Below are 72089 nucleotides of genomic sequence, written 5' to 3' on the forward strand. Positions count from 1 at the left end.
CCGCATTGCTAAAGTCTGAAAGTTAGTACCGAGTCAACAAAACACAGCTGCTGCTTAAATGAGTCTGTGACAGTAGGTGTAAATGCATTGACACATTTCATTTTGAGTCTAGATGATACTGGGTTCGAATCCAGGTGTATATAATACTTTTAAATAAACAGTGATAATGCAATGATATTAATTCTTTATAGTACATGTATTGCTTGTGTTAGCATTGCGAGCGGGGTTAAGCAGCACTACGAGGAGATAATCGCAGCATTGTACTGCTGCTCACTGGCACCTGGCATTGCTGCCCAGTGTGAAACTGCATAAATATAGAGGCCAAACAGTGAAGGGATCCATTGCTTTTTCTGCTACTTGTGTGTGTTCTGTGTGATTCTATTTTTTGACCAAATTATAGGTGTTAAAATGGGGTAGATAGGAAAGTGGTGAAATGGGGAGCAAGCAGGGGTAAGAACAAAGGGAAAGCAATACAGGAATATGCAAGAGGGAGGTAGGAAAGAACCATAGCTATCCATTTCTTCAACAATAAAATCTGATCATATGAGCAGAATATTAACTGAATTTGGACTGTCACCTCCAGATAATCAAATGTGTCAAGAAGACACCTGTGAGAAATGGAGAGCTATGTATAGGATGATTTATTTTTATTTTTTTTTTTTTTTGGGAGGGGGCTTTTTTAATTCAGTAATAGAAGACTGCTGGGTAAGGGAAGTAGGAATGTCTGGATCAGGTAAGTTGGGTAGGTGAGGAAACAAATACAAACAAACCAGACCAACAAGATGAGACAGGAAAGGTGAGGGACTGAAAAGGTTGGGGGACACCACGATTGGGTTGAGGGAGGGAGGGGACAACCTAGGCTCATGCCTGTCAAGCTTGGAAACAGTGAGAATTGAATCCTCGCCCACTAGACTGCCAACACTGTCCCCTTACTCCGCTGGTGGCTGGAGTGCTTGATGTCTTCTCCTCCTATGGGCCATGAGGGAGATCAGCCTCTCCATCCGCCGTAGGCATGCACCAATGGTGTGGTGCACAACCCTACACACCAACCCTGGCGTTTCCCAGCAGGTGATGAAATCACCACCTCTGCCACTGTTCCTGGAGGGTACCACTGCACCAGATTCCAGGGCAGTATTACCTGAGGGCACAGGTAGTGTAGGAGATGCAGAGGCAGTGCTGCCAAGGCGGCTCCCAGATATGCTGGGCATTGGTGCTGGAGCCAGTGGAGTGAGGCAGGCTGATCCACTGGGGCTGGCCTACCTTGCTGTGCTGTGTAGTGTTTAGTGATGTGGTACACATGGATGACTTGGAGACATTTTGACAACACATAATAGAAAATAAAAAGGAGAGGTAAGGGTTGGGGTGAGAGACAAAAAGATAAAACAGTACCATCATATGTGGCATACAATGCCTTAATAGAATTATACAACTCTTATCTGAAGTATTACATTTAAGTATACATGCACACTATACTACAGATTGCTGAAAGTAATCCTTGAAATGTGCATATATTGCACATATGCATGTTCCAGTTATACAGATTACAGTTATAGCAGAGCATATGTGCCACTGCTGTAAAGTTTTTAACTGAATAAATATTATTGAAGAAATAACAGTATTGTATAATTGTGAATTGTGGTATTTGAACCCACAACCTTTGATTACAGTCTAATATTGGACTCCTCCAATTGGTTTGTGCTACAGACTAATGCATGCATACTTGCTTTTGCAGTTGGGCTATGCAGGCTCAATTTGATACAACTCTATAAAAAACAAAAAAGCTATCTTAAACTTTTAAAGCTACAATAGCACTCTGTTCTGCTGCATACATATCACTTGCTTCCCTCAGTCTCTCCAATTGAGAAACATGAGGCTGCCAATTGAACTCACGTTTAGTAGGAGCTGGGGAAAGAACAAAAAAGAACAGAAGAGCATTATGCATACCAGTGTTGCCTACATTTAGCTTACTAAGTCTTACAAGTATTGTCTTGTCATACTTACACAGCTGTGGGATGACCTCAGTCTGAAACTCATGCAACCAATGGTTGAAAGTATCCCTTTTACGCCTATGTAGGTCATTAAAATGATGCCTACACTGTTCTCCAGTCCATGGATACCGGTGGAATTGGATACAGCTTGGGCTACACTTTTCCATGCCTTAGACTTGTACTGGAAGCCAGAATGGTCCCCCTGCAGAAGCCTTTGGCAGTGGCACTTTACCAGGAGTCCAATAAATATCCTGGACTCATGGACACCCCACCTCTGCTCCCTAAACGTGACACCTTCCTCTCTAATGCCAGCCATGCCTACCAGCTGAACTAGAGCAATGAAAACTGATGCTTTCCTGCCAGTTTCAGTTATTACCTTTACTGGTCGTGCACAAACTTGAGCAACAATGCCAACTGCATTTGTGTAATGTTAAGTGGAGGGCAGCAGTGCCAAGCAGGGATGAAATAAATATTTGAAATAGGAAGGTTAATCTGACACATGACCTTAGTATGAGGGGTGTCTACTGATGTAACACACAAACCCACGCACGTTCAAGCTTGCACGGCCCAACATCATCACGGAAAACAAACAAAGGCCAGCAAACAGTTCCAAAGGCTTTATTGGAGTAAAGTAAGTGCCATAAAAGCACTATAACACTCTCACCATCACAAAATGTAATAAATACATAGCCTCAAACTAGTTTCGGTGAAATCCCTTCTTCAGTGAGGACAAGTAACAGAAATAACTCCATTCAACACACTCCATATTTATATAATTACTTAGCCAATAAGCAGATTGCTTTAATTAGCTGCATATAATATATTTAAAGTGTGCAGAACATTTATTAAATAAAATGCACTTCCCATAAATTTTGTTAGTTGTTCAAAACACAAAATATATACAAATCACAATTAATTCAAAATAAATAAACTGATATTGCCAAGATATAGTATATGATAACATATATAGCTATCTAATAATTTATAAATGGTCATTTAACCCGGGTGGAAATAAAGCTCCCAAGTGTATGATCCAGTATTTTTCTTTCGTACTAAGAATACTTTGCCAACCTAGCTGATTTTGTCTATTCCCCTGTACTTTATCAATAACAGTAAATATAAATTTTGCAGATGAATGTTTAATAGAATGTTGATATAAAGCATTGCTGATTTTATGATTCCGAATATCACTACGATGTTCCCCTATTCTAATTCTGAGAGACCGTGAGGTTTTTCCTACATAGAAAGCTTGGCAATGGCATGTGGCTAAATAAATCACCCAACTAGTTGAACAATTTGCAAAGATACGAGTGTCAAATATCTTGCTAGTATTCGCACTAGAAAATTGTTTGATTTTATTTATACTACCACAGGAAGAACAATGACCACATGGGTACGTCCCCAAGAGTTGATCTCCAGTGATAGTAAGTTGTCTATGTGTTGCACCCCCACTATCCCGATGTTTATAGTGGGAAAATAACATGCCCAAAGTCTTGCCCCTCCTGTAGGAAATGGAACATTGTTCAGTCAATATATGACGAAGATGGTCATTAGCCAAAAGTATGTTCCAATTATTGTTCAACACATTTCTAATTAGTTGGTGATTTTTCCCAAAGGTAGTAATAAATCTAATGGTATCATCCATAACACCATCCTTCTTTTGATATTGTAAAAGATCCGATCTCTCATGTTGATCTGTCCACACCCTTGCTCTGGAAACATCCCTATATGATTAGCCTCTATCCAAAAATCTCCTATTTAAGTCCTGTTTGGCGTCCTCATAATCCATCGGAGATGAATTAATACGTTTAATACGTAAATATTGTGATTTGGGAATGTTGCGGATGGTGTGACATGGGTGCATGCTTGAAGAATGGAGTAAAGTGTTGAACTGTGGATATTTCCTATGTATTTTAGTATTCAGGGTATTGTCTTCATTACGATATACCGTAACATCCAAAAAGTCAATAGTTGACTTATGATATGTTATTGAGAATTCAATACCCCAAATATTGCTATTCAGGTGTTCAACAAATTCCATCAAATAATCTACATCCGCACGCCACACCATCCAACAATCATCAAGATAGCGTCTCCAAATGTCCATCTCCTCTAAATAGATGTTATGCAGGGGGTCGTAAATGAGACATTCCTCCAAATATGCCATAAAAAGATCGGCATATATTGGGGCAAAAGAGGCCCCCATGGCTGTGCCTCTTAATTGCCAATAACAATCCCCCTGAAAGAAAAAAACATTCTTATTGAGGACATGCTCCGACATACATACTAATAGGGTGTTAAATCCTGGTGGATAGAGATCAGCTCTTTGAAGCCAATAATCTAAAGCCTGTAGGCCAGCCCAATGGGGAATACTAGTATACAAAGATTTCACATCTAAAGTACACATTATCCATTCTGGATCTAATTGTGTATCAACAATGATGTTAAGAAATTCAGTTGTATCCTGTATACGGGCCCTGACCATGGGCAATAATGGCTTTAGATACGAGGTTAAGAAAACCGATAAAGGTTCTGTGAGCGATCCATGTCCCGACACAATAGGTCTCCCAGGAGGAGTAGTGATAGATTTATGGATTTTTGGTAACAAATACAGAATTTGTTTTTGTGGGTCATTGACTTGGAGATGTTGAGCAGTCTTCTGTGAGATGATACCTTCTTGTACAGCCTCTTGGATGAATAAATCAATATCATGTTTGAACCTAAGAGTCGGGTCTATCCCCATGTGCATGTAGCACTTGGTATCTGACAATTGTCTTAATCCTTCCTGTACATAGTAATCAGTATTCAAAACAACCACTGCACCCCCTTTGTCCGCTTGAATAATTAAAATTTTTTGGTTTTGTCTCAATTCCGAGAGAGCTTGTCTTTCCAAGGAAGTAATATTATCATGAGCTATGTTAGTATCAAAGTGTGGAAAATGTAAGTCCCTCAATACTGCTTGTTGAAAAATCCCTACATTTTTATTCATAAGAGGTTGAAATGTTGATTTTTTAAAAGTAAAATCAGTAGATCTTTGAGTAGAAAAATTATTCTGATCATGAAAAAAAATTTTTAAATTTAACTTCCTACAGAATTCCAACACATCAACCGATACCAAATAATGGTCAGAGAAAAAGCTGGGAACAAAACCCAATCCTTTATTAAGAATACAGTGTTGTTCTTTTGTGAGTATATGGTCAGACAGGTTTAAAACATTATCAAATGGTTCAACTATTTGTTCAGCAATGCCTGAACTAGCCCTGTCATGGAATCTGTATTCACGTCTACTCTTATGTTTCCTCCCCCCTCGGGATTGCCCAACATGTCTAAAGGGAACTTTGATTGAGTTTTCTTTTTTAATGGTGATTGAACACTGGTACCTCCCTCACTGTCAGTATAGGATGACTCCTCTCCTGATGTACTGGTATAACTTAGGTCATGTTGTTTCAAAATAGACCTAGGTCTTTTCTTGGATCTTCCTCCACTCACCCCAGATCCCAAATCCTTGAATCGTACATTTCTTTGAACTTGAAAGGGTTGACCTAGGTCTATTTTGAAACAACATGACCTAAGTTATACCAGTACATCAGGAGAGGAGTCATCCTATACTGACAGTGAGGGAGGTACCAGTGTTCAATCACCATTAAAAAAGAAAACTCAATCAAAGTTCCCTTTAGACATGTTGGGCAATCCCGAGGGGGGAGGAAACATAAGAGTAGACGTGAATACAGATTCCATGACAGGGCTAGTTCAGGCATTGCTGAACAAATAGTTGAACCATTTGATAATGTTTTAAACCTGTCTGACCATATACTCACAGAAGAACAACATTGTATTCTTAATAAAGGATTGGGTTTTGTTCCCAGCTTTTTCTCTGACCATTATTTGGTATCGGTTGATGTGTTGGAATTCTGTAGGAAGTTAAATTTAAATTTTTTTTTTCATGATCAGAATAATTCTTCTACTCAAAGATCTACTGATTTTACTTTTAAAAAATCAACATTTCAACCTCCTATGAATAAAAATGTAGGGATTTTTCAACAAGCAGTATTGAGGGACTTACATTTTCCAAACTTTGATACTAACATAGCTCATGATAATATTACTTCCTTGGAAAGACAAGCTCTCTCGGAATTGAGACAAAACCAAAAAATTGTAATTATTCAAGCAGACAAAGGGGGTGCAGTGGTTGTTTTGAATACTGATTACTACGTACAGGAAGGATTAAGACAATTGTCAGATACCAAGTGCTACATGCACATGGGGATAGACCCGACTCTTAGGTTCAAACATGATATTGATTTATTCATCCAAGAGGCTGTACAAGAAGGTATCATCTCACAGAAGACTGCTCAACATCTCCAAGTCAATGACCCACAAAAACAAATTTTGTATTTGTTACCAAAAATCCATAAATCTATCACTACTCCTCCTGGGAGACCTATTGTGTCGGGACATGGATCGCTCACAGAACCTTTATCGGTTTTCTTAACCTCGTATCTAAAGCCATTATTGCCCATGGTCAGGGCCCGTATACAGGATACAACTGAATTTCTTAACATCATTGTTGATTCACAACTAGATCCAGAATGGATAATGTGTACTTTAGATGTGAAATCTTTGTATACTAGTATTCCCCATTGGGCTGGCCTACAGGCTTTAGATTATTGGCTTCAAAGAGCTGATCTCTATCCACCAGGATTTAACACCCTATTAGTATGTATGTCGGAGCATGTCCTCAATAAGAATGTTTTTTTCTTTCAGGGGGATTGTTATTGGCAATTAAGAGGCACAGCCATGGGGGCCTCTTTTGCCCCAATATATGCCGATCTTTTTATGGAATATTTGGAGGAATGTCTCATTTACGACCCCCTGCATAACATCTATTTAGAGGAGATGGACATTTGGAGACGCTATCTTGATGATTGTTGGATGGTGTGGCGTGCGGATATAGATTATTTGATGGAATTTGTTGAACACCTGAATAGCAATATTTGGGGTATTGAATTCTCAATAACATATCATAAGTCAACTATTGACTTTTTGGATGTTACGGTATATCGTAATGAAGACAATACCCTGAATACTAAAATACATAGGAAATATCCACAGTTCAACACTTTACTCCATTCTTCAAGCATGCACCCACGTCACACCATCCGCAACATTCCCAAATCACAATATTTACGTATTAAACGTATTAATTCATCTCCGATGGATTATGAGGACGCCAAACAGGACTTAAATAGGAGATTTTTGGATAGAGGCTACTCATATAGGGATGTTTCCAGAGCAAGGGTGTGGACAGATCAACATGAGAGATCGGATCTTTTACAATATCAAAAGAAGGATGGTGTTATGGATGATACCATTAGATTTATTACTACCTTTGGGAAAAATCACCAACTAATTAGAAATGTGTTGAACAATAATTGGAACATACTTATGGCTAATGACCATCTTCGTCATATATTGACTGAACAATGTTCCCTTTCCTACAGGAGGGGCAAGACTTTGGGCATGTTATTTTCCCACTATAAACATTGGGATAGTGGGGGTGCAACACATAGACAACTTACTATCACTGGAGATCAACTCTTGGGGACGTACCCATGTGGTCATTGTTCTTCCTGTGGTAGTATAAATAAAATCAAACAATTTTCTAGTGCGAATACTTGCAAGATATTTGACACTTGTATCTTTGCAAATTGTTCAACTAGTTGGGTGATTTATTTAGCCACATGCCATTGCCAAGCTTTCTATGTAGGAAAAACTTCACGGTCTCTCAGAATTAGAATAGGAGAACATCGTAGTGATATTCGGAATCATAAAATCAGCAATGCTTTATATCAACATTCTATTAAACATTCATCTGCCAAATTTATATTTACTGTTATTGATAAAGTACAGGGGAATAGACAAAATCAGCTAGGTTGGCAAAGTATTCTTAGTACGAAAGAAAAATACTGGATCATACACTTGGGAGCTTTATTTCCACCCGGGTTAAATGACCATTTATAAATTATTAGATAACTATATATGTTATCATACACTATATCTTGGCAATATCAGTTTATTTATTTTGAATTAATTGTGATTTGTATATATTTTGTGTTTTGAACAACTAACAAAATTTATGGGAAGTGCATTTTATTTTATTTAATAAATGTTCTGCACACTTTAAATATATTATATGCAGCTAATTAAAGCAATTTGCTTATTGGCTAAGTAATTATATAAATATGGAGTGTGTTGAATGGAGTTATTTCTGTTACTTGTCCTCACTGAAGAAGGGATTTCACCGAAACTAGTTTGAGGCTATGTATTTATTACATTTTGTGATGGTGAGAGTGTTATAGTGCTTTTATGGCACTTACTTTACTCCAATAAAGCCTTTGGAACTGTTTGCTGGCCTTTGTTTGTTTTCCGTGTTTACTGATGTAGCCTGGAAATATATATTGGAAATTTGAAGGTAACTGTTAGGTGAGTTAAATTTGCAGACATATACTGGCGGCATAAATGCAATGACCTGACACATTTGTTTTTGCCTTTATACACTGAGGAAAATTGATTTTTACACTGTGGGATTCACACCTAGGCATAAGGGACAAAACATTTTCTTCCACAGTGTTGATTTTCCATCTTTGCACAGACGAAGTGCTGCTCAGATATATTTTGGAATCATACATAAATACAGGTGACAGTTTAAGCTGTTATACATGCATGTGTGTGACCTGGCAAGGTTATCTGATGTAAATCCAGTTGTGTATGTGTCTTATGTAATTGCAAAGGGCATGCAAGTCCAGATAGCAGAATTATACTTACAGAAATATAGTAGACAGTATACCCTCAGTCATACATCTGAAAACCCAATAATGGCGTCTCATCCCTCATGCATATAATTCATATCAGCTCCACTATCTATAATGTTATAAGTGAGTGTGAATATAACGGGAAGTGGAACAATAATTAAAGTATATGGAATATCCTGTATTAGGACCCAGGACCATGTGTATGGCAGTCTTGCACTTGTACCTGTTATCACAAGAATGTTGAAATAACACTTGTTTATTTTTCAGTTCATTGCTATAAACTGCACTGTCACAACAATAATAATAGGTTGCACCCCTGTATTGGAACCCAGGACCATCTGTACTCCAGCCCTACTCTTACACCTGCTGTCACAGAACTAGTTGTATGATATTTTCTAATTTCCTAGTCATTCTTAAGGTCTCTGTGTTAACCGCCGTGCAGTGCCACTTTAGCATGTTTACGCAGTGCCCAACAGAATTAAATGAATGCATCCAGATTCAATTATTGGCTGTCTGAGTTATGTCTGCAGTTCATGAATAAAACAGCAACACCAGGTACAGGTTAGGACTTCAGTAAGCAACCACTTCCAAAAACTTTTTCAAAATTTTAATGGTATTAGCTTTTTTGTTCTACAGTCCATAAACCTTCATCAGATACACAGACCATTCCACTCCTCATTCTTAAATAATTAACACAAGTCAAAATAATAACACAACAGTAGAACCACAGAGGACGCTTCACGAAGAACGGTGAAATAAACCACTTTTAATACTAATGATAGGAACGACTTAGCGCTTTCACCAGTTATTATTTTTACGTTTTGTGCCCCGAGTGGGTTTTCATGTGGTTGCTACTAATTAACACAAGTCATATGACCCTCAATTAATTGCCATGTGATCATTTTCTTAAACAAGTATAATATATATGCGCATCCATGTAGAGACCAGCATCATATAATCAAAAAACAAATGTTTAATAAAAAATACTGGAATAAAAAATATATATCTAATAAAAATGATAAATAATAATAATAATAACTAGCAAGTAACATCTCTAGTCAAAGTATATACAACCTCATACTATCAATTTTTAATTTTTAAATTTTTAAATTACCTAGCCAGGGATTTAAGTTTCAGTAAGGGGGGTATGCTTATGCCATCATTTAACCCCAGATGTTTATACGACTCTAACCTCAATTGCCAGATTAACTCTTGTTTTTCCAGTACAGTTGACCATAGACTCCCTTGTGGGTTTTTCTCAACCCTTTCCAGCCCACTAAATTTGAACCAATGGTCACTATATTTTTCCAGGTGTTTATACAAGGCATTAGTAGTTTTTTGCTTTATGTCATAAGTAAGTTTACAAATGAGATTACGGATCCTGTGTTCCATTTTGCTTGTGGAAAAAATATGCACAGTTGGAAACAAGCCTTATAAACCACCCCTGTGGTATCCCAATTAAATTTACCTTGCAAAAAAATGTCTTTATTTATAATAATTCTGTCACCCTCTAATATATACTTACACATATTACATCTACCACATTTGGACATCCTAGGATGTAAAACAACAGTTTTATTTTTCCTTTCCAGTATGCTTTTCAAGTTGAGCCCCCTCTTATATATTATAATGGGTCTTTCTCCCACCGTTTCCAATACTATTCTCCATCAAGATGCCCCATTTCTTGTTCAAAATCCATCTAATTTTTGAACTCTCCAAATTAAAGGAGGTAATCATAGCTCTTGAATATTCATTATTTTCCTCCCTTGTTCCTAGTACCATACTATCCCTACCATTATCTAATTTAAGTATAGGGTTAGAATACCATGTCCCCCTCTTCGCAGAAACCTCATCTATAAGTTCTTGAACCATAGTCATAGGATAACCCCTTTTAGAAAACATTCTCAGTAAGTTATCGCATTCTATAGTGAAGTCCTTATCCAAAGTACTCATTCAGGCTGCCCGAACCAATTGTCCCTTTACTACGGCCCTTTTCTGCATGTAAGGGTGGGAGCTAGTAAAATGCAATAGCATATTTGAGTATGTGGGCTTCCTAAAACACTTGAAACATACTTGCCAAATATTCTATCTTTTTCTATCATGATGTCCAAATATGCCATCCTTTCCATGTGGTAGGAGTATGTGAAAGACAGAAACTCTGTACTCCTGGTAATATAATATATATATATATATATATATATATATATATATATATATATATATATATATATATATATATATATATATATATATATATATATATAAACCTTAAGAATTCATTCTCACCATCCCTCCATATCATAAAGATGTCATGGAATTCATGTAAGGATGGTTTAAAATGTACAGAAATTCCCATCGGAGCATTAAAATATTAGCTAACAACGAGCCCACTGGTGATCCCATCGCTACCCCTTATTTTTGCCTATATAGCCTACCCTCAAAGAAAATAAAATTGTTTTTCAAAATCATTTTCAATAACTTGACATAATTATTAATACTTCCTTGGTCCATGCCCCTTCTCTCCAAGTATGCGTGCATCCATGCTAATCCTATAGAATGTGGTATTACTGTATATAGGTCACGAACATCAGTGGTGACCAGCAAGTCAGTTTCAGAATAAGTAACATTATTCATTTTATATAAAACATCCCATGAATCCTTGCAAAGATGGTGTTCATCTGCTATAGATGCTTTAACTTATAATAGACATACTGGACACATGCACTGTGCTAGATCCCTGTCCATCTATTATAGGTCTCGGGGGGGGGGGGGTTCTCAATAGATTTATGAATCTTTGGGACACCAAACATTATTGGAACTACATGGCTACAATAGTTAAGTATTTAAATTCATCCAGGGTTATCCACCCTTCAATAAACATATTCCTCATCTGGTTATTAATTCTAATATAAGAAGTATTTAATTCAGATATACTTGAGCCCTCATATGCATTACCTTCCAAAATGTTAAAAATACCCTCATTATAATCCATTTTTCTCATGACGACAATACCCCCTCCATTATCCGGCTTCATCACCCTTAATTCATGGCTCTTTATAACCGTGACCACTTCATTGTCACTCTGTTCATTTTTGCTAAATACATTAACATTCTTCCCAACATGGCCTGGAAATCTAACTCACAGAGCTTCTTGAAGAATCCCAAAAGGGGGTGCAAGGGAGGGTTATAAAAACTCGAGGCCCTAAGATTCTCTGTGTTTACCTGCATATCATTAAATAAAATACTAAAATTCAACATACGTACATATATTTTCAAATCCATCAAGACATTAACCAAGTTAGCTGGTCATGCTGGCACAAAATTCATACCTCTCACAAAAAAATTAGCAAACCTAGAGTCCAACATAAAGTCTGTATAACTGAGGAGTTTAAAATCACCTTCAGTGTTATAAACAACAGTAACACCATGAATGCCAGGCTGCTCATCGCCTATTATCTGCTCGTTATTTCTGAAAACAGTCATTCGAGGGACATTTTCCAAGCTCGAATCCTCCCCGTCATTGCATTGAAGTGTGCTGGGGCACTGGCTTTGTAAATTGTTTTCTGATTGACTTTGTTGTATTTCCAGGAATTGCCCTGATTGGGCTGTCGGTTCTTCTGAGAGTCCCTGATTCGTTCTGACAGTGTTAGCTGGAGAAAATCCTGCCTGTCTTCAAAATCATCCTGCCAGTCAATTGGCCCCTATTATGTTCATTCATTCCCCTTTCATACCTCGCCTGGTTGTTATGGTTACCATTTACTAGTACAGAGGACACAGAATTACTCTCAGAATCATGGCTTCTCCAAATTTGTGATTCCGGTGGAAGGGGATAAACTTGACCATTCATATAATCCCTTCTGTCCCACGCAGATTTCATCATTTTGTAACCCTTAGAGTGGGCAATGCTCTGTTCAATGCAAAAAAAGATACATGCATGTTCAGTTTCACGTTCTGAGTAATGAGTGTCATTAATAACATTATCGTTTAAAACAGTAACCTCCGCTGCTAATTTGTCAATTAATTTAGTGTTATGCTTCACTATTACTTCCACAAATTTGCAGCCCTGCCTGTCAAAAAGCTCAAGTAGTTCTTTATGTAAAAGTGAGTCTCTCTCGAGTCCCAGGTTATCCTATGACTATGGTTCAAGAACTTATAGATGAGGTTTCTGTGAAGACGGGGACGGGGCATTTTAACAATATACTTAAATTAGATAATAGCATTCGAAAGACATGCGTGAATAGGCATGCCTTTATTGAAGGTTGGGCATCGAGCTGGCAGCTCGGCACCATAAAAATTTACTGCCAATCATTAGCGGCCCGGAGTTCTGCTGTGGTGACCCGTAACCGAGAAAAGCCAAAAGAAAAACAACAACAACTTAAATTAGATAATGATGGGGATAGTATAGGAACAAGGGGGGACATAATGAATATTCAAGAGCTACGATTACCTCCTTTAATTTGGAAAGTTCAAAAATTAGATGGATTTTGAACAAGAACTGGGACATCTTGAAGGAGAATAGTAATGTATTGGAAACGGTGAGAGAAAGACCCATTATAATATATAAGAGGGGGCTCAACTTGAAAAGCATACCGGAAAGGATAAATAAAACTGTTGTTTTGCATCCTAGGATGTCCAAATGTGGTAGATGTAGTATGTGTAAGTATATATTGGAGGGTGATATAATTAGTGTAAATAACAAAGACATTTTTTTATAAGGTAAATTTAATTGTGATACCACAGGTGTGGTTCATGGGGCTTGTTGCCAACTGTGCAAAGCCTTTTACATAGTCAAAACAGAATGTAGGCTCCATAACCACATTTATGAACATACTTATGACATAAAAAGCAAAAAACTACTAATGCCTTGTATAGACACCTGGACCAGTATAGTGACCATTGGTTCAAATTGGAAAGGTTGAGAAAAGCCCATGGGGGTTCCATGGCCACATCTACTGGAAAAACAAGAGTTAATCTAGCAATTGAGTTTAGAGTCATATAAACATCCAGGGTTAAATGATATCATAAGTATAACCCCCTTACTGAAACTTAAATCCCTGACTAGGTAATTTAAAAATTTAAAAAATTAAAATTCATTGGATGAGGTTGTATATACTTTGACTATTGATGTTACTGGCTAGTTATTATTATTATTTATCATTTTTATTAGATATATATTTATATTAAAGTATTTTTTATTAAACATATGTTTCTTGATTGTATAATGCTGGTCTCTATATGGATGCACATATATATTATACTGAAGAAAATGATCACACACAATTAACTGAGGGTCATATGACTCGTGTTAATTATTTAAGAAGGGGGAGTGGAATGGTATGTGTATCTCATGAAGTTTTATGGGCTATAGAACAAAAGCACTAACACCATTAACATTTTGAAAAAAAATTGGAAGTGGTTGCTTAACTGAAGTCCTAACCTGTATCTGGTGTTGCTGTTTTATTATGTCTGCAGTTGTTTAATGACTACAGCTGCTAGGGAACCTTGATAACTGTCTTGCAACACCGCTAAATGCAGTTGTGTGATGGAAAATGATGGAACACAGAAATTGCAACAAAGTATTGTTTTTGACCATTGCCCTTTTACAGATGCCATATCTGTAGGTGTTCTGTCTGCTTCTTGTGTGGGCCACTAGTCCAGTTTGCCCATCACTGTGCTTCACGCAAAAGAGATAAGAAGAGCCAAATCTGACATACATTTCCTCTGTTTCCCATGTTTGCACTAAGTGGCACATTGCACAAACACTGGCAAAATAAAAATAAAGAAAATAAAGGGAAATGTAGTTGTAATGAGGAAAATCAATCTATGACATACATACTACAAAATGTTAGTACACATGAAATACTTCTACATAAGTCTTGATTTCAACTCTCACTCCAAGGAACCTTCAGAACACAGTAAGAGTACCTTATCCCTCTTTGCCACACAAACAGCTTTGCAGCAAGGAACTGAAATCATTCTGTATACAAGCAACTGCAACATCATCTGCAGTAATATGAAACTATTCAAGTGTTATTTGAACATTTATTCTTTTTGGATGTAGTGCACTAATTGATCACACAACCAGTTATAAGGATTGTTTGCAAATATGCAGCAATGTCTTACCTCTCTGTGATTGTTGCTCATTCTTTTCTTATCTGAACAATTATCTGAGACATGTAGTATGTAAGCCATTCAATGTCTTTCTCCTTAAAATGTGTGAGAATATTAAATGGCAATATAATATAACATAATATAATATAATATAATATAATATAATATAATATAATATAATATAATATAATATACAGTTGCCAACAAATGAAGGGGAGGTTGGATGCTAATGAACAGCACCCATGAAATGTGTGCTACTTACTTACATTCCCAACCTTGACAAAATTACATCTAACACTTTTAAAAGTCTATCCTGACACACCCACTGGATGTAGGGCAGTCTGCATTGCCATTGTGTTTTCCTTCTCCCTACCAGTAATCATTCACAGTTGCAATCTATTAAAAACAAACACTGAGGGAGTGCCTGCACTGTTTTTACATCTGATACACTGAGCCAAGTATTTGGGATTCAGCAATTCTAATGAGTTCACACCTCATTTGCATCTTCACCATGCTGACAGCCCTGAATCTACACCATAAAAAGGCAACCATGTAGCTAGGGAAACTGAAGGTGAGGAAACTTGTTTATGTGGAGAAAACAGAAAAGAGGCCATTACTTTGGGATATATCTGCACAGAGGATTACTCAATCTGAGAAGGTATGCATGCATTTTGTCAGCTATATACTGTAGATGCTGAAATGTAATTAAGAAAAAATCTGTTTAATAGTTTTATGTATATATTTTGATTAACAAAATCTTTCACACTTTTATCTGTATGCGTTAGTTAGAAGTGTACTGATGGCATGAGCATGTTTGTCAGGGCATTTCACATGAATACATGATTGGCAATGCTTTAACAAGGAATGTTCTGCATTAAATCTGTAGACATGTTTCAGGGACAGTTCATTTGATAACACTTTTAGCATTTAAATGATTTTTTTTTAGCAAAATGTGTCTTTTGCCTGTTCTTCTGGGGGTGGGGGAACAATGCTGCATTTCTGTTATGGCAGAAACAAGGACATGTTGCTACTGTTACCTTCTTTTTTTTTGCATCCAACCTATTGTTCATATTTCAAATCTCTAGACTGTTTTATGTTCTCCAGTGGGTAATACTGAAATGTTACATTTTCTGTTTTATCTGGGAACAGTTATTCTGTAGTTATTATTCTTCTGTTGTTTTTAGGACACCTAGGACTATGGCACCCAGGCATCTGAATCCTTGAAAACCACCCTTCACTGACCCTAAGAATCAGGTCATTGTTTAAGCTTTTAGGCCAAATGGTGCCTTCATGCTTGACAGGGGGCATGGAGATATGTCAGACAGAATGCAAATTTGGTATAAGGTAGTCACAGACATTAATGCAGTGGCTGGCCACAGCAGGACATATGATCAGGTGCTCCATAGGGGCACTGACATTATCTCATTTGCACAGAGGACCGTAGCTCCAAGGGCCCATGATTAGATGAGTACCGGGGAGGGGGGAGGCTGCTATAGTGCCATCACTAACAGCAAATGAAGAGTTCCTGCCCACTGTCAGAGATACAGACAGCTCTGAGAAAATTGCAGAACAGCATATCCTTGACATTAGTGCTACTGCTTCAGGGATAGCAAGCATGTCCCAGGAAGAGCTTCCAGGTAGGCTTTTGTATCTCCATTGTTAAATAGTGTTGTATAATAAAACAATTTAAATCAAAACATTAGTTCTGTTTCACAATAATTTTTTTTTGAGGGAGGGATTGAAGATTGCTACAGTTAACAACACATTCTAATTGATCATGCATGGCCTTAGGTTGGACTTGTCATCCAAGTTATTGTTGAAAGTATAGTTAATGGACAGATAAAGGAGAAAAAGGTATTACACCCCCCCCCCCCCTGTGTTACTGTTAATTGTAATGATGTTGTTCTTGCCTTTTGCTTAACTTCTTCCAGGACAATCTGGGATACACAACACACCATCATCTGCACATGGTGAGCAAAACATTTTTATGTCAGTAATGATGAACAATCATTTATTTATTTATTTGTTTGTTTGTTTATTTACATTTGTTGACCAGGAATGTCCAACTGGATGCAGGTCCATTTTCTGCAGAAGCTCGGGGAGAAAAGCTTCACAAATTAAAATATTACAGACATAGTTACAGATTAAGAATCCTAGCAATTCAAAGAAATATTTTAGTGTGTGATGTTGATGTTAGGACTGTTGTGTGCATTGCTGTACTGTCTAATAGTGGCACCACTGTTATTTTATTAGCATATATTGGATTCTAGTAGTATAGGTATTAATTGTTCCTGTGTTTGTTTCTTATTACCACAAGTGATTCTGACAGTGGAAGTGTGGAACCTCTAACACCTGATGTCAGAGTATCAGCAGACTCTGATGATGATGGGGGCCAAACAGAGGCATAGTTAGGGGATGCAGAGGTTTAATCTGACACTGAGGTTGACATACAGCCATCCCCTGAAATCACATTGGACACAGCCAGTAGGCCTATGCCTACCCATTAAAGTGAGCCCTCAGATATCAGACAGGTAGAGGGTATGACAATCGATCAGGGAAGTGAGGTTACTGTGGCTTCAGTGCCTGTTGACTTTTGCCATAGCCAAAGTGTGGGGAGCTGCCACGAAGGAGGATTGTTAGGGGTGCTCATAGGAGGTCTGCTGTCCATCCTCCATCTGATCCAGGTGTCTCTTCCCATGCTACTCAATGCATGTTTAGGGCTGTCATGGAGAAACAGGCAGGTTATCATAGGTGCTCTAGAGAAATACTTAGGGTTGTAGATGTGGCACATGCTGACATGTGTGACTGCCTCCACCATGTCCCAATTCAATGGATTGAATGAATGACACATTGGAATGAGCAGTTTCTGTGACAAAACATCTGCTTAGAGGGTGACAGCATCCTTATGGGCATAGGTCACTCACATCATCTGCTGTTAGCCAATGTGCCCATGCCCGATCATGCTCCCAAAGTGGCAGTACTTCCACTGCTCCATCAGTTGCTGATCTGTCTGCATCCAGATGTGGCAGGCCATGGGGTTGTGGTCCTGGGTATCCTCGTGAGGGAAGCTCGTCCAGCAGACATCAGTCACATTTAGGTAGCAGGTAGCAGCAATGCATCTGACCATGGGTATAGATGTCCCAGTGCAACTCCTGGCAGAGCCAGTTCTCATGGTCGAGGATGGCAATGATGAACTTCCACCTCCACCATGCATGGCTCACACCTGTCAACATACCAAGACCTTGAGCTAGCAAAGTACTTGGCTGTGTTCATGCAGACACTCACACACCAATTTCACCTGGAGGACCCATACAGACACACACAGCAGTTACATGGTTCAACCATGCAGCTTAAAACTCATTTTGTCTTATTACCCAAATGTCTTCCTGCTTCTCTTTCTTACTCACACACATTCGCCGTCCTTTTGTGTCAGCCTAGACTTTCTGCCCAAGTGATGATAACTGTGCCATACCCCTGTTTTGTATATTTTGGGTTCAGGGATACATAAGCTTTGCGTCTGATGCTCATGGTGCACAGCTGACTTAGTGCTTAGTATATCTGTGTTTGTGATGTTGAACTTGAACTGGTAATTGTATCTTTGACTTATATTGGTCTTAGAAAGTTAGACAGTTAATAGCATTAACATTTTCCATCTTTGTTGTTAATGATCTTGTGAGGGTTGTGAAGTCTGAAACTGCAATGTTTATCATAACTTTCTAACTTCTCTCTCTAATGATTTTTCCAGAACAAAGTATGGTGCTAAACTGAGGGCATGCAGCGACCAGCACTACTTTTGAGAGATATGACTGTGTGAATCTTTGATGCCTGAGGCATATTACTTAATAATAGACACATATAAGTCAAATAAGTCTCTACTCTCGCATGTTAAGGTAATTGCTGCATGAACCTCACACCTTTTACTTGCTTACACTACCAAGTAAAAGTATGCAAGAATATACCATTCATTCATATTATTACACAATGCACTCCAGGTTCAAGGTTTACGGTTGCAACAGTTTTAGTTCAAGGCTGACTGTCTGATGCAAACAGTACATGGCCAATACATGGGGACATTGTGAGTGTTGTCTAGCATCAATGTCACTATATGTATGTGAGTAGGAGGAAGGTTTTAGGCCCCTAGATGGTGAGTGAATCTGCTATGCACTATCTCTTAGCCAGTGCAAGGCCATGTTGAGCATGCCTACATCTGTCAACACACACAGCAGCTGCTGGATCCCCCCTCTGACTCCACACCTGCATGTGGCTGTGGTGACCTTGCTGTTGGTGGTGGGATGTGGGTTCCTTCCCCTTGTTGATCCTGCTGAAGCTGTTTTCCCAGGATGATGTTGTATAGCATGGCACATACTGTGAATATTTCAGTACATGTCTGTTTATTGTACTACAGGGCTCCCCAGATGTATCTAGGGACTGGGACCATAACTTCAGCAGCCCAAACAAATGCTCTATGATATTTCTGGTTTGAGTGTGTGACTTATTATGGCATTCTTCCGCAGGTGTGTGTGCGTTTCTGATGGGTATCATCAACCACTCTTCCGGTGCATAACCAGCATCCCCAGTAAATGACCCTGTGGGATATCCCCCATACTGAACATCTGCTACAGCTGGGAGGTGTGCCAGATATGTGAGTCATGGTAACTGCTAGGGTTGCCAGCACACACATTCAAGATGATTCCCTTGACATTGCACACAACTTGGCAGTTAATAGAGTGCAAGCCCTTTCTATTAATGTAGAACCTTCCCTGTTCCCCAGGTGGTGCTTTAATTTCTACGTGTGTGCAATCTATGGTACCCAGTACTTTAGGGTAGTGTGCTGCAGGGTGGAACTCCTGCATATTTCTGGCTCTATCCTCAGGAGTATGGAGAACATATATGTGGTCATTAGCATGTTGGAGCATAGCATTCAAGTATTTCAGTGCATGTGTACATGTGTGTGTGTGTGTGTGTGTGTGTGTGTGTGTGTGTGTGTGTGTGTGTGTGTATGTTTGTGTGTGTGTGTGTGTGTGTGTGTGTTATATATACATGCATACACATATATGCATTGATGTTCTGCATAGAATTGTAGTACAGTTTCTCTTTCTGTAGTACTTGTTGCTCATTTGGACTTTGTAGGCACACCCATGGGAACAATAGGGCTTAAAGAGAAACATAAGTAGGTATGCAGTGCTGTAGATACATGGACAAGATGGCTGCCTGGATGATGTCCATACAGTAGCTGTGCACTCACCCCATAATGTGAAACAGATGAGTGAAAGAAGCCATGGCTTGTTGGTTGGCAGGAAAAAAGGAGAAAAAAAATATTGCAAAAAAAACAAAAAAAACAAACATGATGAAGATTGTTGGCCACCTTGGTAGAAGAAAAGCAGAGCCAAGCAGCCTGACAGCTGAATTCTATACTGACTGAAAATGTACCACCCCCCCATTTGCAGAATTCTTAGAATACAGTTGCAATAAACCAGATGTGATGACAAAAAATGTACCCCCCCATTTGCAAAATTCTTAGAATACAATTACAATAAACCAGATGTGATGACAAAGGCAGGAAATTATTGTCACCCTCTCATACTTCATAAGACGCTTCAGCTACATATTTTGTAGCTAGAAAACCAGTTTATCTTCAAGCGGTTGAAGCACACTCTTTTGACTCACCGTTGTCAAAAAGATGAAGATCTAAAATGGTGAGTCAAAAACCTTAAAAACATAAAAAATCTTATTTTGCAGGAGGCTAAGCCCTCTTTTCCCCATGTGGGAAAAAGCCCCCCACACCCTCTAAATTTCAAATCTATTTATTTTATTTTTTTATTTGCTTATAGGTTCATAGGTTCATAGGTTCATACTAGGCTATCTGCCCGAGGGCATTTACAAGCCTAGCCCATAGTTTTGTGGCTTACGCCACCCCTTTAGTATGGGGAACTATACCCATTATTTTGCTGTGCCTCTGTTGAGCAGTGACACTGAGGTAATCCCTGGGGTATATCTGCGATCTCCCATCCATTGGTCAAGATTTCTCTTGAACAAGGCCAGCGAGGTGCTCTGCCTCACATATACGGGATTTTATTCCACAGCATAGGAGTCTTTGGGTGATGAATCTATCCCTCCAGCACGTCCTATTAATAGCCGTGTCGAGGTTTAAGTCTCCGCCCTTGTGGCTCTGGCGGATCTAGATTTTTGAGGTGAAGCATATTCATCAAATCTGGGTTTGACATGGCCTTGTATGTTAGGCAAAGGTCACCTCTGAGCAAGCGGTAGCGACTGAATAGAGCTGGAGTTCTTTCAGTCGGGCAGCATAGGACAGATGTTTGAGACCCTTTATCCTTTTGGTGAGGAACTTTTGTGGCCTCTCCAGCTGCTGCAAGTGTCGGGTCAGATACATTCCGAATGGGGCATTGTACTCAATCATTGGTCTGATGAGTGATGAGTATAGGGGAGTATGACCTCCCTTGATCTAGATGAGAATCCCTTCATGATAAGGTGGGCAGTGTAGAAGGTCTTCCTAACTACTTTAGCTACATGGGTGTCGAATGACAGACTACTATCAACCTGGGTCCCCAGGTCCCTGATAACTTCTTCTGTGCTCAGTGGATTGCCACCTATTTGGTAGCTAGGGGTAACCTTGTTTTTCCCGAAGGGTATGACTATGCATTTTTGGCATTTAACTTTAGGCCATGGCTCTGGCACCAGTTATCCATTTCTGTGAGACCCTTCTGAAGGATATCTGTGTCAGATGTGTTTTCTACTATGGCGCCCAGTTTGCAGTCATCTGCAAACTTTGTCAGCCATAACCCTCCTGCGTTTGCTTGTACTTGGAAAAGTAGATGCCAAACAAGAGTGGGCCCAGGACTGAGCCCTGTGGTACACCACTTGTGACAGGCTTTGAGTCTGACATGGCGCCAGCAACTCTGACCCTGTGGGTTCTGTCACTCAGCCAGTTTGCAACCCATCTTGTGATGTATGGGTTAACATTTAAGCTGATGAGTTTTCAATGATACCCGAGTGGGGTATTGTATCGAAGGCCTTCGCCAGATCGAGGTAGGCTGTATGGACTGCCTTTCCCTCATCAATGGCTTTGGTGACTGTTTCAAAAGTCAACCAAGTTTAGAAGGCATGATCTGCCTTTGACAAAGCCAAACTGGGATGGATCCAAAGTCTGCAAATTCCCTATGTCTTTATTTATGAGGTCCATTATGATCCTCTCCATGGCTTTGCAGATAAGGCTTGTCAAGCTAATGGGCGGTAATTTCCAGGGTCGGTGGAGGCACTGCCTTTGTGAAGTGGGACCACAGTTGCAGTCGCCACTCCTGGAGTGCGTATCAGAGGTAAGACTATGATTAAACAGCTGTCCTAGCTGTGGGTTTAATTCCTCGTTGAGTTTGTGGAGCACACAGCCGGGGACACCATCAGGTCCCATGGATGCTGTGTTTTTGGCTTTGGAGAGAGCAGTTCTCACTTGGGCGTTGGAGATGTTTGGGGGCTGCAATCGCTTGCTATATATATCTCTCCTTTTGGGAGGGGGAAGTTTGCACTGAACCTGTCAGCCAGTATGTTGGCAATGTCTGTAGGATCAGTAATCTTCACATCATTTTGAACTAGTTCTGAGCATATCTGGGAGTTTCCTCCCAGGTTTCTAACATAGCTAAAGAAGGCCTTATGATTGTCTTTTGAGTCTTTAGCTATTTTTCTCTCAAAATTTGCTTTGGATGATTTGATGAGAGCTCTTAGTTTTTTACTTATAGTGATCAAGGGTGTCTTACCTTTTAAGGATTTTGCTCTATCTTGTAGTAGCTTCCTCCTTTTGTTGTAGAGTTTGTTTATGGCTGGGGTCCACCAGAGTGGACGCTTGCCTTTGGTACAGAGTCTTTGTTTTGCTTGGGATTGCCTTATCCATGCAGTCCTGCAGGTGCTGGTAGAAAGCATTTGTAAGTGATTCAGCGGCTTGAGTACTGTTTTCCGCGGCTCGGGGCCTTAAAGGAGACCACACTAGTCTTTAGAAGTGTGAAGTCGGCTTTGAGAAGTTCTTTACTGTGGTCTTTTATTTCAGGTGGGGTGGGATGAGGACCTCCAGCGAGATTAGTTTGTGATCTGATCTCACCAGTGAGGGGTATACTTCGGTGTTGAACATTGTGCTCCCATGTTCGTGATGATGAGATCAAGTATGTTTTCTCCTCTTGTGGGGATGGTGACTAGTTGTTCCATGGCATTTGAGTTTATGAATTCCAGGAACTTTTGGGCTAGGGTGTTTGGGCTTGAGTAGTGTTCCCAGTCTATATTAGGGTAATTGAAGTCACCTAGTATGATGGTGTTTGGTGATACATTTATCCCTCTAGTGTTTTCAGGAAGGCCATGTGAGGTTCCTGAGTTTGTGAGGGTGGCCTGTAACATGCTACAATTTGCAGAGCAGTCTTGCCTATGGTTAAGTGCACCTGGATGGTCTCCGATGCATCGTGCGTTGCCACCAGTCTTGAGGTGTGGGTGTCTTTGATGAATATGGATACCCCTCCTTTCTTGGTATTGTCCGGATTTTGGGGCGGAGCATGATAAGAGGTAAAACCTGATAGTGCTGGGGTGCTCTCAGGAGCCTTGAACCAGGTTTCTGTCACTGCACAGACATCGATGTTCTCCATACTGAGAAGGGCCTCGAGTGCGTGCATTTTGAGATTTAGACTTCTGGCATTGAGCAGCATTAGCCTTAGTTTTTCCTTTTTGTGTTCTAGGGTGGTAGGTTTAGAATTTGAGCCTTGCCTAAAAAGGCACTATGGGGTGGCAAGAGCCTTTGCCAATATCCGGAATCCCAGGGGTGACAGGTGCAAGCCGTCCCTTGCGAAGCGATGTCCAGCATGTCATCCCCGGCAGACAGACATTGGATCCCCTTTGAATGACACCAGAGTTTAAGCCAATTGTTAAAGCTGATCATCTTATCTCTGTATTGTGGCATCATTCTTGGTGAAGGTAGGATACTGCTCAAGGTCAGGGTCATACCTGCCTGGGCTACATAATCAGAGAGCTCCTCAATGTCTCTTTTCATGTAGTCCAAGGAGGTACGTCTCAGGTCGTTTACACCAGCGTGGACAATGACTGAGTCGTATTTGTACCTGCTGTTGAGAGACCTGAGTGCTTGCGTTATGTGGCGGATTCTAGCGCCCGACAGGCAGCTTACTGTGACCTTCTCCTTACTCAGTCTGGTGAGCGGGACGTCAGTGTGTTTTTTATCCAGGTGAGTGAGCTGGTCCTTTTCAGTCACAACTCGGGCACATGAAAGAGTACAGAGATTTCAAAGTGACAGTTACAGCTATATACAGATATACACTTGTTTAAAATTTTACATTTTTAATGAGCACAGTTGAATACTTGAGTATAAATCACATTGACAGTTGAAAACTTGAGTATAGGGCACATTGACATAAGCACAGAGCAAACACATTAATATAAACTGAGATAAGAGCAGGAAACAGAAATCATATTAACATAAAGTTGTACAGAGTAAGTTAAGCATGATTTAGCAGTACTCGTATGACCTGTGTACATTACATACATGACATACAATGTGGGTTACACTCCATTTAGCTCTTTTGTTAAACGTATGACATATACATTGGATTACAATATTGGTTACACTCCACTCAGTACATCATTTAAACATAAACCAACTTCATGGTCATACCACAGTGGAGAAAAGTGCAGCTACCCCCCTCCCTTCCATCCAGTTAGTGCATCTCAACCCACCTTTCAGTGGCTCAGAATGTTCCCCAGTCATCTGTAGTAAACTCCAATTAGTACGTCTTAATGCAATTCTTTTATCCAAAGAACATAAACGTCCTGTCTCTCAAGAAACAGGCAGAAAGATATATTAACCCAATCTGATGCCCCCATCAGGGCTGGTAGTCTCCATTCCTGGTTCATCTCCCTGTGCAAAGAATACCTACCTCATATACCCTCACACCCACCCATTTATTATCTGCCTAACCAACTGTATCAAGCCACCTCTTTGAGTACTGCTCTCTTCTCTTTACCTTCCATTCACTTTTCCACCAACCTGAGCAATTTCTTTTCTACCATTCCTTGAGCAACTAGCCCTCCAGAATCTCTGTGGACTAATGTGTTCCCCCATTCCCCTGGATATTAATACCCTACATCACACTGCAGGGGACACTCCTCCTTCCAAAAGAGATTTGCCTCATGGTACCTCAACTTATGGTCCAGGGTTGTAGTTGTCAGGAATCAAACTGAAGTGGCTGTCATCCACAAGAAGGAGGTGTTTTACACATTTTAGGTACTTAACTCTTCACCTAGCAGCTGACCTGCATGCTCATGCCACAGCTGGGCCTGCAGTGCCCTCATCTTCCAGCATATGAATTCTTCTGCAACCATGTCCGGGGAGTACTGCTGAAGTATGTGGCCTAGAGGTGCCAGGTGCATGTCTCCAGACTATTGTGTCACCTATCATACTCCCCAGTTTCCATACGGTGTTACCAATGTAGTAGTTCAGACTGTCCTTCCTCTGCAGAACAGGTTCTAACTCTCACCCTCCATCATTGGCTCATCCAATGTCAGGGTTGTTAGCTGGTCCAGGCCAATCTGGAATCCTGTCTGGACTTTACTTGTCTACATCACAGAACTTACTCCCTGTTTGCAGTTTAATATCTACTACTTATCACCTCATTTTGCATAAAACCTGCAATGGAGACTAAGTCAAAATCTTTGCTGAACTCTGGATATATCATGTCCTCAGGGCTGCCTCCTCTGTCTACCTCACGGAAGTAGCCGGACCTGCTACTGGACCAAAGCCTAACATTCACAGAGCATACTGACATGGTAGTTAATAAATTTATGCCACAACTCAAGACGACATACAGATTGTCAAACCTAGTAACCCCATAAAGCAGGTGAGTTATTGCTATTAATGTTATAAGACCGTGGCTGGAATATGAGTACTTCTAACTGCTTTGGGATCAACCACATTTCTAGACTGATTCAAATCACTGAAAACAAAATACTGTAGTTCATAAATTTCAACAATCCCAGGGTGCATCACTGTACTATTTCCAAATGCAAATGTGTATCAGTACAAATAAGAGCTACCCAACTGATAAACACTCTTAGAAATAAACTCTTAAATGATGGCCACTGACTGCCCTAAAAAGCAGGCTATTTGAATGAGAACCAACATATTGTCATAGAAACAGTAGCACAGTACTTCTTGGGAGATCACCATTCAAACTAACTTGAATTGAAAGCTCTTTCTCTAAGATTGCCCACACAGAATAGAACTGTTTCCCTCCTAGCATTAGAGAATTAAATGATTTAAAGCTCTTTAAAAGTAAACTCAAAGCACACATAAGCAACCTGAACAAATGCCCTTGCCGCAGAGAAGATGGTTGAGGTTGACATATTATATCCTCTCCTTTTTCTCCTGTAAGCAGTCCCCAGCACTGACGTAATTAAATCAGTCCCTAAAACATTTCATCTGATTTCAGTACTATAGAAGTCATAGCAAACTGCATGCACTGTACTACAGTGTCAGGGCATTGTAACCAGCTTACCAATCTACAATACAGTAAGAAACAGCAACAGCAAATCTTACTGTATTATGCTAGTTTCAAGTCTAGTAGTATATGTTAGCAGTTCTGTATGTGACATTGCATTGTCTTACAACTGTCTTATATTATGTGTTATATCATTACCATATATTCTGAAAAACACTTGCTGCTTACTATTTCATTGATTGAACTACATCACTTTGCAATTGTAATTCTTCACTTGTAGCTGAACAAATTACTGAAACTTGTAATGCATGTCCTGTAATTGAACATATTCATGTAAATTTTGCCTTGCCTACAAGGTCCCGTGTAATAGCTGAAAAAGGTCTTCGGACCAGGCCACTTAAATGTCTAACTAACTAACTAACTAACTAACTAACTAACTAACTAACTAACTAACTAACTAACTAACTAACTAACTAACTAACTCACTCACTCACTCACTCACTCACTCACTCACTGACTGACTAACTAATAAAACTGCCAGACCTCAATCAACTTAGTGTAACAAGCTCTTTCCTGCTGTGAGTCCATGCTGAAATTTAACAGTCCATTCTATTGTGGGCACTTCATAAACTCTGACATTGAGACCCCACTTCACCATTTTGTCCAGTAGTGACTGACTAGCCTGTAGTTTCTTGGACTATTTGTTCTGCCTTCATAGATGGACACCTGCACCATCAGTTGTTTCCAACCCCCTCACCCAGGACCAGCTTAATTTCTAAGGGGTCTCAAGGAGCTCTGTCAGAGGTTCGGATCAAACTGTTTGTGAGAGACCATACTTCCTGGAAAAGGTGGAAAGAAGTAACCTCCAAAGGAAACAAATGTGAGGTGAGGTGAAGATAATGCCTAAGTAGCCTCTTTAGTAATCCAGGGTAGGAGAATGTAAATCTCCTGTACGTACTCTATCCTTAGTGCATCTGCGTTCTTCATCATGTCGCTTTCTGTTAACTCTTCATCTCACTGTTTTTCTCTTCTGTCCTGCCCTCCTGGTTTAGCATTCTGCCTTCCTTTTACTTGGTAAACTCCAGCAAGAGTGATTCAATTAATATTCCTGCAAATTACTGGTTTCTTTATACCTCTGACTTTTCGGAACAATTCTCCTGCTCCCCTGCCATTCTTTTCTCTGCGAGATGACTATGGAAAGGTTATTTTTTATCACTTATTGGTTCTTTCTTCCGTGTTTCCCCCAATCCTCCTCATGCCCTTAGTTGTAGTATTTCTGGCCTCAGAATAGCTATCTCAGGTGCTGATGAAATTCTATGGATGATAACTGATCTTTTAACCAGTAAAACTGCCAAGTCCGAATGTGCTAAGGTGCTAAAGACAGGAAGCAGAAGAAATGGGACCTGAAAATAATTCCTTCTGTCTACACATTTTTATAAACAACTTTTCATGGTTTTAATATGTCTTTTGGCTATGTAGATATTTAAGGTCTTTAACCTGACTTGCTTTGTAGATTATTTAAATAATGCACAGTGGTCACATTTATTAACTTTATTGTCAGACTATGTATAAAGAAAAAAATTGACCAAGTGAAATGATCCTTTAGGGCTAACCATCTAACACAAACATAATTCCTTGAACATTCATAGGCATTGTCTTTTATGACACTGAAAAAATAAAACAACCAGATTTCAGGAAGAGACATCCAAATAACTGTATAAAATAACACAATGCACAGTAAACATATTTTCTGCACAATTGATTAAGAAATGGACAACAGTCAGAAGTGGAGAGACAAACTGAAGAGAAAGTGGAATGTGATATGTAACAGTTCTTCATGCTACCTAATTTAATACTTATGCTGGGCATACAACCAGCCATTTCCTTGCAAAGGACATACCACTAGATATTATGGATAAAGTAACGTGACATTGAAGGTGGGTTGAGCCAAATGCTATGATCTGCTGTTATAGCAACCTTTTGGTTACATGCTCTTTAAAGCATTACACCAGGGTCCCTTCTAATGTCTTGATTATATATAATTAAATATTCAGATGACTGTTAAAGAAACAAAAACACTATTGAAAAAAAAAAGGGTGGCGGTTGTTCTTCAGTGTCTATGTTAAGATTCTTCACAATATAAAACCAGTAGCATATGACTTATAGTGTTCGTAAGGACTGCAGGCTTACATTCATCAACTTTACTACCAGCTTAACCACTGCAAGCAATTTTTTTTAGGATGTATTATATGAAAAGTGCAGTGCTACCTAAATAAAAATGTTTATTCTTTTCTAATTGTTGCTAGACTTGTCCCTTCTGACTACAAATGTTTACCAGAGCATGGCCCTCTCTGTCTGCCACTACTACCAAGATAGGGCTGATTAGAGGGCTGACTGTTTACACCTGAAGCTTGGCAGCAACTTTATAAAGAGGTTTTCCTTTTGTGCAAATATTTTAAGGGGACAGTGTACACCTACTGAAGGCATGCTGTATGGGACTGAGCTGTGAAATTTACAGGCAATTTATATGTAGTATTTAAGTGCAGACACTGTAAAAAACATTGTATTGCAGCTACTAAGCAGAAAGGGTACTTACGTATTATTGCAACCAGATTTGTAACACTGTCTAACTCCTAATGTTTTCTTGTAAGGAGTGAATGTTTGAGTAAGAAGGTGTCTGTCGACTCCTAATTACCTTTGTATTGATAGGTTTTGCCAGTTAAACATGAGCAGGAAGAAGAAACGGAAGCCGGACTTTGGCAGCCAGCTGCGAGAGGGACAGATATTTCTTCATGCGTGCATTTCGTTTTTAAAGACAGCGCATAGAACCATGTGCTCTATTACACTGACCACAGATTCAGGGTGACTATGATTCTCTTATGTGTTTTAAACAGGATCTGGAAAGTCAAGCTCCTTCTTAAGGACTTTTTTGTGAAAGTGTACAAAGAGTACAGGGTACTTTCCTAATAGTATCTGTGATGTCCGTTGAACACCAATGTGGCTTTTCCATTTTTTTTCTGTTTGGTGGACCGAGCAGCTCATTCTTCAGATTATTAACCTCCAGAAGAGTCCTGCTTTCTTTATGCTGCTGTAAAGCACTCTGAACGGTAGGTTAACATCAGTCTTACACACAACTATCCCATCGAGGAGGAGGATTTCAGTGTTGTTTTCTGTTTCAGAGTGAAAGTGATGAGATGCTGTGGAAAACTGAAGGTAACTTACCATTCTGATTAATTGTTTACAACAGCAGAAAGCAGTAGTGCAGACCTGAGGCTAATATCTGAAGACTGAGCTACTCGCTGAATTCACCGCTTGACATCTTTAAAGCACGCTACCCGCAAATCCTAAAATTGTAACCCTTAATCGTCTTACAAACCCACCACCGATATCCTAGAAGACTTTTTAACAGTTCACCCTTCCTGATCAGACTTATCTGTTGTAGTTTTAGTAAAAGAGAAGAAAGTATACCATGTGGCAAAATCTGGTTGCAATAATATGTAAGTACGGCAGAAAGTTAGGTGCAATGCTCTCCCGTTTTACTTGTGCTGCCTCCTTAATTGCACATGTAAGGTGCCTTGTGGGAACTGGACATTGATTGATCATGGCTCTTCATCTTCACTCATATGCTTCATTTAATTTTCTTTATTTTCTTCTTTGATCCAAGAAAGAAAAGAAAAAAAGAAAGTGAATTCAACCCAATGATGTCCAGCAGTAACATAAAATGGACAAATCTGAGCCACTCTAGACTCAAAACCACAAGAAAAGTGTGTACAGGGGCATACTGGACTTTGCGTGCCTAGCTACATCCATTCCGACCATTTCACACAAAGGTGAGTTAATTTTCACCATACCATAACTCCTCCCCAGGCTCTTCCAACCATCCTTATCAACTGTCCCTGATTTTCAGAAACATTCCTGATTCTAGCTCAGAATGTTTATTTGACCCTCTTCTAAAAAAACATGATTTTTTTCAGAAAGGGTGGTGGTTTACAGTTAACAAACAGCAATAGTAATTACAATCACACATCTTGTACTTCAAAAGATGCATTTCGATTAAATATTCTATAATTGTTAAGAATAACTATTACTAACATTTATACCTTTCAACCCCTTAGCACAAGAAATCTGGACAAAGCCAAAAATAATGGGGAGGCAAAGACCCCAAAACAGGTACAGATTTTAAATATTGCCCTTACAAACTTAAAAAGTTCATAGAATAAAAGATTTTCCCCGGGATTCATGAAGCTTGCACCAGGTGCAGGCATAGTGTCAGCATTCTAACACCAAAGATGGTCACCGAGCGATTCAGGTACGAGCTGTTCCCACATACCCTACCTGCGTATGCTACACCCGCACAACTCCTGAGCCTTGTATGCTAATTACCCCATTTGCAGCAGTGTAGCATGCAAATGAAGGTATGTAGCGATTCAGGAAGTGGTGCAGGCATAGTGTAAGCATGCAGAAATGTAAACCGTAAAAAATGTTTTTCATTTTTGCAAACATTAAATCGGAGCCATGACAGCCGACAAAACACATGTATTATATTGTTAATATATGCCAGTGGCTAAATATATAGCCATTGGCATAAAAAACATGTACAAAATATAAAATTAATATTTAATATATATAGTCGCACTATCATGACGTGGAAGCGCAGGGCAGCGGTGCACAAAGGAGATCGCAAGGGATATATAAAAATATAGAATAAAACTGCAATGAAACACATAACACGATTTCCCCATAATAGTCAATGGCAGGCATGCTACACCATACTCATGGTTCAAGGGTTGCTAAGGGGCAGTGACAGTGTTATGCTCAGTAGTAGGCAATGCCATGCAAATGAGAGGAGTAATAGTGAATCACAGATTTCCCACTGGTGTAAGGATGCACCTCACAACATAGCATTATAACACTGAGGTGAGCCCTTGAGATAAAGATGACATCAAGAGAGGGGTGTGTTGCCATTGCTGTAAGCACATTGGAGCATTGCTAAACTGGTCTGCCCCTAGCTAGGCAAAGCTGCAGGATAGGGGTGTGTCGAATTGCCCATAGCTATGCTTAGCTGAGAGTACACAAGGTAACCGAGTATGCATGTGAACGGAGATGAAAATGCACGTAAACCAGTTAAATCGGTATGAGCGGCGCACACTGCAGATAAAACAGGAAGGATATAGGAAAGAAATAAGGAAATGCTGCAGCAGTGAAACTGGAGTACAAATGACTAATTAACACCTAGGAGCCTACAATGGGCCATTGACAACAGCTAACAAGGCTGCAAGCAGCTACCTGCAGAACAGGGAAGGGGAGGGGCTGTACTGCAAAGAAAACAGCAAAGTGTCAAAGCTGAACAAAGGCGATATGCAGTATATCAGCTACAAGGCACATTTCACCATGACTGGATAGGGAAAGTACAAAACAAGAAAGATGGCAGGTGGATGCATGCCTGATAATGGGAGGGGATCCAGGTCTAAAAGTGAATTAAAGGGCAACAGATTAATCAAGGCAGGCAAGTAGATCCTCACAGTAAAGGCCCCACACATGCAGTACTCATTGCAAAACCCATAATTAAGACACGCAGCAGCTGGAATAGCTCATACACACCCACTTACATCAGCAGCATCCATAGCACAATACTATAAAGTGTGGAAGCGCCTCACACACATTTGTGTATTCCCATACACTCTGCATCAGTGCTGTATACAGACGGGGAACTTTTATTATGTACATGTTAGGGGGTGCCATAGCTGTGATTCACCAGCATATGTTGGGGACTGAAGGTGGTGTGGAGGATGATCCACACGACCACCGCAGGCACCAGAGTAGGAGGGGAGTGTTCAGACCCAGGGTAATCTACCAGGGGCTACATGATCTGGAGATAGTAGAGCATGACAGGGTGGACAGGTACACCCTACACCAACTTGTGGAGCTGTGCCGGCCACGCCTCAGAGCTAGAACAAACAGAGGGGAACCCATCCCAGTGGATATGAAGGTATGTGTAAGCCTAAGAATACTAGCTACAGGTACCTTTCAAAGACCAGCTGGGGATAGCTTGGGTATCTCACAGGCATCAGCATACAAGGTACTTCACCAGTTCCTGGATGCCATGTTACCACATACCAATGAGCATATATACTTCCCCCAAATACAGGAGGAGTTGGCCGGCAATATGCGTCTCTTCACCATGTGGCAGAATACCCGGAGGTACTGGGTGCAATAGACTGCACGCACATACACATCAAGTCACCAGCCAGTGAGTAGGGTAGGCACTACATAAACCAGAAGGGATACCCCCTCCATCAACTGCCAGGTCATGTGCAATGCCCAGGGTATTATCATGGATGTGTGTGCTGGCAGCCCTGGAAGCTATCACAACTCCTACATCTGGCATGCCTCACAGCTGTTTCGGTTATTTGTCAGGGGGGGCATCCCAAATGGCCACCTGGTGGGGGATGCTGACTATGCACTGGAACTGTGGATGATGACTCCCATCTGAAATGCACACACACCCATGCAGGAATGCCATAATGAGGCACACGCACAAACCAGAATCATCATAGAGCATGGGTTTGGGATGCTGAAATCACGGTTCCGTTGCTTGGACATATCTGGTGGAGCCTTGCAGTACTCTCCAGGCACATGTGCCCACATCTTCATAGTGTGTGCTATGCTACACAATATGGTCCTGCGGAAACAGCTGCAGTAGGGACAGAATGGTAAAGGCCTGCACAGCCCACCATCATTGTCAAGGGCCCCACAGGCACAGAGGTACTCAGACCATGAACATCCTGAGCCAGCCCCAGTAGGCAGACGGAGGCATGCCCAGTATGCCCATGCCTTGGCAAAGAGGGAATGTATAGCACACACACTGACAGTGTAGGCACCTAGGGACTGACACCTTTCTCCACCTGCACACACAGTAAAAACGGATGGCACACGCACAAGACTACCTGTAAATTGTAATGTATAGGCAGCCTACTGTGTGCATCCAACATAGGCAGCCCTCAACTATTGCACACACAACAGCCATTGGCACAAGGTAAGTTAACACCTGAACAGTAAATTAAGCTATCAGCATATGCAGATACTGTATGTATAGATTCATAGGTAGGTACTTTACCAACTGCCGGAGGCCATTCATAAGGCCAGCCAAAATGTGTCAGCTTTTGCCACCCCATTGATTCATTGACCGTCCCTCTGTGGAGCACAGCCAATGGCGGGATCCCTGGGGTGCATCTGCTGTTCCCCATCCACCCTTCAAGGTTTATTTTGCAGAGTGCTAGTGAGGGGCTCTTGTTGTTCCAAAGTATGGGGAGTGTCTGTGACAGGAAGCTGTCCCTCCAGCATCTTCCGGTTATTGTTGTGGCAAGGTCAGCTCACTACAGTGTGTGGCTCACTGTGACATGGATTGCCATAGGTGGAGCATATCCATCAAACCTGAGTTCGACATGGCTGTGTTGGCCAGCAGAGATCATCTCTGGGTAAAAGAGATGCCACTGAGTAAAGCAGGAGTTTATTCAGTCCGGCTGCATAGGCCATATGTTGGAGGCCAGTATTCCCCTTGGTGAGGTACATTCATGGACCCCCCAGCTGTTGGACGTGTCCTCTGAGGTACATCCCACATGAGTTATTATACCCTATGATGGAACTGATGAGTGATGAGTAAAGGGACACTATAACCCCAGTATGTCTAGATGGGAATCCTTTAGTAATCAGATGGCCTACATAGAAGGATGTCCTATCTACTGTGGAGATATGATTGTCTAAGGGGAGATCACTATTTACCTTAGTCCCCAGATACCCCATTACCTCGTCTGTATTAATGTGGCTGCTGCTCATGTGTTAATATGTGGATGCCAATTCCACAATGGAATGACCATGCAGTTTGTGGCACTTGGCTGGAGGCTGTGTCGTTGGCACCCTGTGACGTTCTCTGTGAGGCCCCTTGAGGGATGTCCATTTCAGCTGGACTATCAATCATGGCTCCCAGTTTGCAGTCATTGCCAAACATGGTCTGCCGTAGTCCACCTGTGTTTGCCTGTACATCTGAGATGTATATGCCAAACAGTAGGGCTCCCAGGACTGAGACCTGTGGGACACCAGTCATGACTGTTCAAGAGTTGGTCCTTGTGACCGCTAGTCGTACTTTGTGGGTTCTGTGTGTAAGCCCGTTGGCAACCCAACCTGTGATGTATGGGTGAATGTACAGGCTGGTGTGTTTATCAATAATACCTGAGTGGGGCATGGTGTCAAAAGCCTTGGTGAGGTCCAGGTAGTATGTGTGAACCACCTCTCCCATCATCTAACGTCTTGGTGACTGTATGTAAGACATCAAACAGGTTCAGTAGGCATGAACTGGGTTGGGTCACGTGTTAGAAGGTTATCAATGTCATTGTTAATGAATGCCATGAGGATGCGAACCATACCATTGCAGACCAGGCTAGTCAGGCTTATGGGGTGGTAGTTACCATGGTCAGTTGTGATTTCACCTTGATGGAGTGGAATAACCATTGCCATGCGCCATTGTATGGGCATGTAGCCTGTGGAGAGGCTGAGGTAGGAATGCTTAATTAGGTGAGGGGGCAGGTTGTCTTGTACAGTTTGTAAGATGCAGTCTGGGTCAACATCTGCCTCCATTGACACTGTGTTCTGCTGTTAGAGAGGGCCATATCCACCTGTGTATCTCTGATGGTTGGGATACTGTATCTTTCGGGTAGTGTTGTGGGCTCTTTAGGGGGTGAAGTATGCACCGAATGTATCTGCAAGGATGTTGGCGATATCAGTAGGGTCAGCATATTTTGTGCTATGTTTCACCGGCACAGTGCAAATCTGTGTGTCACCACGTAGATCCTTGACATAGCCAAAGAAGGCTTTGTGGTTATCTTTCGAATCCTTCTGTATTCTCCTGCTGATGTTAGCCTTAGATGATGTCATGAGGGACCTACGTATCATACTAATAGTGGTCATGGATGTCTGCCCTTTGTAGGATTTGCTGTGTGTCTGGAACACTGTCCTACTTCTGTAGTATAACCTGTTCATTGCAGTGGTCCACCAGACCAGTGTCCTTATCTAGCAGGAGTTAGTCTTGGTTTCCAGTGATGGCACGATCCATACATCCATGTAGGTGCTTATAGACTGCATTTCTAAATCTGTCTGTATCTTGAGCAGTGTTTCCCCTTAGCATGGGGGCTGTGAAACCCCCCTCACCCCTGTCACTAGTAGTGTAAATTTAGCTGTAGGAAAGGTATACACTGTGGTATCCGTGGGTGGAGGAGATGCTAGGGTGTGGAAACAGTGAATAGTTCATTGTCATATCTAACCAGTGACCAGTTAACCTCTGCTGTGGTGCACCTGTTGCACATGTTGGTGATGACCACTTCTAGTAGATTCCACCCCATGTTAGGGAGGTTACCACCTGATACAGGGCATATGAGGTGGTACATTCCAGGAAGTGCTGGTCTTGGAAGTGAGTACCGGAGTATGTTTCCCAGCTAATGGTATGGTAGTTGACATTGACCAATGCCAGGGTGTGCGTTAGGACTGTCATGTTCTCCACTGTCTCCAAGTAGGTGGAGTGGTGGTCCTGGGTCATAGAGGGTGATCCATAGCAGGCCACATTCCACATTGCAGTTGTGGCTGATGTTAGCTGCACATGGATGATCACAGAGGTATCATGCTGCCCCACTAACCTGGAGGTGTAGGTATCCCTGATGAATATGGATACAGCCCCTCCATGTCTGTCAGTCAATATTCTGTGGATGCCATGTGTGGTATGGGCTGTAGTCTGGTAGTGCTGGTGTGCTCTCAGGAGCCTTAAGACAGATTTCATTTAATGCACAGATGTTGATGTTGTCCATCCTGAGGAGTGCTGTGAGTGCATGAATGTTGTGATCACAACCCCTGGTGTTGAGTAGCATAATCCTCATTGAATATGCTATTGTGCTGTTTATGGAGCTGGTATTCACCTTCTAGACTCTCCTAAATAAGGAACCATGGGAGCGCCAATAGCCTTGGCCAGTGCTCCAAAGCATAAGGTTGACACATAGGCTGGTATGGTATCATTGCATGCATGTTCCCCATCTGTGCTTGTTTTTCATCTCCCCTGTAGGTAACCTACTGGTAAGCAATAGAAAGCCTTAAACTTATACAAGTCTTCTAGCTTCCAAGATAGGCTTTTGGAGTGACTAAGTATCAGTGTTCTGTATGTTCCTGCTGTACTCAACTGTTTCCTGAGTACATGGTCTTGCAGCTATCAAACTGGACAGGTTCCCCCACCCCCTGGCTGTATGGCTCTGGGACACATGATCCCAGGGTGTATAGTCTGTTACCCATTCAAACAACAAGGTTTCCCTTGAAGTGTATCAGTGAGGGGCTATGCCTAATGTAGTTAGGAATGTAATGTATTGTCTCACAGTACATTTGTTATATGTTGTTATTTCAAGAGTATGTGAAGCTCGGTGAGTTTGGGGGCTCCCACCCTTTGCTTAGCCTAGCTTACACATAGAAATCATCTAAATAGGAAATAGGTGGAAGCAACATTAATGTCAACAGTGTAATGGTTACAGCATCCGCATAGTATCTGTGCATTCGAGGTTACAATCCCAATAATGGCAGGGATGTTTATCATGTGCAAATGTATACCTTATCCACAGCTTGCATATATAGATAGTAATCATCTGTATAATAAACATTCTAATCACCCATATAAACCCATGTGTGCAGGAGAGTACAGTCAACAGAGAATGTAATGTTATGTCCTCCCTCCCCCCCAAAAGGAGAAATATCTATCCCAGCAGAGTGTAGCCTCCCAATCATCTCAAATGCCCAGGTGAGAGCTGCTCTCTCTAAAGCTAAAAACACAGCATCAATGGGACCGGATGGTGTCCCCGGCTGTGTGCTACATGAACTCAATGAGAAACTAAACCCACACATAAGGCTGCTGTTTAATCTTAGCCTTACCACAGGATACGTACCCAAAGAGTGGCGTACGGCAACTGTGGTCCCACTCCACAAAGGCGGTGCTTCTACGGACCCTGGTAATTACAGCCCCATAAGCTTAACAAGCCTGGTCTGCAAAGCTATGGAGAGGATCATAATGGAACTCATAAATAAAGACATAAGGGACCTACAGACATTGGATCCTACCCAATTCGGCTTTGTCAAGGGCAGATCATGCCTCCTGAACTTGGTCGACTTTTTTGAAACAGTCACCAAGGCCATTGATGAGGGTAAGGCAGTTCACACAGCCTACCTTGACCTTGCAAAAGCTTTCGACACAATACCCCACTTGGGTATCATAGAAAAGCTCACCAGCTTAAATGTAAACCCATATGTCACAAGATGGGTTGCAAACTGGCTCAAGGACAGAACCCACAGGGTTAGAGTTGCTGGTGCCATGTCAGACTCAAGCCGGTCACAAGCGGTGTCCCACAGGGCTCAGTCCTGGGCCCCTCTTGTTCGGCATCTACTTTTCAGAAGTGCAGGCAAACATAGGAGGATTGTGGCTGACAAAGTTTGCAGATGACTGCAAACTGGGCCATAGTTGAAAATCCATTAGACACAGATATCCTTCAGAGAGGTCTCATAGAAATGGATAACTGGTGCCAGAGCCATGGCCTTAAGCTAAACGCCAAAAAATGTATAGTCATACCCTTTGGTAAAAACAAGGTAACCCCAAGTTACCACATAGGTGGCAATCCATTAAGCACAGGAGAGGTTATCAGGGACCTGGGGACCCAAGTTGACAGTAACCTTTCTTTTGACACTCAAATTGCCAAAGTGGTTAGGAGGACCTTCTACATTGCCCACCTGATTATGAAGGGATTCACATCTAGATCAAGGGAGGTCATTGTTCCCTGTACTCTTCACTTATCAGACCAATGATTGAGTACAATGCCCCATTCGGAATGTATCTTACCCGACACCTGCAGCAATTGGAAAGACCCCAAAAGTTCCTCACCAAAAGGATAAAGGGGCTCAAAAATATGCCATATGCTGCCCGACTGAAGAAACTCCAGCTCTATTCAGTCGCATACCGTCTGCTCAGAGGTGACCTGTGCCTGACATACAAGGCCATGTCCAACCCGGAATTAATGGACATGCTCCACCTCAAAAAATCCAAATGCACCAGAGCCACAAGAGCAAGAGACTTAAACCTCAACACAGATATAAATAGGATGTGCTGGAGGGACATATTCATCACCCATAGACTCCCTATGCTGTGGAACAGAATCCCGGTCCATGTGAGACAGAGCACCTTGCTGGCTCTGTTCAAAAGGAATCTTGACCAGTGGATGGGAGATCGTAGGTTTACCCCTGGGATCATCTCTGTATCACTGCTGGACAGAGGCACGGCAAACTAATGGGTATAGTATTCTTCAACCTAAGGGGTGGTGAAAGCCACACAACTCTGGCTAGGCTTATAAATGCCCTAGGGCAGATAGCCTAGTATGAACCTATGTCAGCACATAGTGAGATGTTACGTCACTGACACGTATATATCCAGAGTAGTTAGCAGATGTGGCCGTGTTTGTGCGCACAGGTTATATGTTACAATGTCTGTTTAACTGTGTTTAACCACTGCTATAATGTCACACAAACACCTTTAAACATGCTTACAACTGCTTAAATGAGCCTTATTCTGCAGTAAAAAAACATTCGTAAAGCATCGCAGGTGTTGAACCCTGGACCATGCACACTATAGTCATGGGACGTAGCACTAAGCCATCCGAGGTGTACACATGTTTCATGGTCTTGAGACTGCACCTTATACCATATGCATTTCAGTGTAATGATCACAAATGGGACAATGACTTTGTGTACATATGTACAGTACATTGTAATGTACTGTAGTTTGTGAACCAACACATTCCAGTCTACAGATGTATTACTGTTACAAACTAATACAAAAAAAAATATATATATATATATATATATATATATATATACATATATATATATATATATATATCAGTGATATCTTCACACACACACACACACACACACACACACACACACACATATATATATTATACAATAACCATATATGTAAACATCTATGAACACACTTTGTGACACAGAAGCACTCCAAAGGAATTGGAGTGTACACAAAACACATGCATCTCTGGTATTATAACAATTAATATTAACCTAATTCACCATAGAAGGGGTGGTTGTTGTGTATGTGAAGATTGGGGTGGGGGAGGAATGATGGGTAATGCAATCATGCATCAAGGAGGGCCTGGGTCGGATGTCCAATAAGTGAACTGGAGGGGCGGAGTATGAGGACAATATAAAAAGGACACAAAGCAAGAACCTTACTCATTCATAATACACCCTGTCATGTCACATTGCAACACCTACTTTCACAAACATATGAACATTAACATGTATCAGACATATGTACACTAACTGACTGTCACATTTTTTTCAGTAGTGAGGAATGTCTGTAGTACAATGTATATTCTAAACACCATAACATTCGTACATATCACAGATGCCTTAGTGGTAAAGTCAGTGACTGTGGTGTTCATGTTCCCGGGTTCTAGACCTGCAAGGGCTGTTAGGTTATTTTGAAGGCCAGAATAAGGGCTTTTGGATGCAGGTGGATTAAAGCTCTCTTAAGCAGTTGTAAGCAGGTTTCCACGTGTTTGCGTGATGGTAAGTGGTGCTGAAACATGGTAAACGGAGAAGCGCTTCACACGTTTGACCATTGCTTAACAGCGTGCAGACCACGGGAAAACTTGCTCACAACCACGTAAATGTATGTAATTCACACTTTCCCTACCAGTGCCTACTCCGAGTGGTAAAATAATAAAACCTTCCAGGAGTAGAACCCGCAACCATGTACTCCATCCTCAGAGTAACCTAACACTAAGCTACTTGGGATGTACCTATCCCAGTTGTGTATGCAGACAGGTTAAAACACAAAAGGGAGGAATGTGTTGAAATAGGACAACCCGCCATGTACCCAATTAAAGGTGTATGCTTATATATATATATATATATATATATATATATATATATATATATACAGAGAGAGATACATAGACACATGTCGATATATACAGGTCTGCATATATATGTAGATACATAGATAGGTTAAAAACATCTACACATCTATGGAGGTACAGATAAACTTATGCAATAATGTATATATCTATATACATACACACACACACACACACACACACACATATATATATATATATATATATATATATATATATATATATATATATATATATGTAAATGCCCAACAATTCTTCAGCACTCTATAGTAAAATGAAGATAAACAGCCGCTGTAAAGAGAAGTTTTATTCAAGCATAACCTGCATCAAATAATACAGACCAGTGACCGGTTTCGCCTAAGGCATCATCAGTGTATAATTAAAAAGGCAGAAACCCGGATTTAAATACAAAAGGATACAACAGCAAGCAGCAGAGATTTAAAGGTGCAGGCACATAATGTGAAAACCATTTCCCCCAATTATTTTAATATCTACATAAATAAATCTATAAATATTATGTACCAAAACATGAGCATGCTCCCCCTGACTTAAAACAATTTGTTCAAATAAGACATTAATACACAATATCATAAAGAACCCTGACTTATATCAATCAACAAGGGCAATATATATCATATCATACACATACCTGATCCAAATATAAGCACATATCATTATATGGCCAGAGAATTTCCCAACCAATATATAAGAAAAAATATAGATAAGTACATACACATATAAATAAATACATGTATATGCTATCCTGTCTGAAAATATGTATATCAAAATGCCAGCACCCTATTTCTAATATTTATACACAAAAATCTGTAATGTAGTGATGAAAAATACATGTATGGATGCTATAAATATGAAAATGTGTTACTACAATATTGCATATTATATTTTATTTATGGCGTGTTGTCTAATCAAGACTACCCACACTCTATATTTAGATCATCATGCTGTAGAAACCGCTGTAATATGTGTCTTTTACATATTTTGTATTCTATATTAATTCTACCACTGGTCATTCAGACCTGGTTTGAAAAGAGCCCCCAGACTGACAATCCATCTACGTTCCTTATCAGTCAAAATTTTATGTCTAAGTAAATTATTATATTCCTGTATAGTAACCAAATCTAGGCCTACAAACACAAAGTGAGCTGTAGTGTGAACTGTCTATTGTTTGTATAAAGCACTACAAGCTCCCTGACACTTTATGTCACTGATATGCAAAGCAATTCTTTGTTTTAATGTACAAGAGGACTGACTTATATAAAACACCCCAACACACAGCCATATAAATGACCCACGTGCTATTGCACTTTATCAGATGTTTAATGTCAAACACCCTCTTGGTATTCACTGATGTAAAAGACTTGCCCCGGGATTCATGAAGCTTGCGCCAGGCACAGGTGTAGCGTAGGTGGTATAACACCAAATATGGCCGCCGAGCGATTCAGGTACGATCCAATTCCACGTGCACTACCGGTGTAAGCCAGATCTGCACAGCCCTTGGCTTAGGTATGCTAATCACCCCATGCGCAGTGCCGCACCATGCAAATGAAGGTACATAGCGATTCATGAAGTGGTGCAGGCGTAGCGTAAGCCCACAGAAATGTAAACCAAAAAACACGGTTTACATTTTTCCAAACAGAACATCGGAGCTATGAAAGCGGACCAGACTCATGTATTACAAAGTTAACATATGCCAATGGCTAAATTTACAGCCAATGGCATAAGAAAAGATGCACAACACCTAAAAAACATTTAATGTCATGTCCACAGTAACGCAAAGTACAACCGCAGGGCATGTGTGCGCAAACGGGAACACAAAGAAATATATACAAATGTCATAAAATCGCAATGTAATACAAATCATGATTTCACCATAATACGCAATGGTATGCATGGTACACTACAACCAAGCTGCAAGGGTTGCTAAGGGTCTGTGACAGTGTTCGGCGTGGTAACTAGGAATTAGTAGTCAATGCCATGCAAATGAGGCAGGTAATAGTGAATCGCAAACGTCCCGCCGGACTAAGGATGTACCATACGGCGTAGCGCTACAACACCGAGGAGTGGTTTAGAGGTATATATGACATCAGCAGTGGGGTGTGCCACCGTAGCTGTAAGCACATTGGAGCAATGCAAATCTGGCCTGGCCATTGCTAAGCAAAGCCACAGGACAGGGGTGGGGAGGTAGGTATAGCATCGTTTAGCTGAGAGCACATATGGTGCCCGAAAGCGCATGTGTAAGGGGATGATAACGTGCCTGAAACCCAGTAAGCGGACACATGTGCCGCACACCATAGCTCAAACAGGAAGGTCAGGGGAAGAAAATAAGAAAATGCCGCAGTAGGGTAATTGGAGTACAACTAAGCAATTAACACCTATTAACTCACAGCGGGCAATCGACGGTAGCTGACAAGTCTGCTCGCAGAAACCTGCAAAACAGGATAGGGGAGGTGTCGGATTGCAAAGAAAAGAGAACTGTCATAGCAGATCAAAGCAAACCTGCAGTAGACCGGCCATAGAACACATTACGCAAGATAAGCCAGGTTTAGGAAAGTACAAATGAAAGCAGGCTGCTGGATGCATGCCAGAAAATGGGAGGTGAAACATGAAGAAATGTAAGGAGAAGGGCAAGAGGTAATCCATGGCAGCCAAATGTAATTCAACACCAAAGGCACCACAATAGTAGTTCCTGTCGTAAAACACATAAGATACCCTGTAGCTACGATCATACATACACACCCTATGACATCATCAGTGTTCACAGCACAATAGTATAAAGTGTGAAAGCACCTCACACACACCTGTGTATTCCCAAAAACTGCACCACAGGTGTAAACATATGGGGAACTTTTACAATGTACATGTTGGGAGCTGCCATAGCTGTGATTCATCACCATGTGTTAGTGACTGAAGGTGTTGTGGAGGATGATGCTGACAACCACCACAGGCCCCAGAGGAGGAGAAGAGTGTTCAGACCAAGGGTAATCTACCAGGGGCTACATGATCTGGAGATAGTAGAGCATTACAGGGTGGACAGGGACATCTTACAGCAAATAGTTGAGCTGTACCGGCCATGCCTGAGATCCAGAAACAACAGAGCGGAACCCATCCCAGTGGACACGAAGGTATGTGTAAGCTTGTGAATACTAGCCACAGGTACCTTTCAAAGGCCAACTAGAGATATAATGGGGATCTTACAGGCATCAGCATCCAGGGTACTACACCAGTTCCTGGATGCCATGTTACCACATGCCAATGAGTATATATACTTCCCCCGAACTCAGGAGGAGTTGGCTAGCAATATGCGTCTCTTCCACCATGTGGCACACTACCTGGAGGTACTGGGTGCAATAGACTGCAAGCACATATGTATCAAGTCACCACCCGGTGAGCATGGTAAGCGCTACATAAACTGCAAGGATACCACTCCATCAACTGCCAGGTTGTGTGCAATGCCCAGGGCATTATCATGGATGTGTGTGCTGGCAGCCCTGGAAGCTACCATGACTCCCACATCTGGCATGCCTTACAGCTGTATCAGGTATCTGTCAGGGGGGACATCCCACATGGCCACCTTGTGGGGGATGCTGGCTATGCATTGGAGCCGTGGATGATGACTCCCATTAGAAATGCACACACACCCATGCAAGAACGCCATAATGAGGCACACACACAAACCAGAATCATCATAAAGCATGTGTTCAGGATGCTGAAATAACAGTTCCATTGCTTGGACATATCTGGTGGAGCCTTGCAGTACTCTCCAGGTACGTGTGCCCAAATCTTCATAGTATGTGCCATGCTACATAATATGATCCTGCGGAAACAGCTGCAGCAGGGACATAATGGTGAAGGCCCTCACAGCCCACCACAATTGCCAAGGCCATCACAGGCACAGAGGGATTCAGACCACAAACACCCTGTGCCAGCCCCAGTAGGCAGACGGAGGTGTGCCCAATATGCCTATGCCTTGGCAAAGAGGGAACGTATAGCACATACTCTGACAGTGTAGGCCCCTACAGACTGACACACCTCTCCACCTGCACACACAGTAAAATGGATGGCACACACACATGACCACCTGTAAATTGTAATGTATAGGTGGCCTACTGTGTGAATCCTACATAGGCAGCCCTCAACCATTGCACACACAACAGCTATTGGAACAAGGAATGTCAACACCTGAACATTACACGCACCTATCAGCATATGTTGGTACTGTATGTATAGGTTCCTAGGTACATCGGTAGGTACACGCCCAATTGTCAGAGGCCATTCATCAATTGAGGCAAACAGTGTCTGCTGTCACCACCACATCGAGTAACCAACTGACCCTCAGTGGAGCACAGCCAATTTTGGGATCCATGTGTGTAATCACTGTTCCCCACACACTCTGCATGGATTCCCTGGTGTGTAAATGAGGGGCTCCATACAATGTAATCATGGATGTAGTGGCAAAGCATGGGGTGTACCCATGACAGGTATCTGTCACCCCAGCATGCTCCACCTATGGTTGTGTGAAGGTGTAGCACATTATAGTGTGTGGCTCACTGTGACATACATTCCCAATGCTGGGGCATATCCATTAAACATCACTTGAACATACCAGTAATAGGTCCCATCCATATGTAAACTAACTGAGTTACTCATTTGATTGCAGTATGGAGTAACAGCCATAGTACAGTCCACATACAAAATGCCATAACACGTGTACAAATCCCAGATGCCCAAGTGGTAAATGCACTGACTGTCATGCATGTTCCCGGTACCACGTCCTGCAAGGGATGTTACATAATCCCGAAAGCATGAATAATGGATGGTGGATGCAGGTCATCAGATCAGGTTTAGCACATATTAGTGGGAATATGCGTTGCCCAGTGCTGGTAAGCGTCATTTAAACATGACCATACGGATATGCGCAAAACAGGGCTAAGCTTCTCTGAATATTGCGCAGATCACGGTCAATGATGTCCAGAACAGGTGAAACTAGCATTATTCACCCCTGTACTAATAGTGCCTGCTCTGAAAGGTAAAATGACCACTGCCAGGAGTAGAACATGCAATCATGTACACCATCACCTAACACTAAGATTCCCAAGATGTACCAACAGCAGGTGTGTAATGTGACAGGTTCAAACACAAACGTGCGGAGTCCAGGAAACAGTATACACTGACATGTACATAATGAAAGGTGTATTCTCCCTCTCACTCTCTCTTATATATATATATATATATATATATATATATATATATATATATAATAGAGATAGAAAGGGTGATAGAGAGATATATGTTGATATATACGGATTCACCTATATCTGCAAATATATAGATAGGTCAATGACATGTACACAACCATGGAGGTAGAAATAAATAGGATACTGCCAACTATGGAATGTGTCACATACTGATACGTGTAATCACGAGGCTTAAAGACCAAAAGAACACAGTATCGGAACACTGGAACCGCATGTAATATTATCACGATATTAAGGGACATTTAGTTATCGCTGCAGGTGTTGCGGTCCACGTAGGTACTGTATTCAACTGTGTTTGTGATTGCTGTAGTCTGTGTATGTGTGTGTTGAGGGTGCCGTGTGCATTTCCATGGGACTGTAATGTGTGTGTGTGTTTGCATCGTGTGTCTGTTAGTGCTAACTCGGAGGTAAGCAGTATGGTAGGTGTGGTCATAGTTGGCTGTAGGCATACGATACCACCTGTCCCACTTTAAGAGGGACAGCCCCTCCCTGGGCAGTTGTGTCCTGACAAAAAATATTAAAAAGGGCAAATGTCCGAGATTGTAGGACATAATTATGTCCCATATATTATGTAACAGTTGCATTAAATAGTTATGCCTGCATCTACAAAACGTAAATGTTACATGAAACATGATAAGTAGCTAAAGTGCTACAAGAATAAGTATGTATTCAGGATAAAAGTATGTTCTATCCTGTGTACTGACCATGGGTATGTGTCAGCCTGTAAACACCGATGTGTGTCCTGCAAATGTCCCACTATGGACATTTGAAAAGGTGGCAACCCATGCCAAAGAGGCTCAGTCACCAACACAACGGCAATGAGTGCAAATATCTGTGACAAAAATACACAAGACAGTTGTCATTTAGTAACATTCCTTTACATATCGCTGTATTTCCAGAAGTATGGAAGTATCAACCTCACCTGCATACTTATATAGAAACCAATTAACAATGGCTCAATGTATAAGCCAGTAACAACCATAGTTCAGTCTACTAAGTGATAGGTCTTCAATTAGGGAAGGAGCCCACACACATACATGGAATATGTAGGAATGCAGTCCCCACAAACCTGTATATGCTATGTACACCCACCTACATCTCCCCCACACCCGAAACAATTGCAATACAGACTGTAATAACATCACAAACATCCACTCACTCAATTACATCTGCAGAACCGTAACATACCTTATGAGAGACACATTTGTAAAGGCACCATGTGAAATCGTTGCTGTTGTATAATGGAACAGACGGCAATGTTACAGGATTTGTTTGCAATAGTCCCTTATCAGAAGGTTGAGATGACAGGTACACTCACATGTAGAACCACATACTCTAGCCGTCACACACAATCCACGGGGGACATGAATTCAAAATATCCATGTCTCTACAAATATCAGTTGCAATTCCTCACAACAAAACACATACAGGCTGTCTCCCCGAAGGTAGGGCAAAAGGGCAACGCCCAAGTGGAGAATTAAATTATACCTCATTGTTGCCGCGTAATTGACGAATGGAGTAGCTGCACAGCTGATGTGCATGTAATAATTTACTCAGGAACACCAACTGGCTGCTGGAAACCACATGTTACAGGTATCGACGTATATAAGGATGACTTGACATACATTCAAACCGTATGCTCATACCATAGAACCGTTTAAACAGTAAAGATGTAAGAGAGATATTTATGAAGATTCGGAACGCTAACAAGGTATGTAGAACACTCAGTATGTTAGTGTATGTAGAGCCTGTTTTGTATTAATTAAAAGTGTACGCAATGCATAAAGTGGGAAAAGGTATTCTGTAGTGATGTCTTGTTGGGCATAGCAACGCTTGTAGAAATTGTGTGTCCTGCTGTGGGCCACAAGGTAAACATCACATACACCACAAGGGATGTTGCATGAGGGCTTTAAACAGAACAATTCCACACCACCCGCCGTCAGTGGTAGGGTATGTCCAGCAAGTACGTGCCATAGCAGGGGATAGTATATGTTGATATACCATCACAGTAGGCATGTGTATGGGCATATAATGACAACAACATGCCTAAGGTGGTCCTGCTGTGCAAGTATGCTTTGCATTATGGGATGATGTGTAAAATATGTGTAATGTACAGTATTGTAGGTAGATATGTCAGATATTCTACACAGCACAACTGTTATATCATGCAAACAAAAGGTATCGTCAATTGGCATGTACGATACACAATAACAGGATACATATGGCTTGTAGTCACAGGACACTGTGACAGCATGATAGCTAATCAAAATAGAAGAGCAACTCAATTAACCAAGCACAAAGGACATGTAATAGCTTCACAGGTACATAGTGAGGTACTATGCTGTCTGGCAAGTCTATGTGTAAGCCCAACTACAGTGTTTACACCGGCGGCACCTCTCTAGGGTAGTGTCCTGTCTGTGAACATCAGAGCCATGTGTTACCTGCACCTCTGTACAGTACAGCCACTGCAGTGATCCCTGGTGTATCAGTGTGACCACCTACAGAGTCACCTATGACCAGTGTGTTGGGTATGTTATAACACCCTATTGGCCGTAGTTGATGGGCACACATGAGTCTGTGGGCTATAAGTAATTGTTGTTGTGTTTGGTAATGGGGCTGCCTCTGGTGCCTACACAGAGTATGGAGAGGTTCTGCAAATGTAGTACTCATACTATGTGTGGCCTGTGGTGGTGGAGATCTAGTGAGACTATGTGATGAGTGGGGTGTGTTGCAAATGTTAAACGTCCCCACATGAATGACAGGTCCAGTCTGGGTTGGTGAGAGCATTACCCCCAGCATGGCCACATATGTGCATTTCCCACAGGCTGTAGTGTCGTATGTTTGGAGGTGAGCATTGACTGTGTACATGAGACAATTGCTCTATTGCCACATGTTTGCCATATTCATCATATAGACAGGCAATAGCACTGGTATGTGACACTTGGACATGCCTGTATATTCAACCATGTCTCACAAGATATGTGAGTTACGTGTGTACAACAGCTGTTGTACTGTAAGCAAGCTGGAAATGTAAGGACAGACAGTGTACTTGTAAGACATGAGTTGGAATGGGTGCTATAGTAATCAGTAGCTCATGAAGTGCTCACATGTTCTGAACAAGTGCTGAGCATGAATATGCAATACAGATAGGGTGTTGGATAATATCAACCCACTGCAACCCACAAGTGGAGATGACAGTCATAATTGGAGGCACTGCACTATTACCCTGCTGAGTATGGTCTGCAAGTCTATGAACCTTTATCAATGTAGATGTTAGCAGTACAGAAGTAGATGACAGTATGGATGATTTAACACTGCATAACATACCTGTGACAGGTCATAGGACATCATCACCCATACCATGTTCCAGCTACACTGAGTATACTAGATGTACATTCATATGTCACAGAAGTGTTCTACCAGTGGCCTGTTGACAGAAGCAACACTACAAAAGGTGTCTGAGTGACATGTGCATATCACACCAGTGGCAGCCACCATAATACAGGGTTAATGTTGTGTACTCCCCCCTCAGTGTAGCCCATACCACACAGACAAATGGGAGGCATCTGTATATGTAAGGATGTGAATGTCCATGACCTAGGAGCAAGAGCTGTCTCAGTGTTGTGGACAACATACAGAATGGGCTTTGTGGGTGAGGTGTGTGAAATATGTGGACAATCTGACAGCTGATAATAGCATTGTCACCGCTAGGTGAATAACCCTGTATCCATTAACTACCACCTAGGCAGCGGTCAACATTATGGACACTGTGTAAGGGATGGTGCTGTGCAGTTCACCTCCCTGAGTTGGTGACATCTCCAGGCCTATTAGGTAGTCATACGAGGCACCCATGTCATGACAGGGTGCCATCCATGAGTATGGAGATCATTGCACAAGCATACTCAGCACTCGGGTGACCAATATCGGATCACATATCACCTTTAAGGGGAATTGGCCATGCATGGATGGGCGATACCAGCCTTCACAATCCTCACCTCAACTATGCAGCATGCATAAAGACATGTGCTACACTGTGATATTGGACATGCTACACATCCATATCCTGATCTGAAAGACATATGTCATGGACAGCCACTGTCCTACTACAAGGATCGCCACATGCTGGACAGATCCCTGTGCCATACATGTTATATACTCCTGCCATACCATGCAACCCTGTCCATCAAAGCTGCACATGTCATCTCTGTCATACATGGTGCGATGACCACATGGTAGATGTATTATTAACTGTCTGGATCAGTAATGTGGCACTGATGCACCTCGTGGTGGCAAAATGGCTGTCGGATACAGCTAGAAAACCTTGCCCGTACATGCCATAGTTGATAACCATCCCTGTGAATGATGTCCGGCTAGCCATTGTCCCATGTCTATCACATGTGCAGCACAGGTGATACGTGGCAGGATGTTGAACTGCTGTACAGTGCCGTGTAGATGTATATGGCAAAACACATGTATGTAAAGGTTTCCATGTGTATGTGTGCATTGTCACTGCTCATGTCCATTAAGGCAGTGTATGTGTTGATATGTGACATATACACAGCATCAAGGTCAACAGCATTACTGTGGACACATCCAGGCATGTGCTGATAGGTAAGAACACCACTACAGGAAAACAGACATGCCCACATCAAGACAGCATTCACATGGAGTATGAACAATGTAATGAGGTGACACACATATATGGTGATGATATCCAATGCATAATGGGTGTTACATGTGTGTGACACAAACATGGCAGTCGTGTCAGTGTCATGATGATTTGCAAAGATAACAGTTCAGATGTACTAGATTTAATACAAATGTATGTGCAGCTGTATCTCTGTACATCTCTGTGATACTGTGACCTGTCTCCATCATTATGTCTTCCAGATAATGCCTCGTTCACGACTGCCAGCGTATAGCCGCCAGGAGGATGATGCCCTCATCCCATACCTCCATGAGAACTACGAGGTGTTGTTCAGCCATGAGCCACAGCTTGCCCAGCAGCATGACGACCTGTGGCAGGACCTTCGCAGGAGGGTTAATGATGTGGGTGGCAATAACCGCACCTACCAGCAGGTGCACAGACACTGCATGGATCTGATACGACATGCAAAACAGCATGCCAATGCAATCGCCACGGAACAAGGTGGAACAGGTGGTGGCCCACCAACCCAGCCCCCACTCACACACACCGAGGAGCTACTGGCCAGCCTGGGGACACCCTCAGAACAGCATCGACAAACAGTAGCTGCCATCGTGGAGGTGGGTGTCTCCCAACCAATGAGCCTGGAGTTGCCTGGTAAGTCACTACTGCACATATGACTATTATATCCCATTTAGTTGCATGTGTCACTGTACAATATGTAATGTAACATCATATGCAAGGTATGTTTACACACATGCCGCATACTACAGTATGCTACCCTGTGTATGCACACATGTGCATACTATATGCTATTGTACAGGCGAATGTGTTAACATGCACAGTGCACCCTGTGGCTGTCATACAGTCATGGATAATGTTCAAACTGCTGTGTCACCCCTATACAAGTACCTCTAGCGTGCCGCATATACATCAGTCCATTGCAGGTGAGACAGTTATCAGTATCAGGCATGTTAATGCATATATCTTTACGCCATGTGGCCAGTTAACACATGTACACATAATGTATGGTCCAGTCACGATATACAGGTCGCATCTGTCATCATTCACACTGGCTACCCATGTGCAATATATACAAACTAAAGGAAACACTGACATGAAACCACAGTACCTGTCATTGCTAGATGTGTGGACAGCTGTGCATAAAACGGTGGAGGTGTTCAATGTAGGCATATGTACTATACATTGGAACAACACATGTGTGGTACGCAAACAGTACCACACAGTGAGCTGGGATATGGGTAGCCCACAGGAGTCACCATTGTGTAATATGCCCCTGCAATGGGTGCACACATTGTGATGTGCCATCTGACATGTCCCAGACATGTAGTGTTCTGGCTGCAATATTGTCTCACTATCCCATAGTACATACCCCACATACCAAACATACAACCAGTTGTCTGCATAGCCCTGTGGACAGTGACATATCTGACATCTATGGGTGTATGTCATATGGGACAACACAGACATGTGAGATAGATGGCCATCACAAACATTTGGCCAACACATGTTCACACATTGCCATGGAGGATGGCCAGAGACATGTAGCCACACAGTAGTTGTGATGTGTATACACCCTGTTGCACATTGTCCACACATGGTCCAACTATAGCCTTAGTTGACTGATTATATAGTTGATGTGGAACACTGAACATCCTAAACACCTGTGCACAGCTAGTGGAGATGTCACTTAATTCGACCATATAAGATATGTTGAACATCATGACTGTGTCATAGCATGACAGTAGTCACCTGTACAGCTTCCACAGACATTAACACCACATCAGGCCATAGATACCGTACATTTCCCTTGCTGCTGTAGGACATCACCTTCAGCCGCACACCTCGTGTGTGTGGTACATTAATGTCATGTGGGACATGGTGTATTGACAAGTCTACCATGTGCGGACATGGTTGCCAGGCAGCTAAGACTTTGTAGTAGTTTTGCAGGGGTGTCATCCGTAGATCTTCCAGTGACCTGTCACATGACACAGCATGGTTTGGTGTGTATACACCTCAGCGACGTGGGTCACAATCCACAGTTATGTAATGTGTATGCACACAGTTATGGCTATGCACTGTGTGCATATTACACACTGTATAACACTATAGATGCCTCATGATGCCATGCAATAGCAGAGTGTCTGTACTTCACACTGTATAGCAATGTAGACACCTCACACTACCCTTCAATGCTCATGCACATTTGCTAAAAGTGCATTCTATCTGTAGGGCATACAGACAACACTGCAATGTGATTTCCATTACAATGCTGTACATGTGTCAGGACACCATTGTGTCAGACATGTATGCATGTCAATGCACACATCAGCAGATTACATGTCAAGGTCACTTCAGCCATGTGTACTGTTAACCTGTGCTGGTCCACATGGTGTATCACAGGGATGCATGCTTACTACCATGATTGTGTGAACTGTATGGCTACTGATATGACACCTGCTTGCTGTTGTGTGCAACCCAGGGAGGTATGCTAACTACCACTATTAATGTCTGAGCTGCATGCCGTCTGCTATATCACATGTATGCTGCATGCCGTCTTTCAAATCACATGCATGGTGTGTCTGTGTGTCTGTGTGTTTGTGTGTCTATTGTAATGTAGAGTCTTTCTTTGCATTCACAGGTGATGTAGGTGTGTTACCCTCCTGCAGTCCATCTGATGTTAGTGTCCCCACAGATACTAGCAGAGATGAACATATGCATGAGGTACAGGCAAGGTTGTCAGGGGCTGAATCTGTGCCAATGGTTGCCATCCCAGCTATGTCCCCCTCTTCCCCGCACACAGTTCTCATGTCAACACATACCCCATCACCAGTGGCCATAGAGGGAGGATAGTCAGCGTGTGTTAGCTCAGGACAGGAACGTGTGGTGGCTACTGAAAGTGTGTCTCCACACCATGGTGTCAGTGTAATGACTACAGATGTGCCACACAGGCATGAGGCCAGTGCTGCTCGTAGGAGGGCATCTGGCAGACATGCACCTGAAGGACAGAGCGCAGCAGCTGGTGTCACCAGACGCATGTTCCAGACTGTAATGGTGGCACAGGTACGTGCTGAATGGCAGAACAGTGAAGGGCAGAGGCTTCAGAGGGCTGCTATCCATACTCTAAACGACAACATCCAGGCACTGGCAAATGCTCAACAGCAGATTGCTGATGTTCTGGACAGGCGATTGGGTGACATGGTTGGAATCCTTGACCATGGCATGGCAATCCGCGAGCATGAGCTGTCTGTGCTGGAACATCTGGTAGGAGTAAGGCATAGGCCACGTGGACGTAGGCCAGCTACATCACCTAGTGCAGGTCAATGTGAATGAGCCACCTCACATGCCCACTCCCATAGTGCCGGTAGCAGTAGCAGTGCAGCTGGTGCTCCGCTGTCCACACCAAGACACATCAGGCCACGTGGACGTGGCCCTGGACATTCCCAGTGGGGACATGGTTCCAGTGGACAAGTGTCATCGGACAGTAACCAATCCGTACCTCCGCCTGGTAGTGCCCATGCAACCCCTGGCAGGCACAGGTCACGTGGCCGTGGCCGGACACAGTGAGCTGTACATCCTGGTCTGTACAATCTGGAGCTGTCAATAATACCCCTGTGTAGGCCTGACAAAAGGCAGAACTGTGTGCACACATACATGCACACAGCAGAAACATCTGTAGGGCACCGCAACACCCACATGCATATCAACCACACATGTCCAATCGGATCACTGGACCTTAACCACACACATGATGTCATCCACTGGTGCAGCCTATGCCCCTGGCAAACATTATCACCCTGTGCATATGATGATGCCTGTGCCGCATCCCTGTCATCCACACCATTGGTGCAGGGACATGCTCATATAGTCTGATGCACAGGGTGAACAGGATTGTGAGATAAGTGTATATGACATTAGTTGTGTACTGTTGACATGCACCAGACATACCATGTAGTAAGGTTTATAATGCATTGTTATATGTTCACAGTATGTGTCTTGGTAACAATGGTAACAGCATGTTGGTAATTATGCCCTGCTTCCCTCCTTAAGGTCCAATTGCATGTGCCATTACGTTACAGTGTTTGCAGTTGGAGTGCATTGTTGCATGTTCACAGTATGTGTCTTGATAACAACAGTAACAGCATGTTGGTAATGATGCCCTGCTTCCCCCTTTAAGGTCTACTTGCATGTGCCAATAAATAGCAGTGTTTGCCGTTTCACATGTGTAAATGTGGAGTACTCACAGGCATGTATGGTAATACCAGCATGCTATGCGTAGCCTCAGCCTCACTGTTAGAAAAGCTACCATTCCGCAAATGTCCACACATCTACTGATACAGAAGCATGTGGGCTGTTTAATAGGCTACAGTGGCTAGAGACGTGACATCCATACCAGGTCACATCACAGGTATGTTGACATGGTGCGGGGGGTTTACACAGCGGTCTGGCCGATTATAATGTTAGAGGCCACTTGATAGCATGAGGCCTCACTGTGTAGCAGTAATACCCTGTCACATTACAGGATGAGGACACACACAGACATACACAGAAACACACAGTAACATGCCCACTCTCATGGGGTCAACAACACTATAATGCACACTCGATAGTGTTGAGGTGAGGACCCCTACCTATGTGGTAATCACCCTCACAGTACTGTGCACCCACACGACACGACACAGAGAATGAACATGTACAGGTAGTCAGTAAGGCTGAGACCGATGGCATCAACAGGCTATTAGACTGCATCACCATGAGGGGTTAGAGATCCTGTTTGTTCTGTATGGTAGCATACACCCTCAATCCATGCACCAGACAGCCATACACACATACACACACACACACAGACACACACTGTGGAGTCCACAAATGTCATTCACATACAGATAGCTGACATGTGTGTGATACACACACCACCCCTGCCTACATCATGCTTTCCACACTGCAGTATGTACAGATCTCTACAACAGTGTACAGGGGTGTGTAACAATTGGGATATATTCACCACCATATGTGGCATATATGGTCAGACAAGCAAACACACATGGCAGTACTGTGAATGATACACCTGCTATATGAAGATACGTCTGACAGACATGCAGCAGTATTGGCCGCATTATGTGTATCTTCGGCAATTGTGCTGCTATATGCACACGGGAGGATGTAAGTGTTACAGGTGTCAAGTGACTTACAGTCAGTAACACCCTGACCGCTGTGTAGGTTGTATGTCTTCACCTTCAAGTAACACTAACGTAGCGTACTGTTTGCACATGTAATGGTAGGATGGCTTGTGACACACCTGCGAGCCGTCTTCGGCAAACATCCATCTGAAATGGTGGATCGCCACTTTATGTACACACATCCATCCATACCTGATGTACATTCTACCGTACTGTCAGTATTTCACCATATACAGGTGTCAATGATGGGGCTGCATTACTGCATGTTGTAGTTAGGCACAGATGAATTACATACATCAGCTACTGCACATGCATGGTAGTTGCATGTACACCACTACCTGTACATGTGTGTTGCTCCTACATGCCTGTCATGTAGCCATGTTTGTATGCATTGCAATTGGTGGACATGTGTGATGACATACATAACACATCGACTGTTGTATGATATGATGGTTGTCATGGGTAACTAGTACAGAGGGAATGTTACCTCGGTCAACATTGCTACTTTTTGTACTGTTAGCATTCAACAGCCATGGACCTACCTTCCATGTGCATGCGTGTGATTGCTGTAGCCACATTTCTGCACGGAGGACAGCAAAAGCTATGCTATGTACATATGTGTTGTGTGTGTATGTGTGGTCCATGTACATATCCACTGCGATTACATGTATGTCGTCTCTCATGTACATATCCACTGCGATTACATGTATGTCGTATCCAAACATATGTGTTCTTCAGTGTACAGCGACAGTCATCTGTTACAGCTGTGTAAGACCCAGGGCCCCTGCTATGTGTAGAGCCAACCTGGTTATGAACAGTGGCATCATTGCATTGCATAACACATGATGGAACCCTGTCAGTACATGTGCAGTCTGCACAGTTGCTGTAGACCTATGTACAGTCCACTGGTCATGAGTCACATGGTGTGGTAATGTATGGATGTGTGTTGCTGGTCCAAGGACATGGTGATGTCTGAGGGCTAAATAGTAGAATGCGACATTTACCTCTGTGATCTGCACCTGAGACATCTGTGATGGCTCTTGAGTGTGTACTGGTCAGTACATGTGAGTGGCCTTCATGTACGTGGGGACAGTGACACCATACTGTGCCCTTCCATGTTTAGAATCCGTGTGCATGCAAGACAGCCCTTCACTACTACTAAGTGTATGAGCATGCCCAGTACGCCATTGTGTAGATGGACACACAGTACATTCCAAACTGTGCCCTTCCGTGTTTAGAATCAGTGTGCATGCAAGACAGCCCCTCACTTCTGCTAAGTGTGTGAGCATGCCCAGTACGCCATTGTATAGATGGACACACAGTACATTCCAAATGGACGTGTGATACTAAGTGTGTGAGCATGCCCAGTGACACCTTGTGTCGGTGAGGTTCCTCTGTGTATGGGCATAGCCATTGACATCCTGTATAGCGATGGTGGTCATCCAGGCAACAGATGTCCATACCCCACGTCAGAATGGATTCCTACATTGAACACACTGGTTGACTGTCTTGAAGGGTGTACTGTCTGTGGCGTGTCTTGTATCTATGTAGTGTTGTAATAGTGCTCCGTAGAAAGGCAGTTGTCCTGCTCACACCACTGCCATGTGTTTGTCTACGTCTACCTTGGGACAGTAATATGCTTTTAGACTGCTCACTCTCTATACATTCCCTATCGGCGTCTTTGCCATTGTGGATGATGTCATCCACCTAGAAGTAAGCCTCTGAGAGTGCTGTGTTCCAGTAATCTCGGTAGCACATTCTGTAACTGCATAATGCTGTAGTGTGATAAGGTAGTTAGGTGTATGTTTGACTCCCAGCCCTGCCAAGTGTGTGTGTGTTTCCAGCTGCCTGGAGACAGAGTAATGCTTTTAGACGGCTCACTCCCCATACATTCCCTATTGGCGTCTTTGCCTTTGTGGATAATGTCATCCACCTAGAAGTATGCCTCTGGGAGTGCTGTGTTCCAGTAATCTTGGTAGCGTGTTCTGTAACTGCATAATGCTGTAGTGTGATAAGGTAGTTAGGTGTATGTTCGACTCCCAGCCCTGCCATGTGTGTGTCTGTGTGTGTGTATTTCCAGCTGCCTGGGGACAGAGTAATGCTTTTAGATGGCTCACTCCCCATACATTCCCTATCGGCGTCTTTGCCTTTGCGGATGATGTCATCCAAGTATGCCTCTGGGAGTGCTGTGTTCCAGTAATCTCGATAGCGCATTCTGTAACTGCGTAATGCTGTAGTGTGATAAGGTAGTTAGGTGTATATTCGACTCCCAGCTCTGCCAAGTGTGTGTGTGTGTGTGTGTGTGTGTGTGTGTGTGTGTGTGTGTGTGTTTCCAGCTGCCTGGGGACAGAGTGATGCTTTTAGACGGCTCACTCCCCATACATTCCCTATCGGCATCTTTGCCTTTGCGGATGATGTCATCCAAGTATGCCTCTGGGAGTGCTGTGTTCCAGTAATCTCGATAGCACATTCTGTAACTGTGTAATGCTGTAGTGTGATAAGGTAGTTAGATGTATGTTCGACTCCCAGCCCTGCCAAGTGTGTATTTGTGTGTGTGTGTCTGTGTGTGTTTCCAGCAGCCTGGGGACAGAGTGATGCTTTTAGATGGCTCACTTCCCATACATTCCCTATCGGCGTCTTTGCCTTTGCGGATGATGTCATCCACCTAGATGTATGCCTGTGAGAGTGCGGTGATGCTGGAACTTGGTAGCACGTTCTGTTACTGCATAATGCTGTAGTGTGGTAGACTAGACAGGTAGGTGCTCGATTCCAAGGCATGCCAGGTGTGTGTGTTTGGCAGTTATACCGTATGTGTTGGTATCTGTGGGTGGCTAGCTGCGGGATGTATTCAGTGTGTTTTGTTGCTGACCTATATAGTGTCCACAGCCCGCATATTCTGCCAAGACACTGGGTTGTCAACACATACATTCGCCAATAGGTCTGGTGAGTAACTGTCAGCAGCCCTACTCTTACCCTTGTTACGGTCTGACCCGTGTGACGCAACAAAACACACGTGCCTTGATAGTAACAACACTACATGATGCAGGTGGCACATGTAGTTTCCTTTTCATTCCTGACTAATGCATTGCTGTCATGTGGTCCGCTGTTGTGATATAAATGCCATATCTACATATGTGTGTACATGTATATGTGTGTATGTATATATATATATATATATATATATATATATATATATATATATATATATATATATATATATATATATATATATATATATATATATATATATATATCCATGTATATATGTATACAAATAATATATATGATATATGTAGATATAGAGGTGGACATAGATGTGAACATATATGTCTGGGGACATCAGCACTATTGAATGTTTGTGCCGAATGATCTGTACGTGATAACCTGGGATCTATGGATATCTGCCATGACGTGGTGGTAATGCACATCATCTGTAGTGTGCAGGGTCACGGGTTGTAGTCGTGTAGACACCGGTTATTTTGTTGCTTTGAAGACCATGGGACATCGAATATGGTGATAGTAAGGCACCTGTTGCCAGTTGTGTATGGATCTGAGCGACACTGAGCAGTGGTTATTAATTTGGAGGCTCGGTATGGGTCATATAACTATTCATTAGAAGACTATACTATGCAAATGAGGTTGACAATAGTGTATCCCATTTATCACCAGGGTGTGATGCTGGTCCCTGGATTGTATGTGTGTAGTCAGCCGGGTGCAGGCCTCAAATATAGTTGACAGCATGGGATGGGGGTCAGGCATACTGTAAGTACATTGCAGAACTGTGCCTCAGGAGTGCTCCTGCCTTAGCACACCTAAGCTAGGGGTGTGTCTATACCTGCCTGGTGACATTGGGAAGGATGACAGCAGTGGTTGGGTAGTCAGAGTGTACAGGCTGCACAAACAGGTGTTGATCAGCACAATCAGCAGATGACATGGCCAGCCCACACCTGAACAGTACGGTAATGCGAGCAAGCAGCATACACACAGGTTTTGTCCGCACTCTACACCACCGGTGTAACCTGCAGGGACATTTCATGACACAGTCTAACCAAATGAGACGGGCTGCAGCAGGCAACATATACCAACATGTGCAGGAGGCTGGGGCAGTGAGGATATGTATGCTGCCAAACAACCCTTATTGGGGTGACATAAGACTTTATAGACCCAGGGTGACTTACCAGGGGCTACATGGGCTGGGGATGGTGGAGCACTATGGGGTGGACAGAGACCTCCTACAGCAGCTTGTTGACCTGTGCCTGCCACACCTGACACATCAAACAGGCTGAGGGAAACACATCACAGTGGATACCACGGTATGTGTTGGCCTAGGTGTACTAGCCACAGGTACCTCACACAGCACAACTGGGGATATCATGGGTTTCTTACAGGCATCAGCATCCAGAGTATTGCACCAGTTCACAGACACCGTGTCAACACATGCTAGTGAGCACGTACATGTCCTCAACACATGTGATTAGTAGACCAGCAATATGCATCTGTTCAACCACATGGATGACTACCCTGGGGTACTGGGTGCTATAGCCTGCATACACATACACATTGTAGCACCACCTGATGAGCGGGGTAGGGCCTACAATCACTGCAGGGGCATACCCTCCAACAGCTAGGCCATATGCGATGGCCAGGGCATGAGATTGCATATGTGTGCTCTCTGTCCTGGAAGCTATGATGATTCCGATATATGGCTTCTGACACAGCTGTAGCACACCAGTGCCAATATGGACATCCCCTACAGTCTCCTAGTGGGGGATGCTGGGTAAACACTGGTGTCATGGCTGATGACACCCATCAGCAATGCACACACACATGAACACTCACACCATACTGAGGCGGATGCACAGGCAAGACATATACTTGTGCATGTGTTTGGGATGCTCAGTTCACAGTTCTGGTATTGGGACACATCCGTTGGAGCACTGCAGTATTCACAAGCTACATGCATACAAGTTGTTATGGTATTTGCTATGCTACACAATCTTATCCTTCAGTAACAGTTGCAGCAGGAACAGCATGGGGAAGGGCCACACAGCCCAACACCACTGCCAAGGCCTGTACAGGCACAGTGTGACTTGGTGAAGGAACTACCTGAGCAGGGCACAGTTGGCAAAAGCCCATGCACAGTATGACCTGGCCTTGGCAAAGAGGCAACACAAGGCATATGCACTGACACAGTAGGTACCTACGGATTTCCCCTCTCTGACCCGCACACAGTACAATGGATGCCAAACATGACACCACCTGTGCTCGGCCATGTATAGGAGGTGCACTGTGTGCATCAAAAATAGGCAGCCCTCCAGCACCATCCTCAAGTCCAGAACACACCCAGGGTATATCTATTGACCTAACAAGTGGCAGTTGTATTAGAATGTGTATTTACCCATTGCTATGGTATGTATGTGAGCATACAAGTGACTGTGGTGGCCAAATGTTAGGAAAGCAGACAGTACACATCCATAGTGGCACCATGACCTCTGTCACACATACAGGGGTCACAGTGGTAGCCTGTAGTACACAGGGTGTCCTAACCCACTGCAGATTATGGGCTGACCATCATGTGTGTCCGTACAGCCCACACACATTCCATGCAGCTGGACAGATGTAGACCAATACAGACAAATGATATACAATGGCCTATGGATATGCCTAATGAATGACCCCAACCCCCTAAGACACACACAGACTACAGCAGGCCAGGCAGTTTGATGTAGGTTGTGTAATCTAGGATGTCCAACACCACTGTGCTGGTATTTAAAGCTGGGAACTGATGTACACTGGTATCCCTCCAACCAGCAATTTCGGTAGGTCCACACACTGACATGGAGTACCCGGCATACCAGTACAGTAGCAGCAGATGTGTACAACTGTTGGCTGTGTCCCCATCAAACCTACACATGTGAGAGTCATGTGCGCCACCCACGGTGCTGTGTAGGACTGTGGTTGTGGTTGGATGTCCCCCCACGCTATGCAGACATGTAGCAACTGTCAATGCCATGTGACCATTAGCTACCCTGCAGACACAGCATGACACCTGTCTGTGTAGAACGGAGGGGTCAGCAACACAGTACTAAATATCTGGACATATGACACATGCGATACAGTTGACCATACTTGGCATGCTCACACACATGACGGTATGACGGTGATGCCGGTCGACAACATGTGTAACAGTCATACTGGGCATGCTCACACACTGAAACACAGGATGGCCAGGCATGCATACACCAGTGGTCCAGACATATCTGCCAGTACATTGCTATACTGTTGGATGACTGCGCTGTATGGTGTGTGTGTGTGGTCTATTGTCTGTACATATGCCATGGTCTATTGTTAATTCACATGAGCTATGTGCGCAGGGTACTGCTACCAACACGTGAATAGGGTGGTTCTTTGTTTGCGGACAAACTGACGCCTTTGGATACGGACTGGGTAAGGCACATTCCAGCAGGTGGGAGCAGTTGTGCGTGGGTTTGCACAGTGTTAATCACTGCTGACCTCTGGTCACAGCACCTTGCACACGTTTAGACTCCACATTTCCTTGACAGTGCACTACTGGCATACTGGTAGACAAACACGCTTACAGCCGCTCGCTCACCGACATTTCCACTTACATTTGTCACTCACGCTGGGTGTGTGCGATCCCTTGTGATGCGTATTACATCGGACTACATGACTACAGTATCGGGTATGTGTAACCATTTTGCGATGGCAGGCGTTCAACTGTACGGACTTGGCGGCCTGTCCAGTGATGTAATCATATTATATGCATGTTCCTCATATGATCTGCTCCCATCTGCCTGATACATGGGAACCGATACTCTGCAATGCTGACATGTGACTTGAGTTTGTTAATGCAGCTGTCCACCGAGTCATGCTACTGCATACCTACTGCACGTTGTCCACCTGCCAGATTGCACGACGGGAGACTGTAGGAGTGACACCTTTCCCACTTTGCATGGGACAGTCCCTCATTAGGCATATCTCATGTGACAATATCAGACCTCTCCACCAATCGGGGACACATTTCTACAGAATCAGGGACAGGTCAAGAAAACATCAGGGACACTTTTACAAAAGTAGTGCTATTAACTTGAAACATTGACAGAATCAGAGCATATGACTCAATACACACATTCTGAAGTAAAAGTAGCTTATAAAACTCTTACTTACTGTCATTAATCAGTAAGTGTGATTCACCACCTTTCCTTCAGCAGTCACTAATTTTAGGAGGGATTAAGAGGGACAGAGTTAAACTTTCAGTCAAATTCAGGGACGTATCTGAAATGCAGGGACAGTTGAGAGGTATGGACAATACTCTAGCCATTGCAACTGTCCTGATTAGGTGACATTCTCATGTTGTAAGTGTCTGTACTGGTTGCTTGTTACAGGTCTTGTATACCTGACATGTTGATATGTCATATGTAGTAGCATAAGCAACTTTACTGCTGCTAGACTATGCTTTGATTTGTGCTGATATGTATATTTCTGTACTATGCATGGCTGTAGGTATGTTCTACCCTGGTACGTCTGACATTTCTACAGAGCAGGTTCCACTTTGGCCATTCAGAATGGTGGCGGCCCTATAGACCCTATATGTAGAGCTATCACATGTGTCAAGGCAACACATACCCACAGCCAGTAGTAAACGGACGACTTCCACGGTTTGCATACGTTAAGGTTATTCATGTAGCATTATAATTGATAATACTGTTTCCTATTACATGTAGCTGTTTCTGACACAACAAATTAATGTCTGATACCACTACACACACTATATAGCCTCCATTCCTGAACTCACAGGCCATGTGCCATAACTGTCATTTTGCAGGACACAACTGCGAGGCGGCTGTGTCCCTCGCAGGCGTATGGGTGTTGAACCACTTCTATTATGCTATCATCTACATAAGGTGGTCAGCAAATTATGCACTTTCCATCAGTAGCAGAACTCACATACCAATGGGTGTGAATGAACACTGTATCAGGAACAATGCATAACACCCTGTGGGACACACTTAGACGATTGGTTCTATTAACCAGACACATCTACAGTCACAGAGCATATGTATTCATTCACGTTTGTTGAGGTACAGGCTGTTTCTGACTCATACATGTTGTCATCTGTCATTACCTGTATTCCGCCACCTGTTCACCTAATATCACTAGTTCTGGAAGTGTTTAGTTGGACTTTGTTACATTCTGATACATAACTATGGACGTCCATGCTAATCGGGTACACGGCACTGATTTGGTCCCTATGTATTCCCCCAATGGTTTACAGACTATCCGGTAGATGTGCTCTTCAGGTTTGGGAGGTGTAGGCGTATGCTATGCCCACATAGGAATATTAATGACTTCCACTGGGCGGGCCTACTACATCTCTGCCAACCAGCACTTGCACACTTAAGCCCATTATTGCATACCCATGGTCCACCTACCTGGCACCCCTCTACAGCAGTTGTGACAAATACTTACTACGAGCACAGCTGGGGTATGAGCACACCCCTACACATTGCCCACTCTCCCCATCTCGGGACACATGTCATACGTTTTGTCGACCCATGTATTATCACACTTGCACAACCTATTGTTCCATGTACACCTACATCTTGCTCGTATCAATGTCAGCAGATTCACATGTATCCTGAATTTTTGGGGTCCCACAAGGGACACCTTTATCCATGTTTAAAGTGTAGACCTTGCAGATTTCTCCCACTGGTACTTTCCTACCGGTGTTTTGGACAGCGGCAGTGTATTGATCTGTATTGCCTGTCTGTATGTCTGCCGGCCTAACTGGGTGATGTGGGGGGGTACAACGTGTATTTATTGGACCTCCCAGTCACATATGCCCAGGCTGTAAATATGTTACCCCTAATTGCTGTGAAGTAACCTATTTATGTACATGTGTATATCTACATTGACATATATATTTTGTTTTGTGTGTATGTGTATATATCAATATCTGTTGTTTGTGTATATATATCTATCTATATATATATCCGTAGTATATCCTTGTGTGTGTATCTATATCTGTATGAATATATATGTGTATGTAAATTAATATAGATATATGTATATATACATTTTTATCTATATATACATCTGTGTGTCCGTTAACCTATACATTTCCTGGACATGGACACTTACACATGCGTATTGGGTTGTATCTCTGCTTCAACAGCATACTATTGCCTGAGTCATTATGACACAGACACTTCACTCCGGTGAACTTGTGCTCAGTATATTGCACGTTATACAGTGGACAGATGTTGCACGTTTTTCATGTCTGGGGTGCCGCTGCTAACTGGGATGTGATACAGTGTCATTCGACCTATTACTCATATGTGCAGCCTATTATTCCTGCTACTGTGTTTGTTTCTGTGAGCATTCATATTATTACTGTTGATAGGATGAGTGTTTGTGTTACTGTGACTGTACGTCAACATATTGTTGTCTTCATGTAGTTGTGTCTTTCTGCTTTTCCCGGTTTGGGGTTGTCACAGCAGAACTCCATTCTGCTCATGGGTGGCGTATAGGTTTTACGTGCCAGGCTGCCAGCCCTGACGCACAACGTCCGACAACAATACGCCCATTCACGCATGTCTCCACGCAAACGATGCTCTATCTGGGAATCGCACCTACGTACTAGCTGACCTCCATGGGCCGCTCCATTGCTCCAGGCACAACATACCCTAGCACTCCTGTGTCCATAATCGCATATCCATAGTTTCTCCTGCACACCCGTGTTGAGTTTCCACGCATAACAGCCATTATACACCTGATATTGCAGCCATGACACACCTTTACACATTGCCCTCTCATGAGAGTTGGGGCCCTACACGCATTTTGTACCTCCTCGTGTATTCACAGACTCACCATCCATTCATATTTGCACATACGTGCCTTTCCTGGTGTTATGGATTACGAATGATTTGCGGGTTACAAGTGTAGGTGGTCGCAACATGTACTACATTCCGTCTGTTTACAATGTTGACATAGCACTTCAACGATGTTATGGCCACTGGAATAACCATGCCTCTGATGTGAAGAGCGGTGCTCTACTCACACTTGTGCAGCTTTATGTGACATACGCTGCGAGCACTTTATAATTCCTTACTTGCTCTGGATTCCCTTCACAACCCTTATGCTTGCTTTCGTCTTTCGGCGTTCCTTACATATCTATGTGTATATATATATATATATATATATTATATATACAGGTCAAGAAAACATCAGGGACACTTTTACAAAAGTAGTGCTATTAACTTGAAACATTGACAGAATCAGAGCATATGACTCAATACACACATTCTGAAGTAAAAGTAGTTTATAAAACTCTTACTTACTGTCATTAATCAGTAAATGTGATTCACCACCTTTCCTTCAACAGTCACTAATTTTAGGAGGGATTAAGAGGGACAGAGTTAAACTTTCGGTCAAATTCAGGGACGTATCTGAAATGCAGGGACAGTTGAGAGGTATGGACAATACTCTAGCCATTGCAACTGTCCTGATTAGGTGACATTCTCATGTTGTAAGTGTCTGTACTGGTTGCTTGTTACAGGTCTTGTATACCTGACATGTTGATATGTCATATGTAGTAGCATAAGCAACTTTACTGCTGCTAGACTATGCTTTGATTTGTGCTGATATGTATATTTCTGTACTATGCATGGCTGTAGGTATGTTCTACCCTGGTACGTCTGACATTTCTACAGAGCAGGTTCCACTTTGGCCATTCAGAATGGTGGCGGCCCTATAGACCCTATATGTAGAGCTATCACATGTGTCAAGGCAACACATACCCACAGCCAGTAGTAAACGGACGACTTCCACGGTTTGCATACGTTAAGGTTATTCATGTAGCATTATAATTGATAATACTGTTTCCTATTACATGTAGCTGTTTCTGATACAACAAATTAATGTCTGATACCACTACACACACTATATAGCCTCCATTCCTGAACTCACAGGCCATGTGCCATAACTGTCATTTTGCAGGACACAACTGCCGAGACGGCTGTGTCCCTCGCAGGCGTATGGGTGTTGAACCACTTCTATTATGCTATCATCTACCTAAGGTGGTCAGCAAATTATGCACTTTCCATCAGTAACAGAACTCACATACCAATGGGTGTGAATGAACACTGTATCAGGAACAATGCATAACACCCTGTGGGACACACTTAGACGATTGGTTCTATTAACCAGACACATCTACAGTCACAGAGCATATGTATTCATTCACGTTTGTTGAGGTACAGGCTGTTTCTGACTCATACATGTTGTCATCTGTCATTACCTGTATTCTGCCACCTGTTCACCTAATATCACTAGTTCTGGAAGTGTTTAGTTGGACTTTGTTACATTCTGATACATAACTATGGACATCCATGCTAATCGGGTACACGGCACTGATTTGGTCCCTATGTATTCCCCCAATGGTTTACAGACTATCCGGTAGATGTGCTCTTCAGGTTTGGGAGGTGTAGGCGTATGCTATGCCCACATAGGAATATTAATGACTTCCACTGGGCGGGCCTACATCACTGCCAACCAGCACTTGCACACTTAAGCCCATTATTGCATACCCATGGTCCACCTACCTGGCACCCCTCTACAGCAGTTGTGACAAATACTTACTACGAGCACAGCTGGGGTATGAGCACACCCCTACACATTGCCCACTCTCCCCATCTCGGGACACATGTCATACGTTTTGTCGACCCATGTATTATCACACTTGCACAACCTATTGTTCCATGTACACCTACATCTTGCTCGTATCAATGTCAGCAGATTCACATGTATCCTGAATTTTTGGGGTCCCGCAAGGGACACCTTTATCCATGTTTAAAGTGTAGACCTTGCAGATTTCTCCCACTGGTACTTTCCTACCGGTGTTTTGGACAGCGGCAGTGTATTGATCTGTATTGCCTGTCTGTATGTCTGCCCGGCCTAACTGGGCGATGTGGGGGGTACAACGTTTATTTATTGGACCTCCCAGTCACATATGCCCAGGCTGTAAATATGTTACCCCTAATTGCTGTGAAGTAACCTATTTATGTACATGTGTATATCTACACTGACATATATATTTTGTTTTGTGTGTATGTGTATATATCAATATCTGTTGTTTGTGTATATATATCTATCTATATATATATCCATAGTATATCCTTGTGTGTGTATCTATATCTGTATGAATATATATGTGTATGTAAATTAATATAGATATATGTATATATACGTTTTTATCTATATATACATCTGTGGGTCCGTTAACCTATACATTTCCTGGACATGGACACTTACACATGCGTATTGGGTTGTATCTCTGCTTCAACAGCATACTATTGCCTGAGTCATTATGACACAGACACTTCACTCCGGTGAACTTGTGCTCAGTATATTGCACGTTATACAGTGGACAGATGTTGCACGTTTTTCATGTCTGGGGTGCCGCTGCTAACTGGGATGTGATACAGTGTCATTCGACCTATTACTCATATGTGCAGCCTATTATTCCTGCTACTGTGTTTGTTTCTGTGAACATTCATATTATTACTGTTGATAGGATGAGTGTTTGTGTTACTGTGACTGTACGTCAACATATTGTTGTCTTCATGTAGTTGTGTCTTTCTGCTTTTCGGTTTGGGGTTGTCACAGCAGAACTCCATTCTGCTCATGGGTGGCGTATAGGTTTTACGTGCCAGGCTGCCAGCCCTGGCGCTGGCGTCCGACAACAATACGCCCATTCACGCATGTCTCCCGCATAGCGATGCTCTATCTGGGAATCGCACCTACGTACTAGCTGACCTCCATGGGCCGCTCCATTGCTCCAGGCACAACATACCCTAGCACTCCTGTGTCCATAATCGCATATCCATAGTTTCTCCTGCACACCCGTGTTGAGTTTCCACGCATAACAGCCATTATACACCTGATATTGCAGCCATGACACACCTTTACACATTGCCCTCTCATGAGAGTTGGGGCCCTACACGCATTTTGTACCGCCTCGTGTATTCACAGACTCACCGTCCATTCATATTTGCACATACGTGCCTTTCCTGGTGTTATGGATTACGAATGATTTGCGGGTTACAAGTGTAGGTGGTCGCAACATGTACTACATTCCGTCTGTTTACAATGTTGACATAGCACTTCAACGATGTTATGGCCACTGGAATAACCCTGCCTCTGATGTGAAGAGCGGTGCTCTACTCACACTTGTGCAGCTTTATGTGACATACGCTGCTAGCACTTTATAATTCCTTACTTGCTCTGGATTCCCTTCACAACCCTTATGTTTGCTTTTCTTCTTCCTTACATATCTATGTGTATATATATATATATATATATATATTATATATATATATATATATATATATATATATATATATATATATATATATATGTATATGTATATATATATATATATATATATATATATATATATATATATATATATATATATATATATAGATATATATATATATATATATATATATATATATATATATATATATATATATATATATATATAGATATACATAGATATATGTATATATATATATATATATATATATATATATATATATATATATATGTATATATGTGTATATATAGATATATATGTAGATATATAATTGCATATTTCTGTTATGTCTGTGGATATTTATCTATACACACATCTATCTATCTATATATATAAAAGTTACAGCTGTACAAGACAATATACATTTGCTATGCTAATAGCTGCATACACCCACGCAGGCGCACTTGCATCTCCTTATTCTGAGTTACATATGTTTACAGGCACTACTTTGGGATTACATGTGCCTTATTCCTTATGAAAGTACCACTTTGATGGAATCTGGTTAACGGACTCATGTGAACGTGGTCACCTTTACATGTATAAATGTTGGCTTTACAGCACAGAGGCATTCATTACACAATTAATATGTGCTATAGTCGTACTTGAACCGGGAATACCTTTACGTTGAGCGGATGCTGTAACCACTACACTATTGTTGTTCTGGCTCATTTATATGTATACCCATGCTTCATAGCTACTCTGACATATGCCTCACCGCTTCCCTTACACAGCAGGCATCCATTCTTCTGCTGGGAAAACTGCAGTACTACACTTAGGACATTCCCTGTTTCCTACTTTTCTGGACCCGTGCTGCATGTCTACTCACTCCAAGGATATTCAGAACTCCTATGCTTATAGTCCTCGCACATACGCATGTTTGATTGTCAGAGTGTTCATGTGCTGGTCCGGTTTTAGGCTCGGCCAACTGGTGACTAGAACTGCCCTGGCGCTGTTCAAAGATCATACGTAGCACATGGACAGAGTTAGTCCAGATTTTAACATTCTACCTCTGTTTATAGATGCAGGTGTTTGGGCACCTCTGACAACATTATTAGGTCGGCGCTACATAATTTAGGGTGGGGAGTGGTTCCACTACATAATGCAGGTTGGGGGGGGGGTTTCCACGTGTTTCCCTTCCCGTTTGACTATTTCATTCATTTATAGATACAATGAATATTATTCTGGACATCAGTTATAAATTCACTACAGGTATGCAATAGTCCTGTCAACAGATGTTGGTTGGTGTACTTATGTGTACGGACCTCTGTGATACTCGGGGACTCGTTTCTACAGTGACAGGGACAAGGCTATGACAACTCAGGGACAATCATGGACACTTCTACCATATTAGTACTATTAACTTGGAATGTGTTGACAGATTCGTAATACTACTAATTTTCTGCAGTTAAATGCGTCTATTACTCTTCATTGTTGTAAGTGTCATTCTCATTCAACACCTTTCCTCCAAAGGTCACTGGCTTTGTGAGTGGTTAAGAGGCTTGCCAGTTACTGTCCGAATGCTCTGACCATTGGTAGCGTTGACATTGTCATATGTACAGGTTGGGATGTATTCTGGGGACTAGGGTTGCCACCTTTTCAAATGGCCAAGATGGGACATTTTCAGAACACACATCAGATTTTTAAGGCCGACACATACCCACGGTCAGTACAAAGGATAGAACTTTACTTATTTGCCTACATAAAAGCCTATTGTTGTAGCGGTTTAGTTGCTTATTCTGTTTCTTGTAACATTTAGGTATTTTTGATACAGAAATAATTATTTTATGCAACTATTACATAACATATGGGACATAATTATGTCCTACAATCTCAGGACATTTGCCATTTTTAATATATTTTGTCAGGACACAACTGTCCAAAGAGGGGCTGTACCTCGCAAAGTGGGACAGATGGTAAACCTACTGGGGACACCAGATTGTTTGGGCCAACACATAGCCATGGTCAGTGCAGGTTTAGAACATTCATTTGTTTCCTAGCTGTGATCCTATACCTTTGGCACTTTTGTTGTTTGCCTGTTTCTTGTACGAATTACGTTTATTCTATCCTGACGTGACCGCTTTAGGCAACTGTTACATGCAGTATGGTACATAGTTATTTCCTACAATCACAGGACATTTGGCATTCTATCATTGTTGGTCAGGTCACACCTACACACACATTACTTGTCCCTCACACAGTGGATCAGGGGGTATCCTGTTTACGTCAGTGCCTTCATCACCCATATACCATGTGCCACTATGCAAATGTGTGCAATATATTCCCTCGCTTATTCATGTCGGGACACATGCGTCACTTGCAGGTGTTTGATCCTGGGTAGTAGGTTCTGCATGACCATCTAGGGCTGGACAGTCTCGTGCACCACTACTGCACATTCCAACTTATATCCAGATATCTACAGGACTGGACATCGTGTCTTCATACCCATTCTAATGTTTACACAGGTTACTTATCCCATGAGGGATATCCCAAAAATTTAACAAGACCAAAACAAGACCAATAACAAACATTCTTCTGGCATTACGAAAATGTGCTGGGGGTTTTACATGCAAGGGATACATAGTTTGCAATCCTGAAACTGCCTAGGGTGACACTACCTACTACATATGCGTAGTGGTCATTATGTGTAGATGTGGCTGCATCAAACTAGTAGGCCAAGTATGGCTGGATCTGGTGGACGTTAAGGTACGGAGGTGAGTTGTGTGCTGTGGAGAGGATGCTGGGTAGTCCATTATGCATCCAGGTGTGTTGCATTTGATATGGCCAGTTCCATCAGGACCAATCTGTGGGTATGTGTCAGTGACATGTCTGTACATTTGTATCGCACATTTTAATATTCATATGTTTGTGGGATTGTGTTCTACAGTATGGCCTGTCTGGTTGTATTGCAGATGTGTATACATGTTTTTCTGTTTCTTTCTGCTTCACACGCTGCTCCCTCATACACCTCCAGTTTACCTATTCTGCATACGACACAGTGTTGCCTTGGAGGATTATACCATTACCCCCCCCCCCCACACACACATATTCCTGACACTCCATCCATCACTGCTTTGGTTGATGGCCCATGACACGGTCAAGGTAACACATTGCATACCCTACATATGTCAGGTACCTGTATGGCTGTGTGGACTA

This window comes from Protopterus annectens, chromosome 13.part0, assembly GCF_019279795.1.
Source record: "Protopterus annectens isolate FY-2018-M chromosome 13.part0, PAN1.0, whole genome shotgun sequence".
NCBI classification, from domain to species: Eukaryota; Metazoa; Chordata; order Ceratodontiformes; family Protopteridae; genus Protopterus; species Protopterus annectens.